General features: G+C 53.3%; 2 protein-coding genes and 2 pseudogenes across 2 annotated transcripts; all 4 read left to right on the forward strand.

Annotated features, from left to right (window-relative positions):
* Positions 1-2,978: 2,978 nt before the first annotated feature.
* Positions 2,979-24,200, forward strand: LOC144266100 (glycine-N-acyltransferase-like protein 3; annotated as a pseudogene).
* A 1,259-nt stretch (positions 24,201-25,459) lies between these two features.
* Positions 25,460-29,562, forward strand: LOC144266736 (glycine N-acyltransferase-like protein 3). The gene is made up of 6 exons (XM_077820231.1): positions 25,460-25,535; positions 25,707-25,837; positions 26,884-26,991; positions 27,168-27,288; positions 27,653-27,773; positions 29,106-29,562. The coding sequence occupies exons 1-6, from the start codon at positions 25,460-25,462 to the stop codon at positions 29,560-29,562; spliced, it is 1,014 nt and encodes a 337-aa protein (XP_077676357.1).
* Positions 29,563-53,763: 24,201 nt separating this feature from the next.
* Positions 53,764-59,336, forward strand: LOC144267147 (glycine N-acyltransferase-like protein 3). Its single transcript, XM_077820863.1, has 6 exons — positions 53,764-53,824; positions 53,941-54,074; positions 55,912-56,019; positions 56,957-57,077; positions 57,458-57,578; positions 58,880-59,336. Exons 2-6 carry the CDS (start codon positions 53,997-53,999, stop codon positions 59,334-59,336), a joined length of 885 nt encoding a protein of 294 aa, XP_077676989.1. The 5' UTR covers positions 53,764-53,824; positions 53,941-53,996.
* A 7,548-nt stretch (positions 59,337-66,884) lies between these two features.
* Positions 66,885-70,276, forward strand: part of LOC144266777 (glycine-N-acyltransferase-like protein 3) — a 26,863-nt pseudogene continuing 23,471 nt past the window's right edge.

Here is a 70,276-nt window from a genome sequence, read left to right on the forward strand (position 1 = left end):
GGGACCCTAACACTGGAGGTGTCATTTCAGAAAAACTCAGGGGGCTGGGGGTTGAACATTACAGGTGATAATATCCTGCAACGCAAGGTGGGGCAAAAAGTGGAGCAGATAGACCTATTAAAAGTTGGGGGGGGGGGTACCAAGGCCCGGGGGGGGGGGGCGGGGAGGAAATGTCTCCTTACGCCATAGCAAATGAGGCCTGACTTGCACATCTAGAGATCTGCACCCTGGCAAGCAGCCCAGGCAAAGCACAGACAGCCACCGACCACATTTCCTCCACTAGCCATCAGCCCCATGCCACAGCTCTGCCAGCCACAAGGGCCCAGCCTGGGCAGGGGCGTCCTCCCTCTCCAAAGCCCGTTCAGTCATTGGTGGCTCACTCAGGCCCCCAGCAAAGGGTCTGGCTCCCGAGGGCACTCTGGGAATAGAGAGAAGCAAGGGAGGCGACTGTGTTTGTGAGAACCCCAGAGACTCAGCATCCCAGGAAGTCACATGGGAATGCAGAGATAAGAGGAGGGAGAGCCAAGATGGATCCCTGAGAGCTGCAGGTATTGAGGCAGTTGTTGCTGCCAACACAACCTCTGCCTTCAGCTCGGCTTTGCCAAGACAACCTGAGGATTCTCTGATACAGGATTCCAGCTGAGTAATAAATGTGACGCTAAGTTGCTGCAGATACGGATTGCATTGTGCACTGCAGGTAACGAACCATGACAGCCCCTTGCCATCTTGTCATAGGTAGAAATCCACCCAGCCTTGACCTCTTGGCTGCTCCCCAATACTGATAGGGACCCATGCAAGATCCAAGCCAGAGCATGATGAGCAAATCAGGCACAGAGCCTCCTAGGGCACACATGCCTCAGGGGACAGGGCTGGGGGAGACACAGAGCAGAGGAAAGCACAAAGCCAAGGAGAGGGGCCCAGATTGGGGGCTCCCAGCACAACCCTCAAATCAAAGCAATAGACAGAAACTGAAAGCTAGGAAGGAGCTGCTCTGTGGGAGCCCAGGGCTGGGACAGCAAGGGCTGTCGGTCGGGACTGAGGGGCACCAGCAGAACTGGTTTGCCCATGCCCCACTCTTGGCTGTGCTTGTGTTTCCTCAGAACTCTACTCCACTGGCCCCAGGAAATCGTTTCACCCCTCACTGCCCATGGAAGGAGCCCGATGGTGCCTTGCAATTGCAGGGACGTGGCTGCCACAGCTCCGGGCCAGGCACAGACTCTGTTAATGGTTCATTTGCTCAGGGATAAGAGGCTGGAATAGCCCCAAGGGAGAGGAAGACGTGGCGGGGACAGGGCCACCAGCCACTGCCAGGCAGGGACCTCACTGCCCCCCAGGCACCCTGTCTGCCAAATTCTCCAAGGTTCCCCTTACCCCAGGTGAATGGGAGCTACTGGGACTCCCGAGTCCTGCACAGACCTGCCCTGGCATGGCTGGGGCCAGACACACAGACAGGGATTGCTACTGTAGGATCTTTGGTGAGTACAGAGACTGGCTTCTTATTGTAACCCTTCTGCCAGGCCAAGTTGATAGCAGCAAGGGCCGGGTTCAGTACACAGGGGTTCCCTCTCATCAAAGCAAATGCAAAACTGGCTCGAGCCCCCACCCAGTGACCTGGGAAAATCTTACACAGCCCCTGGGCGCCTCAAAGAGGCAATACTTCCCCTCTCGCAAGCACAGAGTCTCGGTGTAGTAGAGAATCTTTAATAACATGAGGTAAACAACATCAGCATTAAATTGGGGAAACACCACAACTAGTGTTCATTAACCAAACCATGAGCAAAGACCCACCCCAGAAAATTGGGCCACATCCTTTCCCTTGGGTTCTTGAGTCCCAGAACCCAAACGTCTCTTGAGTCCAGCAATTCACAAATCACCCAAAGTCCAAAAAGACCAGCCCCAGAGTTCAAAAGTTCATCTGCAGAATGTTACTCCCCAGTCTGGCTAAAATGTGCCTGTGTGTGGGGAAAACAGGTAAGGGGCACCTTACGTGCCCTGCAGCTGACTGCCCCACAGGGCTCTGCTCCACCACGACTGGCTCCGCTCTGCACAGCTCGCCTTCTCATGAACACACCGCTGTCTCACAAATGGCTCCACTCCACCACGACCAGCTCCACTCAGCTCGCCATCTCACAAACAGCTCCGCTCTGCACAGCTCTCCGTCTCACGAACACTCCACCAGCCTATCCACGAACAGCACCGCTGCACTCTAAATCTGCCGGCTCCCCGCTACTTGACACAGTGCTCAGTGATTTCAGCTCATAGTAGGGGGAGCCTTAGTGCTGGTGCACCATAAGGCCAAAGTGAATGCAGTACAGTACCTGTAACAAGACTCTGAATAGACCCAAAATTAGCTCTGACAGTCCACAGTGGAGAGAGACAGAGGTGCAATTGGTGCATCAGGCCCTCACAGAGGGGCCCACACCACCAGGTACTAATACCTATCTCAAATCTCTCTCAAGTCACAGATTTTTGGAACCCATGTCCCTTGCCTAGCGAGTGCTACTCCGTTGATGGTGAGTCCCTCCATCATAACAAAAGGCCAAGTACAGTTCCAAGCACAGTTCCCATAATCAGGGTAATAACAATTTATTCTTCCCGCCCCAATAACAGAGACACTGGGGATCCCACAGCAGCCAAAGTGACCATTTGGGCCAGGGTGGATGTGCCTATGCAAATGAGATCAGCCCCTGAAGTTCTTTTCCACAACTTGCCACACCTCACCACCAGATGTCAGGGTGGAGCCCATCCTGACTCTGCTTACATTATTGTAGGGTCTCTGGGGAGCACAGGGGCTGCACCCAGACTGCTTTATTGCAGGTTTGTTATTGCAGGGGTGGGAGGTTACACACACCCTGCCAGGTTCTGGGGTGACATGGGGGGATAGACACAGGTAACTGATGGGTTTCTCTCCTTCACCCACCCAGGTGCCCCCCACGCCACACCCGCTGGAATCTGCCAAGGGTCCGTCCCCATCAGAGATGCTGATCCTGAGCCGCTCCTCCAAGCTGAGGCTGCTGGAGGGGACACTGCGGAGGCACTTGCCTGAGACGCTGCCGGTGACATGGCTGTGCCTAACCCCACTGCCCGCGCCCCAGGGCCAGGACTCAACCCTCCTGCCCCTCCATGGGGCAGAGAGCAGGGGAAGGTCCCTCTGACTCCCCTGGGAGATGGGTTAGAGATCAGGCTGGAGAGGCAGGCCCCTCCCCCGCAGATGCTGGCTGCTCTCCCAGCCACCCGCTCCTCCCTCGTGCCTCCCAAAGTCCAAACCCAGCTCCAATTCCTGCTGCTCACCCAGTGTAGCCGGTGGGACCTCCCCAGCCAATCACAGGGCAAGTTGGCTCCATATCAGCCAATCACATCACAGGCAGGCCAGGCACCGTGTCAGCCAATCACTGCATGGGCGGCCTCCATGACAGCTAATCAGAGAGCTGGGTAGCTCTGCCTTCCTCCATGGCTCTATGCCCATCACATGACTCAAGTGTGTGGGGGGTCACCAGCCCCCTTGTCCTCCCCCACCCTCCCATGCCCAGGGTCTCCCCTGAGATACCAGCCCAGAGGCCACAAATCAGGGGTCAGACCCCAAAAGTGAGGATAGTAAACCTGGGGGGACAGGGGAAGAAGAGGCAGGCCCCCACAGCTTCCCCACTCATATGCCCTGCCCCACGTCTCCCCTCAACACTCACTCCCTCCACATACCTGCACCCTCCCTGACCCTCACACTGATCCCTAGTGTCACCCCACATGCCCCCACTCGTCCCCCAATCCCCTGTCCTTGCTGCTCCCCACATTCTCCTGCAACCCCCCACTCTGTGCTTCCCAGAGCCTGGAGGAAGCCATTTTCCCTGGCCTTTGCCCCCTGAAATCATTGTGAGGTGGCAGTCATCTTGACTAAGGGCAGCCTATGGAGTCAGCCCAATTGGCAAGGATGGCCATTTTTGAGAAGGGAAAAATACTCCCCAAAGGCACAGAATATCATGAGACTCTGAAACCCCCTGATAAATAATGGGAGGCTCCTGACAGAGTCACGAGAGCGGGAATTTCTGCCCCTCCACCAGCTCTGACCCCTGCCCCATGTCTTTGGCAGGTCCTCGGTGCCGTGATGACCATAAACCATGGGAACCCGGCTGGGTACGAGATGCTGGTGGATTCGTGGCCCGAGTTCAAAGCTGTCCTTACCCGGCCACACAGAGAGGTGCCTCCCCTAAGCCATTGCGCTGCACCTGGGGGCCTGTGGGAATTGGGGGGTGGGGAGTAGGACATGGAGCCTTTCTCCTCTAGGCAGGGGCCAGCCTTGCTCGGAGAGGGGGGATTGGGATCTGAGGCCTTTTCCTTCTAGGGGGCCCCAAGGTGGGGGCCAGGCTGGCTCGGGGCAGGAATGGGGGGTTGGTCGGCAGATCAGTCATTCCATTGGGAGTTCCCCACTCTGCTCCATGTCTCCACCAGCAAGTGGCATCGGACGTCTCCGATTTCTACACCAACATGTTGGGGACACTGAGGCATGGCCACTAGGTAACTCGAGGGGATGGAAGACCATGAGTGTCGACGAAGCCCCCTCGTATTAGGCCCAAGTGTCCCTCCCCCCCGCCCCGCCCCCTGCCTGGAGGCACTCGCAGCAGTTCTGCGTACTAGGCCCAAGTGTCCTTGGCTCCCCCGCCTGGAGGCACTCGCAGCAGTTATGCTGAGGATCTGCAACAATATGTTGCAGAGTCAGATTGCCTGAAACTAAGCAAGGCCAAACAGGGCAGATATGGAAGAACAATTCTGAATAAAGTAGCTTTATGTATGGTTTAACAAATGATACAGAGAACAAGGGAACTAGCTGGGAACTGGATTGACTGGCTATATGGATACTTAGGGCAGCTTGCTATTGGATAAGTATGCTGGAAAAAAGGATGTATAAAAGCCTGTGTAACTTCCTGCTCTGCGTGCAGGATTTGAGATTCTATTCTCCCTGTACCTTTTTGCAGCTGCAAATAAACTTTTCTGCTTCTCCACCCCGTTGTGATTATTGGGTGTAGCACACCGGGTAGCGAACCAACCCAAGCTGTTGTTTAGCCTCTTGGCACTGGGTGCCGGCAACAAACATGTATGCGGTGTTTTACCGGGACCTAGGCACCTACTGCTGGGCAACGCCGTCAACTGGAGCCAGGCCTTCTGGATCCACGGTAACATGGGCCCCACAGCACCAGGGAGAGCCCCATGGCGGCTAAGCATATATGTTCCTTTTCCTTCCCCGTGGAAGGAAAAGGCCTGGGTAGGGACCGTCGAATCGTGGAAGTCAATGAATGGCTACGCAGGTGGTGTCGGAGAGAAGGCTTTGGATTCTTTGACCATGGGATGGTGTTCCATGAAGGAGGAATGCTGGGCAGAGACGGGCTCCACCTTACGAAGAGAGGGAAGAGCATCTTTGCGAGCAGGCTGGCTAACCTAGTGAGGAGGGCTTTAAACTAGGTTCACCGGGGGAAGGAGACCAAAGCCCTGAGGTAAGTGGGAAAGCGGGATACCGGGAGGAAGCACAGGCAGGAATGTCTGTGAGGGGAGGGCTCCTGCCTCATACTGAGAATGAGGGGCGATCAGCAGGTTATCTCAAGTGCTTATATACGAATGCACAAAGCTTTGGAAACAAGCAGGGAGAACTGGAGGTCCTGGTGATGTCAAGGAATTATGACGTGATTGGAATAACAGAGACTTGGTGGGATAACTCACATGACTGGAGTACTGTCATGGATGGTTATAAACTGTTCAGGAAGGACAGGCAGGGCAGAAAAGGTGGGGGAGTAGCACTGTATGTAAGGGAGCAGTATGACTGCTCAGAGCTCCGGTACGAAACTGCAGAAAAACCTGAGTGTCTCTGGATTAAGTTTAGAAGTGTGAGCAACAGGAGTGATGTAGTGGTGGGAGTCTGTTATAGACCACCGGACCAGGGGGATGAGGTGGATGAGGCTTTCTTCCCGCAGCTCGCGGAAGCTACTAGATTGCATGCCCTGGTTCTCATGGGAGACTTTAATTTTCCTGATATCTGCTGGGAGAGCAGTACAGCGGTGCATAGACAATCCAGGAAGTTTTTGGAAAGTAGGGGACAATTTCCTGGTGCAAGTGCTAGAGGAGCCAACTAGGGGGGAGCTTTTCTTGACCTGCTGCTCACAAACCGGGAAGAATTAGTAGGGGAAGCAAAAGTGGATGGGAATCTGGGAGGCAGTGACCATGAGTTGGTTGAGTTCAGGATCCTGACACAGGGAAGAAAGGTAAGCAGCAGGATACGGACCCTGGACTTCAGAAAAGCAGACTTCGACTCCCTCAGGGAACGGATGGGTAGGATCCCCTGGGGGACTAACATGAAGGGGAAAGGAGTCCAGGAGAGCTGGCTGTATTTCAAGGAATCCCTGTTGAGGTTACGGGGACAAACCATCCCGATGTGTTGAAAGAATAGTAAATATGGCAGGAGACCAGCTTGGCTTAATGGTGAAATCCTACTGGATCTTAAGCATAAAAAAGAAGCTTACAAGAAGTGGAAGGTTGGACATATGACCAGGGAAGAGTATAAAAATGTTGCTCGGGCATGTAGGAATGAAATTAGGAGGGCCAAATCGCACCTGGAGCTGCAGCTAGCGAGAGATGTTAAGAGTAACAAGAAGGGTTTCTTCAGGTATGTTGGCAACAAGAAGAAAGCCAAGGAAAGTGTGGGCCCCTTAATGAATGAGGGAGGCAACCTAGTGACAGAGGATGTGGAAAAAGCTAATGTACTCAATGCTTTTTTTGCCTCTGTCTTCACGAACAAGGTCAGCTCCCAGACTGCTGTGCTGGGCATCACAACATGGGGAATAGATGGCCAGCCCTCTGTGGAGAAAGAGGTGGTTAGGGACTATTTAGAAAAGCTGGACGTGCACAAGTCCATGGGGCCGGACGAGTTGCATCCGAGAGTGCTAAAGGAACTGGCGGCTGTGATTGCAGAGCCATTGGCCATTATCTTTGAAAACTCGTGGCGAACGGGGGAAGTCCCGGATGACTGGAAAAAGGCTAATGTAGTGCCAATCTTTAAAAAAGGGAAGAAGGAGGATCCTGGGAACTACAGGCCAGTCAGCCTCACTTCAGTCCCCGGAAAAATCATGGAGCAGGTCCTCAAAGAATCAATCCTGAAGCACTTACATGAGAGGAAAGTGATCAGGAACAGTCAGCATGGATTCACCAAGGGAAGGTCATGCCTGACTAATCTAATCGCCTTCTATGATGAGATTACTGGTTCTGTGGATGAAGGGAAAGCAGTGGATGTATTATATCTTGACTTTAGCAAAGCTTTTGACACGGTCTCCCACAGTATTCTTGTCAGCAAGTTAAAGAAGTATGGGCTGGATGAATGCACTATAAGGTGGGTAGAAAGTTGGCTAGATTGTCGGGCTCAACGGGTAGTAATCAATGGCTCCATGTCTAGTTGGCAGCCAGTGTCAAGTGGAGTGCCCCAGGGGTCGGTCCTGGGGCCGGTTTTGTTCAATATCTTCATAAATGATCTGGAGGATGGTGTGGATTGCACTCTCAGCAAATTTGCGGATGATACTAAACTGGGAGGAGTGGTAGATACGCTGGAGGGCAGGGATAGGATACAGAGGGACCTAGAAAAATTGGAGGATTTGGCCAAAAGAAATCTGATAAGGTTCAATAAGGATAAGTGCAGGGTCCTGCACTTAGGACGGAAGAACCCAATGCACAGACTAGGGACCGAATGGCTAGGCAGCAGTTCTGCGGAAAAGGACCTAGGGGTGACAGTGGACGAGAAGCTGGATATGAGTCAGCAGTGTGCCCTTGTTGCCAAGAAGGCCAATGGCATTTTGGGATGTATAAGTAGGGGCATAGCGAGCAGATCGAGGGACGTGATCGTCCCCCTCTATTCGACATTGGTGAGGCTTCATCTGGAGTACTGTGTCCAGTTTTGGGCCCCACACTACAAGAAGGATGTGGATAAATTGGAGAGAGTCCAGCGAAGGGCAACAAAAATGATTAGGGGTCTGGAACACATGACTTATGAGGAGAGGCTGAGGGAACTGGGATTGTTTAGTCTGCGGAAGAGAAGAATGAGGGGGGATTTGATAGCTGCTTTCAACTACCTGAGAGGTAGTTCCAGAGAGGATGGTTCTAGACTATTCTCAGTGGTGGAAGAGGACAGGACAAGGAGTAATGGTCTCAAGTTGCAGTGGGGGAGGTTTAGGTTGGATATTAGGAAAAACTTTTTCACTAGGAGGGTGGTGAAAAACTGGAATGCGTTGCCTAGGGAGGTGGTGGAATCTCCTTCCTTAGAAGTTTTTAAGATCAGGCTTGACAAAGCCCTGGCTGGGATGATTTAATTGGGGATGGGTTCTGCTTTTGAGCAGGGAGTTGGACTAGATGACCTCCTGAGGTCCCTTCCAACCCTGATATTCTATGATTCTATGACTCTATGTTCTGTCTGGGCCAAACCCCTGGATCCCGCCCTACAGCGCCAGCCCCAAAGCCCTCAGATCCCTCCAGTCTGCCAGCTGTATGGGGGACAGGAACACATGGGGTTGCTCCTTCCAGGGCTGGGCTGGGGTCGGCTCAGCTGAGCACATCCTTTTCCCTAAGGGCTGGGGCCAGTAGGTTTGGAAACTCACACTCCTGCCCCTCCTGTCCCCTGTGCCAGGCTGGGCTCCCCACACATATGGGCACTTTTCTCACCACCATTCAGTCCCCATCCCCACTGCTCTCAGCTCGTCACTGCCCCCTGCAGGGCTCCAGGATGGGGTGTACAAAGCCTCCAGGGATATCTCCGAGGCTAAAGGGGTCCAGCTGGAAGCGTCCTGCTACTTCACTTACCTCCACTTGGATCCCAGGTCCATGCCTGAAATCCAGTCAGTGTCTGCTTGTGCCACAGGGCCCCTGGCCAGTGTGGCGCTGAGATGCCCAAGGTCTGGCTGGCTATTCCCCATGGAGGGCATGGGGCACTGGGGTCTTGTTGCCACCAGCAGAATCCCAGTGGGATTGGGTAGGGAACTCAACCTCACTCAGGGAACCTGCACGGACTGGGGAGCATAGCCATGGGCTGGATTCAGCCATGGGGAGGGAGATCCCTCTTCAGCTCCTGCACAGGGCCATCAGCTGTCAGCCTTGGCAGGGCTTGGGCACTGAGCAGCTGTGCTCCCCACATCCCTGCACCACATCTCTCCTGGCCCAGGAACCTTCCCTGCCCACAGTCTGTTCAGACCTCAGCTCCTCACATAGGCGCCGACTTCTGCTTCTGCCAGTGGGTGCTCGATCCCCCTCTGCTCCCGGCCTTGCCCCTACTCCACACCTTCCATGACTCCCCGTCCCTGCCCCACCCCCTTCCACCCCTGCCCCAAAGTCCCTGCCCTAACTCCACCCCCTCCCTGCCCCAATTCTGACTCCTTCCCCAAATCCCTGCCCTGGCCCCGCCTCTTCCCTGCCTCCTACCCTGAGTGCACCACGTTCCCGCTCCTCCCCCTCCCTCCTGGAGCTTGCTATGCTGCCAAACAGCTGTTTGGCGGTGGGCGGGGATGGAAGCGCTGGGAGGTAGGCAGAGGAGCGGGGAAGTGGCGCGCTCCGGGGGGAAGGCAGAGGTGGGGGGGGAGGGAAGCTTGGCTGCCGGTGGGTGCAGAGCACCCACTATTTTTTTCCTGTGGATGCTCCAGCCCTGGAGCACCCACGGAGTCAGCGTCTATGGCGCCTCACCCAGGAAGGGAAAGGCACCCCAGGGGCGTTTTGGGGGTGGGGGAATCTCTATCAGGAAGGGGAATGAGACACTCAGTTCAAACGAGACGGGACAATAGGCAGAGCTGCCCACTGTGTGGGTTAGTGGGGAAAGGCCCCATGTCCCATTTCTCCCCCACCCCCACCCAAACCAGACAGCTGCCCACTTCACTTGGCTCCAGCGTCCCCCTTTCCTGAATCCCATGAGTTTGGCTAGGTCTCACAGTGATCTTCATGGGAATCCCGCCCTGCCTGGGGGGAAAGCCCCTTCTGATTGGCTGCCTCTCAGAACTGCTGCAATAAGAGTTCCCTGTCCCTGCCCCTCCCCACAGTAATGTGACACCTTTCTCATGGAAGGGGAGAGAAGAGGGGGGAAGAGGCAGCAGGAATTTCTCAGCATCTCATGGTGACATCACTTCCACTCCCCATCCCTTCCTGGGAGCAATGGGACAAGATGGTACCTGGGCTCCCCCTGTCCCTGGGACACCCAACCTGGGAAGGGCAGAGGGGAGCCCGCTGCAGCTGCCATAGGGCTGGGAGGGGTGGAAGAACATCAGGAGGTACAGAGGGGAGGTTGGGAACAGAGCTGATGGTTCCCTGTACGGAGCAGGGTTACACGGGGGCGTGGCTACAATAGGGTGCTAACCAGCTTGATAGCCAAGCGGTTACACAAACTAGGCTATCCCAGCTACAGCCACGTGGCCCTAGACAACTACCCCACGCAGAGGCTGCAGGAGAGGTAGAGCTTCCAGTGCCAAACCAGCCTGTGCCACTTCGTCCTTCACAATGCAGCACTGAATAGAACCCCCATGTTAACCCCCAGCCCAGCACCAGACACAGCCCCTGCATAAGTCCCCAGCCCAGCCACCCAGGGGACCTGCCAGGCTGGGGCTAAGGGAAGCCAAGAGAGGAGGGTAGAGGAGTCTGGGGATCAGTGTTAGGCCCAATGGAACCAGTAACATCTTCCAGCTCCAGCCTTAAATGGGGTCTGCTACCCACAGCCTCACAGCACCATACGCAGCTTTACAGGGTCTGTCCTAGTCTCCCAAGCTCTATTACCTGCCCTCCTGGGTGGACCCCAGTCCCCCAACCCCATATCTGTAGCACCCCCAACCCAGTTCCACTTTCAGACACCGCAGCAAGAGCTCAGTGATATTCCAGCCAATCAAGTTACATGCTCACCCTCTTCCTGCTTCTGCTCTGCTCCTCCTCCCCCGCTTTCCCTGGAACAGCCTGCTCAACCTATTACCTCTCTAACTCCTCCACATTCAGTGTGTCACCATCCCCCCCACCCTGCCAGAGACATCTCCCCTGGATCTCCTTCTCTCCTGTTTCATAGATTCATAGATACTAAGGTCAGAAGGGACCATTATGATCATCTAGTCTGACCTCCTGCACAACGCAGGCCACAGAATCTCACCCACCCACTCCTGCGAAAAACCTCTCACCTATGGCTGAGCTATTGAAGGCCTCAAATCGTGGTTTAAAGACTTCAAGGAGCAGAGAATCCTCCAGCAAGTGACCCGTGCCCCATGCTACAGAGGAAGGCGAAAAACCTCCAGGGCCTCTTCCAAACTGCCCTGAAGGAAAATTCCTTCCCGACCCCAAATATGGCAATCAGCTAAACCCTGAGCATATGGGGCTTGTCACATCTCTCCCCATTGCAGTCTGCTCTCATCAGCTCTTTTCCCCGCTCCTGAACAATACAAGCCACAGCAGCTTTAAATGGGGCAGGAGAGGCTGGGCAATTGGTCCCCATTCAGCAACATCTCCTTGAGCCCAATGTGCTGGGCATGATGCTTCTAACCCATGATGTTCCACATGGATACTAACCAGTTCCTATGCCAAGGACTCCCTCAGTCTGTCTCAGTAACTCAAAGGTTAAATACCTCTCGGGGATGTTGATTATCTTCAAATCAAACTTCACTATCCCCAAGGACTCCTGGCCTGAGGTCACACTCAAAAGCAATCCAGACGTGTTAAATTCAGCACCACACAGCCAAGACACCCAAATCCCCTTAACTCCATCCACTGGCATTGACCAATAGCAGGAAGCGTTTCTGACTTTGTGATCCCAGCTGCGATTACACTGACTGTTGAAGACACCTTTGAGTATTTCCCCTTTGTGGCGGCACTCCCTGGTACAGCTGGGACCTTGTGGGCGAGGGGGACGGCAGAATTACAGCTAGGGCCATGCAACAGTTTCCCATTTTTCAACCCACTTTTCAAATGAAATTTTCCCAAAGGAGGTTCTGCTTGTTCCCAGAGTGTCGGCTTTGTGTCCAGACACTGAGGGCCTGAAAACCAAAGTGTTCTGGGTACGTAACCCGGTCTGCAGGGTGATGTCTGCAGCAACAAGGGTCCGGTCAAATATCTAGGGCTTCCTTTGGTAAACTAACCAATAGCACCAGTTGGAGCCATCCTACCAAATTTCTAGGATCACTGAATATTTTCCCTGGAGGGACTTTAAAAGGCAAACTGAGTGAGTATGAAACAAGAAGAGCTTTGTTCGAGGGGGCAGGGAAATCAGCACCCAACTGGGGAGAGCACAGCAATTACAACTCACCTATCTGTAGTTATGAATAATAAGTAAACACCCAGTCCTGCCCCTTAGTGTCCCCAGTTGTGTCCTCTGATTCAGTTCCCTGCCCACAACCACTGAACAGATGCCACTTCAGCAGTGGTTTCCTCCTCTGCTACGCTCCACTCACAGTTTGGTGTCAGCTGTTGGCCTCGTCGCAGAGCCTGGCATCAGACAGGCCTGTGTCCTACTATCCTTTGAGAAATGCCAGCTGGGCCAGTCCTCAGGCTCCACCACCCCACCCAGCTCTGGTGATTTCAGCCTCATTTGTGCGGGGTAAGAGAGGGCTGCCCGGGGCTCCCTCAGCCCTGCTGACACCCTCTGCCGCTTTGGCAAAGGGCCACCTCGGTGCTGCCTCCCAGTGAAGAGTTTTCTGACTTTGTAAAATCTGCCCCTCTGCTCCCCATGGCTCTTGCAGATCCACAGCGCAGTGATGGATAAACTGTGGGAACTTGGCCAAGAGTGAGCTGCTAGTGGATTAGTGGCTGGAGTTCTAAGCCATGCTGACCCAGCTGCACAGAGAGGTGCCACCCCTCAGCCACCACACTGCACCTGGGGGCTTAGCTGGCTCAGGGAGTGGGTAATGGGACACAAGGTTTTTTTCCCTCCAGGGGACCCCAGGGTGGGGGCCAGGCTGGCTTACGGGGGCAGGCAGATCAGTCATTCCAGTGGGAGTTCCCCCTTCTCGGTTCCGTATCTCCCCTGGCCGGCGGCATCAGCTGACTCTAATTTCTACACCAACATGTTCCTGGCATTCTACAGAGGACAGTGCTGGGCAGCATGGTCACTATCAACTGGGGCCAGGCCTTCTGTATCCACAGTAATGTTGGGGTGCCTCGTCTTGAGCCCCACAGCCACTGCATGTCCCCCCACCGTCTGGGGCCTAACCCCAGCAGCCCCAGACAGTCCCATCCCCTGAGTCTCCAGGCCTCCCCAGATGCTTCCGTATGCCCCATGGGGTCAGGCTGCTGGGCTGGGATTGGCTCACTTGATGCAGGCCCCCTTTCGTGAGACCTGCATGCTGGTGGATTGGCTTGGTCCCCTCTCCTCCCTACATGCCAGTCTGGGCCCCCCACAGCCACGTTCCCCATTCAGGGCTTCCACTGTTCAGGGTCTGTTGCCACCCCCTGAAGGGCCCCAGGACAGGGTGTCTGAGGGACATTGCTGGGGCCAATGCGGTGCAGCTGGAGGCATCCAACCACTTCAACTACCTCCACCTGATCCCAGCACCATGCCTGAGATCTGGTCAATGCCGGCCTGGGGGTGGGCACAGTGGTTGCACAGCTTCACTGGAAAGCAGCTGGCCCCGCTCCTCACCCTGCCTGCGCCCCAGGCCAATGGCAGCATCCCACTGGGATTGACACTGCCTACACAGCCTGCTCTCTGGCTGCTCAGGGACCCTGCAGGCACTAGAGAGCTCAGGCACGGGGTGTTTGGGGTGGGGGTGTGACATTACACTCCATATTCTTTATGAAAATATACTTATGATATGGATATGACATAACTGAGATGCTTTATGCAAGATGGTTCAGGTGAGATATTATTGGAAAGGTTATGATTTACTGAATGTGATTATCCAATTTGTAAGCCTGTATCATTTCTGTATCTGAACTTAGGAATATTGACTATGTATCTGTATTTCAAATGTGTTACTTCGGTTGTCACCCCCAACCAGCCCTTCAGGTACAACAATGGAAAAGCCAGACAGGGCTAATGTCCCATTAGCAAAGACAATGGACTGTGAAAGAGCTTAGTCTTCCTCTGGATGCTCCAAGCAGCCTACGAGTAATGGCTGCCACAGCCCTGCAGAGACATGGGTCTGAGTCATCTGGTACTGGACCCAGCCCTTGGAATGCCAGTGTTCTTCCACTGCGAGACAAAGGGTTCCCACCATACACAAGAGATATATAAGGCAGGGGAGTGATATGATCATGGTTCTCCTCTGCCTCCCCACCCAAAGAGACACTGAAAAACACCTGGAAACAAGAATTGAACTTAGGGGAGAAGGGTTGAACCCAGGTTGGGAGGGCGTCCAGTCTGTGAGTGGAAATACCTGAAGTCTCAAGCTGCAGGCCAGTGCAGCTGCCTTTCTAGACTTTCTATAATCTACCTGTGACAATAGTTAGGGTGAGAAATTAGATTTTATAGCCTGTTTCTTTAGTGAATCAAATTTAGTTTGTGTGTTTTGTTTTATTTGCTTAGTAATCTGCTTTGTTCTGTTTGCTACCCCTTTAACCACTTAAAATCTGCCTGTTATAGTTAATAAAATTTGCTTTGTTTATTATTAAACCCAGTTTCTGTAATTTCTAACTGGGGGCAGGGAGGGGAAGAAGTTGTGCATATGTTCTACCACATTGAGGGAGGGGGCAAATTTATGAGCTTGCATTGTATAGATTTCTCTACAGAGAAAAGACAATATACCTTTGGGTCTGCACTCCAAGGGAGGTGGATACCTGAGTGCTGGGACAAATCCCTTAAGCTGAGGCTTTCCAGAGCTGATCTCAGTGTCTGTCTTGTTCTGCAGTTGGGTATGGCCCTGCCTCTGGGTGTGCTGGAGGAGGCTTACTAGCCTGGCTCAGCAAGACAGGTAAAAAGGGGGCCCATGCTGGCAGAACAGGTGATCTCAGTGGTGTCCCCGCACATCAGGTGGCATCCCAAAGGGGGGCAACCCTTCTCAGGGGATCCTGATTCAGCCCCCACATAGGTTGTCATTTCAGAAAATCCTGAGAGGGACGGGGAGCAAAGCTGTGTTTGAACATTACAGGCAATCCTGTATCCTGAAAAGGTAGGTGAGGCAAAAAATGGAGCAGATAGACCCATGGAGGGAGGGCAAGACAAGGTCTAGGGGGGCAATGGCCCCTCTTGCTCCATAGCAAGTGATGCCCCTGCCCAACAGCTGCCCAACCCACAGCTCTGGAGATCTGCACCCTGGCAAGCAGCCCAGGCAGAGCACGGACAGCTACCGGCCATGCTTCCTCCACCGGCCATCTGTCCCGTGCCACGACTCCGCCAGCCACCTGGGCCCCAGGGGCAGGGGCATCTTCCCTCCCCAAAAGCCTGTTCAGTCATTGGCCACTCACTCAGGACCCCAGTGAAGGGTCTGGCTCCAGGGTCACTCTGGGAATGGGGAGAAGCTTCCCTGAGGAAAGAAATACCCCCTCTGAGAGCCACCGAGCAGGGACATGACACAGCGCTGCTCCCACCTGTGTTAGTGGGGAAAGGCCCCATGCTCCCCACTTCCCTGAGCCAGCTAGTCCCTCCCTCCCCTGGATTTAGCCTGTCCCCCTCTGCTTCCCCAGGCTGGACTCTGCCATGAGGTTCTCGTCCCTGGACGACTCTCACGCCGACCTGCTGAACATGAAGTGGCCCTATGCGGGGAATCATAGAATCATAGAGTATCAGGGTTGGAAGGGACCTCAGGAGGTCATCTAGTCCAACCCCCTGCTCAAAGCAGGACCAATCCACGACTAAATCATCCCAGCCAGGGCTTTGTCAAGCCTGACCTTAAAAACTTCTAGGGAAGAAGATTCCACCACCTCCCTAGGTAATGCATTCCAGTGTTTCACCACCCTCCGAGTGAAAAAGTTTTTCCTAATATCCAACCTAAATCTCCCCCACACAGCAACTTGAGACCATTACTCCTTGTTCTGTCATCTGCTACCACTGAGAACAGTCTAGCGCCATCCTCTTTGGAACCCCCTTTCAGGTAGTTGAAAGCAGCTATCAAATCCCCCCTCCAGCTCCATCTTGTTGACGTAATTTTCCACCCACAGTAAGAACAATGGGATGCCCTCCACATGGTAAAAGCTAAAAAAAGGCCATGGAAACACCTCCAATTTGTCTTGAATCCTGCTTCTTACCTCTGCAGGAACTTTGCTACAAACTGAAGCTCTGAACAAAGGACTGAATGACCCATCTAAGCTGTGGATGTACTCCAGAGACTTGACCTAAGCCAGCAGTTTATTCCATCACTACTACAAGCCTGAACTAAGAACTTTGCCATGACTGTATGTAATTGATTCCTTTAACCAATTTTAACTCTCACCTTTCTTTCTTTTTATGAATAAACCTTTAGATTTTAGATACTAGAGGATAGGCACCAGTGTGATTTTGGGGTAAGATCTAAATTATATATTGAACTGGGTGTGTGGTTGGTCCTGTGGGATCAGAAGAACCTATTATTTGATGAGACTGGCTCTAAAGAACCACTCATCTCTGAATCCAGTGTTATTGATGGTGATATAAAAATTGGAATGCCTGAGGAAACTGTCTTTATGTTTTTTTGTTAGCCAGTGTGGTGAAATCACAGGAGTTTACTTTTGTGGCCGGTTTGGTATTGTGATGGATTCGGTCACAGAGACCCTCTTGGGATTGTCTCCTGATGTGCTGGGATTACCTCTGAGCCCGTTTTCCCGGCCAGCTTGGGACTCCAGAACCCCACCTTGTTGAGCCAGTCATGCTAGCCTGCTGCAACACAGACCCAGGTCTGGTCCATGCCCCCAAAGCTGCACTTTAAGCAAAAACTGCTCAGCAGGTCACATCACCAACTCCCAGACACCCAGCTCCCAATGGGATCCAAACTCCAAATAAATCCGTTTTACTCTGTATAAAGCTTATACAGGGTAAACTCATAAATTGTCCACCCTCTATAACACTGATAGAGAGATATGCACAGCTGTTTGCTCCCCCAAGTATTAATCGTTTTGTCCGGGTTAATAAAATCACTTTTGTTTATTAATTAAGTATAAAAAGTAGGATTTAAGTGGTTTCAAGTAATAACAGACAGAATAAAGTAAGTCACCAAGCAAAATAAAGCAAAAACACACAAGTCTAAGCCTAATACATTAAGAAACTGATTACAGGTAAAACCTCACCCTCAGAGATGTTCCAATAAGCTTCTTTCACAGACTAGACTCCTTCCTAGTCTGGGCCCAAGCCTTTCCCCTGGTACAGTCCTTGTTCGTTTCAGCAGACATCTTAGGTGGAAACTAGGGGTTTTCTCATGACTGGAACCTCCTTTGTACTGTTCCACCCCCTTTTATAGTTTTGGCACAAGGCGGGAATCATTTGTCTCTCTGGGTCCCCACCCCTCCTAATAAATGAAAAAGCACCAGCTTTAAGATGGATTCCAGTATAAGGTGACAACAGTGTGCCCTTGTTGCCAAGAAGGCCAATGGCATTTTGGGATGTATATGTAGGGGCATTGCCAGCAGATCGAGGGACGTGATCGTTCCCCTCTATTCGACCGTGGTGAGGCCTCATCTGGAGTACTTTGTCCAGTTTTGGGCCCCACACGACAAGAAGGATGTGGAAAAATTGGAAAACGTCCAGCGGAGGACAAAAAAAATGATTAGGGGACTGGAACACATGACTTATGAGGAGAGGCTGAGGGAACTGGGATTGTTTAGTCTGCAGAAGAGAAGAATGAGGGGGGATTTGATAGCTGCTTTCAACTACCTGAAAGAGAGTTCCAAAGAGGATGGATCTAGACTGTTCTCAGTGGTAGCTAATGATAGAACGAGGAGTAATGGTCTCAAGTTGCAGTGGGGGAGGTTTAGGTTGGATATTAGGAAAAACTTTTTTCACTCGGAGGGTGGTGAAACACTGGAATGCGTTGCCTAGGGAGGTGGTGGAATCTCCTTCCTTAGATATTTTTAAGGTCAGGCTTGACAAAGCCCTGGCTGGGATGATTTAGTTGGGGATTGGTCCTGCTTTGAGCAGGGGGTTGGACTAGATGACCTCCTGAGGTCCCTTCCAACCCTGATAATCTATGATTCTATGATTCTATGACATGTTCACATCTCCAGTGAGACCCCAGCCTCCATTCTTCCAGGGGTAGCCTGCAGGTACCCAGGAAGGTCTGCAAGTAAACAGAGCCCTTTACAACCAATAGTCCTAGTCAATGGGAGCCTTCAAGATTCTAAACCACCATTAATGGCACACACTTGCATAATTACAATAGGACCTCAGAGTTATACTTCATATTTCTAAGTATCAGAGGGGTTGCCGTGTTAGTCCGTATCCACAAAAACAACAAGGAGTTCAGTGGCACCTTAAAGACTAACGGATTTATTTGGGCATAAGCAAGCCTTTGTGGGTAAAAAACATCTGAAGAAGTGGGGTTTTTACCCACAAAAGCTTATGCCCAAATAAACCTGTTGGTCTTTAAGGAGCCACCGGACTCCTTGTTCTTTTCATATTTCTAGCTTCAGATACAAGAATGATACATGCATACAAATAGGAGGAATATATTCAGTAGGTTATAACCTTTGTTATGATACCTTACAAGGGACCTTTTGCATCACGCATATTTCAGTTACATCATATTTACCCTCATAAGCATATTTCCATAAAACGTATGGAGTGCAAAGTCACACCCTGCTCCTGAACTTACTGCCAGAGACTTGTACACTGTCCATGGTGGAGGCAGTATACATAAAATTCGTCTTTTCTGGACAGGGCATCTGCTACCCAGTTGTCTCTTCCTGTAATGTACATAATTTCCACGTCAAATTCCTGCAGGACCAGGCTCGAGCGTAGCAGTTTGGAATTTGTGACCCCTCCCTTGAGGGCATCAGAAAGCGTGTCTTGGAGGGAACTCCAGGAAGGTGGGGAAGAAGTTTTTTGAAGAGGATGGGAAACTGTATAGGGAGTCCCCTATAGGGAAGAACCGAGGCCCCGGCCAACCCTATAAGCCAGGGATCTGAAACTCAAATCACCATGAGGGCCGCATGATGACTAGTACATTGGCCCGAGGGCCGCATCACTGAAACCTTTTCATACAACAATACAAAAGTATAGTCAAAAATGAAAAAAAATGAAGAGTAATACAGTATGCTATTAAAAGTCAACGTATTAACTTTTTAAAAACTGTAATGTGAAGAGGGGTTTTAACAAAATGTAAACACTCAGTAATGCACCTCACTCAAATGACAAAACATTTGTCCTAAGTTTGGCAGCGGGAAGCACTGGGAGGTAGGCGGAGGAGCTAGGACGTGGCGCGCTCGGGGTGGGGAGGGGAGGGCGGGGAGCTTGGCTGCTGGTGGAGTCGGCGCCTGTGGCGGGCCGCAGGAAATAACTCAACGGGCCGGCCGCGTGTTTGAGACCTCTGCTAGAGGCAGTTGGTTGTACCCAGTCAACCCGGGGAGGAATTAGTGCTGTAGCGCATGATAGTCCCTTTGCTGGTCACTTCGTGGTACAAAGGACTTATGACAGGCTGAGGAGGAATTGCTACTGGCCAGGGATACAGAATGATGTGAGGGATTATTGTAGGACTTGTGCTGTGTGTCAAGAGAGGAAGAAACCAGTGGGACCCCAGAAGGCTCTGCTGCATCCCTTTCCTGTCATACAGGAGGCATTCCAAAGGGTGGCAATGGACATAGTGGGTCCTATGCCGTGCCCCACTCAGAGGGGGAACAAATATATTTTAGTGGTGATGGATTTCGCCACTCGGTATCCCGAGGCAACTGTGCTGTCTAACATAGAGGCTGAAATGGCAGCAAGAGCCCTGCTCACCATATTCAGCAGAGTGGGCTTCCCTAAGGAGATTTTGTCTGATCAGGGGGCAAATTTTACGTCGCAGTTCTTCAATGAGTTATGGAAGGTGTGTGGGTGGAGTGAGACAGCTTAAGACGGCCCCTTACCACCCCCAGGCCAATGAGCTGGTGGAAAGGTTCAATGGGACCCTAAAATCCATGCTGGGGATGTCTGCCAAGAAAAGGGGCCAAAGTGGGCAGACTATTTATGAGTTTACCCTGTACAAGCTTTATACAGAGTAAAACAGATTTATTTAGGGTTTGGATCCCATTGGGAACTGGGTGTCTGGGTGCTGAAGAGGGGTGACCTGCTGAGCAGTTTTTGGTTAAAGTCTGCAGCTTTGGGGGTGTGGACCAGATCTGGGTCTGTGTTGCAGCAGGCTAGTGTGTCTGGCTCAACAAGGCAGGGTTCTGGAGTCCCAAGCTGGCCGGGAAAATGGGCTCAGAGGTAATTCCAGCACATCAGGTGACAGTCCCAAGGGGGTCTCTGTGACCAAACCTGTCACAGTTATATCTTATAAAAGAATAACAACCAGGTTTGGGTTGTGTTTGCCCTATTTCTCAGCAGTTCATCCTGAATTTGGCATCCTCAGTTGTGATCCACGAAGGCACGGTTACGGTGTGGGCTCCACATGCTGTTGTGCGGAGTGGTAACAGCACCTGCAGAGGTTTGCTGCTGGTCACTAAGATTACAAGGCATTATGAGAGACAGCCCAGGCTGGAGAGAGCTCAGGGGGGCACAGCGGTCCCACAGTCCCAGGCTACACTCCGGGGATCCTGTCACACCATGGCGCATGGCTGCAACCCTGCCCCAGCATCGTAGGCGCGGCTACATGCAGGTGCTCAGCACCATGAGAGCCAAGCAGATGCATGAGGCTGCCCCATCTTTGGCCCTGGACAACCTCCCCATACAGAGGCTACAGGAGAGCCAGGGCTTCCAGCGCCAGCCCAGCCTGTGCCATCATTATCCACACCCCAGAGCCAGTGATGGCTCTCGTCTGAGCCCCCTGACCCAGCACCAGCTACCACCTCTTACCTAAGTCCCCTTCCCCAGCAACCTCCATGGGGCAGGGCTGCGGGCCAACAGGGTGGCCAGGAAAATCCAGCGTTCCACATTGGGCCCAATGGAACTAGAAACATCTCCCGTCTCTCCAGCACCTCTCTGTAACAGAGCACATACCAGCCTCAGGGGTGGGGCCCTACCAAATTCATGCTCCATTTTGGTCAGTTTCACAGTTTTAGGATTTTTTAAATTGTAATTTTCACAGTTTCAGATGTTGTAAATCTGAAGTTTCATGGTGTCGACCCCGTGGGTGTCCTGACCCAAAAGGGGGTTAGGAGGGGTGCGGTATTGCCACCGGAGCTCTGAAGGCAGCACTGTCACCAGCAGCAGTGTAGGACTAAGGGTGGCAATCCTGGGACCCCCCTACAATAGCCAGATTTCATGGGGGAGACCAGATTTCATGGTTGTGAAGTTGGTAGGACTCTACCCATGGGGCCAACCGCTGCAGCCCCATAACCAGCCTCCTTGGATGGAACTTGCCCATAGCCCTATAGACATAGCACCCCGCATCCCAGATCCCCTTTGCTGTCCCCTTCTTTAGCTTTCAGACTTCCTAGCCACTGTAGCAATCTCCCATCCAATGAAGCTACATGCCAACCACAGCTCCCAGGCCCCATGTAGCTCAAAGCAGGGGCATTACAGTATCAAGGAGGTTGAAGGCTGAAAGTTCAAAGCCAACCCTTGGCAGAAATCAGAGAAGGAACCATGCCTACTGCTATAACCAGCCTCTGCCAAAGGGGTTCTTAATCTTATTATTTGGGGGCGTGGGGAAAATGTAATTGCAGGATACCAGAAGATTCAGAAGGTGCTTAAAATAGTTCATATAAATAAATGACCTCTGTGAATGCTTGCTGGGAGGGGAAATAGAGATAGAGGAGTTTGGGGCTTCAGCAAAGGGAGGAGGATTATGGGGAGGTCAGAGGGGTTGGGGGTTCAGGTGAGGGGGTGGGATATTGGGACAGGTGATCTGGTGGTGGGAGGGAGGGTGAGTGGGTGTCAGTCGGCCCATATTCTTCCCTCCCATATGTGCCCTGGGATTGGGAGGACCTTTCCCTCTGGGGGTGTCTGAGCCCTACCTCTCTGCCCCTCTCACATGAGCCAGAATCTGGGGGGCCCTCCCCCTTTAGGAGGCTCTGAGCCCCTTTCCCTGCCCCTGTGCATCCACTGTGATCTGTGGGGGCTGTCGCTCTCAGGGTCTCTGAGCCCTTTGTGTGTGCCAGGATCTGGGGTCCCTGCCCCTTTTTGGGGTGTCTGACCCCATTCCTTGCCTCCCCTCATGTGTGCTGGGATCTGGGGGGGCCCTGTGCCACTTCGATGGGCTGAGTCCTTCTCCTTGCCTCCCCTGCCCTTCTAGACAGTAGCTGAGCTCCTTCTCCTGCCCCCACACCACTAGATTGGGGCAAGGAACTAAGCATGGACAGGCTTGGTGTATAGCAAGGGCTCCCAAGCACTGACTGAGAGAGGAGGGCTGAGAACACCACCGAGATGAATGGAGCCATTGGCCCAGGCTGTATTATCTCAATGGGTGCTCTCCTTCAGCTGTTACCATCACACTGAGATCCATAGGCCCCATGATAGCAAAGCAGCTGCTGCTGGTTAATTTCATACAATTTTACAGCTGAGCACCAGGTTGGCTACGATTAAAATTAAGATTTTTGTTTCAAAGCAGATTATTCTAGGTGCTCTAAATTCCTCATGCTTACTTGGATTGTCTTGAAATTTGGGATGCCTCCTGGGGGTACGACGTAGGGTTAGTGACCCACATTTGAGATCATTTGATCAAGGGGTTCCTGAACTCCAAAAACAACTTTTCTTCAAGTTCACAGCTTCTACCAGTGGTTGTTTTGCACCACTGCCTTCAAAAATGCTGATGGCTTAATGCGATTGGAAGGTGAGGGTGAGCTGGAAATGCTGGTGGGGGGCAGGGAATACTAAATGTTGCAGGGTATGCTGGAGAGGGGGAAGGAGAGAGACACACCAGTCTTTTTACACATGTAACAAATAACCGCCACATTTTTGGGTCATAGACCAACTACACACTCCAAACGTTACAAAGCACAAGCATTATCACTAATTCACTGTTACGTAGCGTGTGTGGGGAGCGGGGAAGAAATGCCCCGATACACCCATAATACACTTACTCATGCTCTGTCATTGCACTGTACTGAACAGGGGCTTCAACTACGTGAAGAGGGTTCCAAAGAGGATGGATCTAGACTGTTCTCAGTGGCGGCAGATGACAGAACAAGGAGTAATGGTCTCAAGTTGCAGTGGAGGAGGTCTAGGTTTGATATTAGGAAAAACTGTTTCACTAGGAGGGTGGTGAAGCACTGGAATGGGTTCCCTAGGGTGGAATCTCCAGGTTCTGAAGGGCCAGCTTGACAAAGCCTTGGCTGGGATGATTTAGTTCGGGTTGGTCCAGCTTTGAGCAGGGGGTTGGACTAGATGACCTCCAAGGTCTCTTCCAAACCTAATCTTCTATGATTCTGTGATTCCCTACACTTGCCCAGCACACAAATGCTAAGGGCGAGTTTAGACTACAAAGGCAGATCAAGCCAGGGAAAAATCCTCACCCTGGAGCGAAGTTGTCACACCGACCCAACTCCCTGTGCAGACAGCGCTAGGACAGCAGAAGAACTGTTGCTACAGCGTTTTCAGTGTAGACACGGACTGAGCCTGCTCTACATCACATCTGTTCAATTTTACAACCCCTTCAACCTCGTCCCCTTCGGGTACATGATGCCGTCTAACACTACAATGTCTTTTACCTTTCATTCGTGCCCACCTCACTGATGACAGTCCCCCAGGCAGGAAGACCCTATGCCCCGTTAGTGACACAACGTGCACAACCCAGTGCTGTAATGAGGTGAAATGGATCTCTCGGGGTACCCGGGCACCTTTCCTTTGATCACAGACCTGGGGGAGGAAGAGGGGCTCACCTTCACCGAGGGGAACAGCCCTCAAAAGCACTTTGTCTCTGCCAAGCTGCTCCAGCTAACCCCTCTCCCATTCAGTACAGCGACACATAATGTGCGGAGGACAGCTGGAGCCCAGGGGCTCTTGGCAGCTCCAGGGGCAGAGATAAGAACCATGAGCAGGCACCTTAACTCCTCATTGCTTGGTTTTCAGATGTGAGAATTTTGCTTCGCTCGACATTCTGGAAGGGCGTGGTGAACCTCTGGGCAACATTAACTCCATGGACTTAGCACAGACCGCCTGGCACACAAGGGAGCAGGAGATGTGGACACAGCTCTGCTACAGCTTGGAACAAAGTCACAGGGTGCGAAGGAGGCGGCTGTCTTTGTGAGAACCCCAGAGACTCAGCATCCCAGGAAGTCACCCGGGAACGCAGAGACAAAAGGAGGGAGAGACAAGACAGATCCCAGAGAGCTGGGGGTATTGAGGCAGTTGTTGCTGCCAACATGACCTCTGTCTTCAGCTCAGCTTTGCCAAGCCAACCTGAGGATTCTCTGATGCCATATTCCAGTTAAATAACAAATGTGCTGCTGAGTTGCTACAGATATGGATTGCATTGTGCCCAGCAGGTAACGAACTGTGATAGCCACTTGCCAAGAAGATTCCATCATCAGTAGAAACCTCTGGACCTCTTGGCTACTCCCCAATGTCAATAGGGACCCATATGAGATCCCAGCCAGAGCATGGGGAAAAGAGGCACAGAGCCTCCCAGGGCACACATGCCTCGGGGGACAAGGCTGGGGGGAGACACAGAGCAGAGGCAAGCAGAAAGCCAAGGAGAGGGGCCCAGACTGGGAGCTCCCAGCACAACCCTGAGTCAAAGGAATAAACAGAAACTGAGTTAGGAAGGTTTCAGAGCAGCAGCCATGTTAGTCTGTATCCGCAAAAAGAAAACGTGGACTTGTGGCACCTTAGAGACTCACAAATTTATTTGAGCATAAGCTTTCGTGGGCTACAGCTCACTTCATCGGATGCATCGATGAAGTGAGCTGTAGCTCACAAAAGCTTATGCTCAAATAAATTTGTTAGTCTCTAAGGTGCCACAAGTCCTCCTTTTCTTTCTCAGTTAGGAAGGAGTTGCTGTGCGGGAGCCCACGGCTGGGACAGCAGATGGTGTAGTTTGGGATTGAGGGGCATCAGCAGAGCTGGGTGGGAGGCCAGAGCTGGGGCAGCAGGGACTGTGGGGCTGGATTGAGGGGCACCAGAACTGGTTTTCCCATGCCCCACTCCTGGCTGTGCTCGTGTTTCCTCAGAATTCTACTCCGCTGGCCCCAGGAAACCCTCTCGCCCCTCCCTTCCCAGGGAAGGACCCCAATGGTGCCTTGTGACTGCAGGGACGTGGCTGCCCCAGCTCCGGGCCAGCCACAGACTGTTAATGGTTCATTCGCTCAGGGATAAAACATTGGAGCAGCCTCCAAGGGAGAAACCCAGCAGGGACAGGACCAGCTGCTGCCAGGCAAGGACTTCACTGCCTCACGGACACCCTGTCCCCCTATCTTCCCTGAGGCTGCCCCTTACCCTGGCACAGAGACCGCCCAGGTGAGTGGGAGCTACTGAGAGCATCTGAATCCTGCACAGACCAGCCCTGGCATGGCAGGGGCCACACAGACAGACAGGGATTGCTACTGTAGGATCTTTCGTGAGCACAGAGGCTGCACACAGACTGGTTTGTTATTATAGGGTCTCTGGTGAGCACAGGGGCTGCACTCAGACTGCTTTGTTACTGCAGGTTTGTCATTGCAGGGGTGGGAGGTTACACACACCCTGCCAGCTTCTGGGGTGACATTGTGGTGACAGACACAGGAAACTGATACATTTCTCTCCTCCACCTGCGCAGGTGCCCCCAACGCCACAACCTCTGGAAGCTGCCAAGGGCCCATCTCAACAGAGATGCTGATCCTGAGCTGCTCCTCCAAGCTGCAGCAGCTGGAGGCGACACTACGGAGGCTCCTGCCTGAGACGTTGCAGGTGACATGGCTGTGTCTAGCCCCACTGCCCGCACCCCCGGGACGGGACTCAACCCCCCAACCCCCGCCCCAGTCATGGAGCAGAGAGCAGGGGAAGGTCGCTCTGACTCCCCTGGGAGATGGGTTAGAGATCAGGCTAGAGGGGCAGGCCCCTCCCCCGAAGATGCTGTCTACTCTCCCAGCCACCTGCTCCTGCACCTCTCGTGTCTCCCAAAGTCCAAACCCACCACCAATTCCTGCTGCTCACCCAGTGTAGCCAGTGGGACCTTCCTAGCCAATCACAGGGCAAGTTGGCTCTGTATCAGCCAATCACACCACAGGTGGGCACCGTGTCAGCCAATCACTGCATGGGCGGGCTCTGTGACAGCTAATCAGAGAGCTGGGTAGCTCTAGCTCCCTCCATGGCTCCATGCCCATCACATGGCTCCAGTGGGTGTGCGGGTCACCAGCCCCTTTGACCCGTCTCCCCCACGCTCAGGATCTCCCCTGCAATACCAGCCCAGGGGCCACAAAACAACTTAGGGATCAGACCCCAAAATCAGGACAGTAAATCGGGGTGGGGGGGAGGGGAGACAAGCCCCGCCCAGCCCTCACTCCCCATAGACCTTGCCCCATATTACCCCCAACACTCAACCCCCCCACATCACAATTCCCTCCCTGCCTCTCACGCCCAACCCTAGTGTCACCCCACATCCCCCCACTCAGCCCCCAATCTCTTCTCCTTGCTGCTCCCCACATTCCCCTGCAACTCCCCAGTCTCTGCTCCCCAAAGCCTGGGGCAGCCATTTTCCCTGGCCTTGCCCCCGTGAAATCATTCTGAGGAGGCAGCCATCTTGGCTAAGGGCAGCTTGTGGTGTCAGCCATACTGTCAGGGACAGGAGAGGGCGGCCATTTTGGGGAAGGGCAAAAAACACTCGGAGAAGGCGCAGAAGACCACGACGCTGAAACCGCACAATAAACATTTGGAGGCTCCTGGCACAGTCGTGAGAGTGGGAATTGCTGTCCCTCCTCCAGCTCTGATCCCCAACATCCTTGTATCTCTGGCAGGTTCACAGTGTCGTGATGAACATAAACCGCGGGAACCCGGCTGGACATGAAGTGCTGGTGGATACATGGCCCGAGTTCAAAGCCATCCTCACCCGGCCGCACAGAGAGGTGCCGCCCCTTAGCCACCGTGCTGCACCTGGGGGACTGGCTGGCTCAGGCGGGGTTGAGGGGCGGGGAGGAGGAGAATTGGGATTTGGGGCCTTTTTCAGGCTGGATCAGGGTGGGCAGGCAGATCAGTCATTCCTTTGGGAGTTCGCCACCCTGCTCCATGTCTCCCCTGGCAGGTGGCATCGGACAACGCTGATTTCTACACCAACACATACGCAGCGTTCTACCGGGACCTAGGCGCCAACCAGGCCCTGCTGGGCAGTGCCGTCAACTGGGGCCAGGCCTTCTGCATCCTCGGTAACATGCGCCCCACAGGACTGGGGAGAGCCACACAGCGATTGAGCAGATACATCATGTCTGGGCCCAACCCCTGGATCCCACCCTACAGTGCCAGCCCCGAAGCCCTCAGCTCCCCCGAGGCTGCACAGCTGCTCCCATGAGCTCTTTGGGGTCAGGTACCTATGGGGCAGCCCCTTGCGAGGGCTGGGCAGCGGTCAGCTTACCTGACCACATCCTCTTCCCTGAGGGCTGGGGCTAGGGGATTGGAAGCTCAGACTCCTGTCCCCTGTGCCAGGCTGAGCACCCCACACATATGGACCCTTTTCTCACCACCCTACAGTCCCCGTTCCCACTGCTCACGGTGCATTCCTGCCACCTGCAGGGCTCCAGAATGGGGTGTACGAGGCCTCCAGGGACATCGCCAAGGCTAAGGCAGTCCAGCTGGAAGCATCCCGCTACTTCACCTACCTCCACCCAGATCCCAGCACCATGCCTGAGATCCGGTCAGTGTCTGCCTGCATCACAGGACCCCACAGGGGGTGTGGTAGGGAAGGGGACAGCCTGAGAGGCTGGGGCATTGGCCAGCATGGCACTGGGATACCCACGCTCTGGCTGCCTATTCCCCATACAGGGCCTGGGGCTCTATTGCCGCCAGCAGAATCCCAGTGGGATTGGCGCTAAGCCCAGCCTCCCTCAGGGACCCCGCTGGGACTGGGGAGCATAGCCATTGGGTGGGGCCAGGTATGGGGAGGGCCCTGTTCAGCTGCTGCACAGGGCCCCAGCCTCTGCCAGAAAACCCTGATGCAAATGACCAATGGGACCCATCCACAGCCCCTGGGGAAGGGCACTCCTGCAAATAGCTATCAGCCCTGGCTGGGCTTGGGCAGTGAGCGACTCTGCTCACCTGTCCCTTCACCACATCTGTCCTGGACCAGGATGGAGAGGAACCTTCCCGGTCCACAGCCTGTTCAGACTTCGGCTCCTCACCCAGAACCCCAGGAGGGGCAGATACCCAGAGGGCGTCTCTACCAGGAAGGGAAATGAGACACTCAGTTCTAACTAGAAGGGACATTAGGCAGAGCTGCCACTGTGTGGGTTAGTGTCCCATTCCCCACCCCCTGAGCCAGCCAACTCCCCCCTCCACTTGGCTACAGCATCCCCCTTTGCTGAGTCCCATGAGTTTGGCGGGGTTTCATGATGACCTTCATGGGAATTCCCCTCTGCCGGGAGGGGGGGGGAAGCCCCCTCTGATTGGCTGCCTCTCACAGCTGCTGCAGTAAGAGTTCCCTGCCCCTCCCCATAGTAATGTGACACCCTTGTCATGGGTGGAGTGGGGAGGCGGGGAAGAGGCAGCAAGAATTGCTCAGCATCTCAGGGTGACATCGCTTCTGCTCCCCATCCCTTCCTGTGAGCAATGGGCACAAGATGGTGCCTGGGCTTCCCCCTTCCCTGGAACACCTGGCCTGGGAGAGGAGAGCTCGCTGCAGCCCCCACAGGGCTGGGAGGGGTGGAACAACATCACGAGGTGCAGAGGGGAGGCTGGGGACAGAGTTGATGGGTGACTGTGGGGGGCAGAACTGATGGGGCAGAATGAATTGCTGTATGGGAGATGGAGAGATGTGGGACTAGGAGCTTCTGCAGTGGGAAGAATAATAAATCTGGGAGTGTTGGCAACACGCGGAGGTGGAAGGAGTTCAACTATCAAGGGACACCAGCAATCACAACGTAATCTTTAAAAAAAGCCTCATGATCTTAGGGCCAACCTCATGATTCTGGGGTCTGACTCCCGATCACTGATCCTTGGAGCTTGGCCCTGCTGCTCTCTGCCCCCCTAGACTGGACCTGTCTGTGAGGCTGTCATCCCTGGATGTTTCCCATGCCGACCTGCTGAATGAGACGTGGGCCTTCGGGGGGAACGACAACAGAAGGAGGTACCTGGCCAACCTGATCCGCCACTTCCCCAGTGTCTGCCTCCTGGACGCTGCTGGACGCCCTGTCAGCTGGATCATTACAGACGCATTTGGCATCATGACTCACGGCTACACCCTGCCCCAGCACCGGGGACGCGGCTACATCCAGGTGCTGCTGAATGTCATGGCCAAGCAGATGCACACATGGGGCTATCCCAGCTACTGCCACGTGGCCGTGGACAACTACCCCATGCAGAGGCTGCAGGAGAGGCAGGGCTTCCAGTGCCAGCCCAACTGGTGCCACTTCATCCTCCAGAACATAGCACTGCATAGAACCCACACGTTAACCCCCAGCCCAGAGGCGGGCACAGCCCCCGCATGAGTCCCCAGCCTAGCCACCCAGGGGACCTGTCAGGCTGAGGCTAAGGGAAGCCAAGGGAGGGTGTGGGGGAGTCTGGGGATCAGTGTTATGCCCAGTGGAACCAGTAACATCTTCCAGCGCCAGCCTCACATGGGGCCTGCTACCCGCAGCCCCAAAGGCCTTGCCCTCCCCCACAGCCCAATACTCATCTTTAGAGGGTCTGTCCTACTCTCCTGAGCACCGTAACCTGCCCTCCTTGGTGGACCCTACCCCCAAGACCCGTACACACAGCACCCCCATCCCACTTCCACTACACTGCCCCATCCCAGTTCCTCTTCCAGACACGCCAGCAATGGCTCAATGATCTTCCACCTAATCAAGTTACATGCTCACCCTCCTCCTGCATCTGCTCTGCTCCCCTGCTTTCCCTGGGACATCCTGCTCAGCCTATTGCATCTCTAACTCCGCCAGTCAGTGTGTCACCCTTCCCACACCCTGATAGAGACATCTCCCGATCTCCCTCTCCCCCGCTTCTCTGGGGCTTGTCACATTTCTCGCCATTGCAGTCTGCTCTCATCAGCTCCTTTCGCCACTCCTGGACAATACAAACAGTAGCAGCTTTAAACGGGGCAGGAGGGGCTGTGCAATAGGTCCCCATTCAGCAACATCTCCTTGAGCACAACGTGCCGGGCATGATGTTTCTAACACACAATACCTGTTCCGTATTGATACTATCCAGCCCGAAAGTGTTCCCGTGCCAAGGACTCCCTCAAGGGCCAGTCTGTCTCAGTAACTCATGGGTTAAATACCTCCTGGGGATGTTGATTATCCTCAAAGCAAACTTCACTATCCCCAAAGATTTCCGGCCTGAAGTCACACTCAAACCCAATCCAGATGTGTTAAATTCAGCACCACACAGCCAAGACACCCAAATCCCCTTAACTCCACCCACCGGCATTGACTGATAGCAGGAAGCAATTGGGGCTTTGTGATCCCAGCTGCAATTAAATTGATTGTTGAGGACACCTTTGTGGCAGCACTCCCTGGCACGGCTGGGACCTCGTGGGTGACGGGGATGGCAGAATTACAGCTAGGGCCTCACAAGAGGGAGTTACTCACCTTGTGCAGTAACGATGGTTCTTGGAGATGTGTGTCCCTATGGGTGCAGTGTCCCTTTGGTAGCAGTGTCCCGTTGAGCCCGCGCATGTGCTCTCCCTCCCTTGTGGTCTGCCTCAAGGCTCTTTAGCACTGCACGGGCGAACCCCCCTCACTTCCTTCTCTACCACAGAGCCCCATAGAGAACTCCAAAGTAGAGGGGAGGAGGGCGGGTTGTGGAGCACCCATAGGGACACACATCTCCAAGAACCATCGTTACTGCACAAGGTGAGTAACTTCCTCTTCTTCTTCGAGTAGTGTCCCTATGGGTGCTCCACTTTAGGTGACTCCAGAGCAGTACCCACCACTGGAAGCTGGGACTTTGGAGCGGAGTCTTTTAAAACAGAGAGCACTGTGGAGTCGAAGGTGGTGCAAGTAGCCAAATCTTCAGTGATCGCATAATGTTCTGTGAAAGTATGGACAGAGGCCCCAATCATTGCTCTATAGATTGGGGAGATAGGGGTATCCCTATGGAATGTGATTGACGTAAGAACTGATCTCATGGAGTGCATATGGATGGAAGCAAGTTGCACCCTTGCTAAGTGATTAATGCAACTAGAGACCCATTTGGATAGTCTTTGAGGAGATATCACAGAGCTTTTGGATCTTTCTGTGGATGAAAGGAAGAGTTTAGGGGATTTCCTGAAGTCCTTAGTCCTGTCCAAGTAGAATGCTAATGTCCTTCTAATATCTAGCATATGCACAATTGTCTCCCAGTTCTCACAATGTAGTTTTGGAAAAAAAACAGGGAGATGGATCTGTTGAGTCATATGGAAAGTGCAGAAAAAGTAAGGCGAAACTTGGGATATGGCCTTAGAGTTACTTTTTTTTTTTTTAAAAGACAAAGGCCGTGAATGATGTGTGTGCCATCAGGGGCGCTATTTCTCCTATGTGCCTAGCTGAGGTGATGGCAATTAGAAATGCTGTCATCATGGACAGGTATAAGAGAGAACAAGTTGCCCTGGACTCGGAGGGTGGTCTAGTCCAAGCCCTGAGAACTAGATTAAAGTCCCAGGCTGGAGCAGGTGATGTCATATGGGGGAAGAGAGTCCCAATGCCCTTAAAGAATCTACGCATTAGTGGTTGAGCAAACTCCAAGTGGGAAGCCATTTTCACCATGAGATGTACCTTAAGGGAGCTGAGTGAGAGTTTAAAATGTAGTGCAAAATGAAAGGGAGGAAAGAAGAGGTTGGGTCTGTCCGTTTGGAATGGTGCAAACTTGGAGTCGTTTCCATTTTGTAGATAGGTATGTGGAGTGGTCAACTTGTGGTTGTGTTGCAACATGTGTTTCAGATTGACAGAGCATTCTGCTTCTAAGCCTTGGAACAAAGAAAGATCCAAGCCTGGAGGTGGAGGACCCATGGGTTGGGGTGAAGGGTCAGCCTATTGTTTTGAGAGAGAGGGTGAGAAATGGGCTGACGTCAGAGGAACAGGACGGCATATTGCCATCTGCATCAGGTAAGGGAGCCAGACTTCTCATAGTCAAGAGGGGCAATCACAATAACTCTCGCTTTGTTTTGTTGAATTTTCAACAGAATCTTGGATAGGGTAGGAAACTGGGAAAAAAGGCATACAAGTGGGCCCTGTCCCCTGGGAAGGTGAGGGCAACTGCCAGTGAATGTTTCCCGAAGCCGACCCTGGAGCAGTAACAAGGACCTTTCTTGTTCCGATAAGTAGCGAAGAGATCCATAGGCCGGGTTCCCCAAAGGGTGGCTATATCTTGATACATATCTCTGAATTCAGTATTCACTTATTGTCGTGAGAAAAAATGGGGTGCAGCCTGTTCTCAGTTTTGAGCCCTGGACCTCTTACACTGTGGCTCATAACAGCACAGAGATGGTGAGTATTGAGAAGATTGTGATCTGTGGTGTGGTTGAGAGGTATATCTTCTCTTCTGTTCCACAGTGTAGATTCCTAAGGAGTGTAGTGCGGTCTGAGAATCCTTCAGGATGTGGAGAGAAAATCTGTCTTCTCCGCAAAGAGTTTGGCCCTTCAAATTGGAAGTCTGTAGCTCTTTGGGCAATCTAGAGAGGTGTAACAAACAAAAAAACAACCCACAACCCACCTCAGTACCACTGTCATGGAGACTGGGCGAGCAGCTGTAACAGCTACATCCAGTGGTATCTCTAGGACCTGTCTGGCTATTAACTGACCTTCTCTAAGAATGGTCTGAATCTGTTCTTTTTGTGTTTCCAGTAATGTTTCAGAAACATCCTGGGTTTCCCAAGATTAACAAAATTGTTTTGGCCATGACAGTTTGGTAATTTATGACTCTAAACAGTAATGTTGTTGATGAATACGCCATCTTGCGAAGCCTGATCATATGGAGTTGACTTGGCATTATGTTGCTTGCTTCATGCATTAACCACATCCACTATGATGGAGCTGGGTTGCGGATGCTGAAAACAAAGTCTGCCTTTTTGGGTAGAGATGTAGGGTTGTTTTTGTTTACACTCTGTTGATGGTTGGTGCTATGGAGGCTGGCTCTGCCAGATGATTTTGGTAGGATCTAGAATCAGCTCATTAATTGGGAGGACAGTTCTAGATGAGACAGTAGTGTGCAGAACTTCCACCAACTTGTGATATGTATCTGCCACCTCCTGTAAGGGAATCTGCAGCTCGTCTGCCTCCCTCTTGGTAAGATCCAGAAAGTTCTGAAATCTTCACTAAGTGATGCGGGGTGGGCAGCACAGTCTCATCTGGGAGAGATGAGGAGAAGTGCACTGAAGAGGTAGCTTCCTCTTCAGGTGGGTTTTTTTTCTTCTTCTTCCCCTTCTTTTCTGTTCTGAAAAAGCTTTCTCCTGCCCTGGCTCAGGTGCCAGGATGTAGCAAATCATCTGGTGGACTCTCCCTGAGAGACACCAGAGACGGTCACGCCATGCGTGTGTATATACCCGAAGAGTTACAATATGGCCTTGGGAGGAGAGGCAGGAAGGCAGGCACAGGCGGTTGACGTGATGGAATTGGGGATGACCCTTGTAGTGTGGTGGTGGGCCACTTTGAAGGGCCAGGGAATGATCTCCTCCTGGCCAGTGTCAGATTTGTCAGTGGGTGAGGGTGCCGCTGACTGGGGTATTGGCAGTATACAGCCCAGTGCTAAAACGATTCTGGGTGCCGGGATGTGCTAGATACCGGGGTCCTGGTACCAAGTAATGGGGATTGTGGTTCTTCCCTAATCATCAGGTATCCAGGGTACCAGAGCTCATGCAGTACCATGGGTCCATTTGGTACCATAGAGGAGGGTCCATGGTACATTCTCAGTACCGATAGTTGGGCAGAGCATTCCTTAAATGAGAGTTTTGCCCAGTACAAAAAGTTTGTTGGTGCCACTTTTTTAGAGACGATATGGTAATTTTCTCTCCCTGGGTACTGAGGCCACAGGTCTCCAGAGCAGCAGAGCACCTGTGCTACCATGGGCTCCATCCAGAACCCCAGAGGAGTGTCTGTAGTCGGTATCAATGGTTGGGAAGGTGCAGAACACTTCCTAGATGGGAGGTTTGTTGCATCTGGTACCAAAGGGTTTCTCTATGCCGCTCTTTTAGAGATGCTACGGTAACTGTCCCCTCTCCTTAGGGGACCATATCCTTGCCTCAGAGCAGGAAGGAGGAAGCCTCTGGTGTCTCCGTGCTGAAGCAGAGCTGACAGCAGGGCTTCTCTGTGTCACTCTTTTAGAGCTCGTACAGTAACTGTCCCCTCTCCCTGCAGTAGTTGCCCAGAGTAGAGCTCAGAGCTCACAGAAGCCCCTTGTCCCTGCCGAGAGCAGAGCTCAGAGCAGGGCCAGCTCACAGCAGGAAGCCCCTTCACAGGTTTCAGCTTCCAGAGCTGCCCTGCCCAACCAGAGCAGCAGCAGAGGTTCCGCTGCAGGGATCGGCGCCGAGATGGCCGCGCTGGGGAGCGCCCCTCTGGCTGGCCAGTCCCTGGGGTCGGTGCCGAGATGGCCGCGCTGGGGAGCGCCCCTCTGGCTGGCCAGTCCCTGGGGTCGGCGCCGAGATGGCCGCGCTGGGGAACGCCCCTCTGGCTGGCCAGTCCCTGGGGTCGGTGCCGAGATGGCCGCGCTGGGGAACGCCCCTCTGGCTGGCCAGTCCCTGGGGTCGGTGCCGAGAGGGCCGCGCTGGGGAACGCCCCTCTGGCTGGCCAGTCGCTGGGGGTCGGTGCCGAGATGGCCGCGCTGGGGAACGCCCCTCTGGCTGGCCAGTCCCTGGGGTCGGTGCTGAGAGGGCCGCGCTGGGGAGCGCCCCTCTGGCTGGCCAGTCCCTGGGATCGGTGCCGAGATGCCCGCGCTGGGGAACGCCTCTCTGGCTGGCCAGTCGCTGGGGGTCGGTGCCGAGACGCCCGCGCTGGGGAACGCCCCTCTGGCTGGCCAGTCGCTGGGGGTCGGTGCCGAGATGGCCGCGCTGGGGAGCGCCCCTCTGGCTGGCCAGTCGCTGGGGGTCGGTGCCGAGATGGCCACGCTGGGGAACGCCCCTCTGGCTGGCCAGTCCCTGGGATCGGTGCCGAGACGGCCGTGCTGGGAAACACCCCTCTGGCTGGCCGGTCGCTGGGGGTCGGTGCCGAGATGGCCACGCTGGGGAGTGCCCCTCTGGCTGGCCAGTCGCTGGGGGTCGGTGCCGAGATGGGGAGCGCCCGTCTGGCTGGCCAGTCGCTGGGGGTCGGTGCCGAGATGGCCGCGCTGGGGAACGCCCCTCTGGCTGGCCAGTCGCTGGGGCTCGGCGCCGAGATGGCCGCGCTGGGGAATGCCCCTCTGGCTGGCTAGTTGCTCGGAGGAGCCTTTCCAGGGGGAGTCTCCTGGTGGCTTATTTTTCCCCGTTTCTCCCTCTCTCTTCTGTTCTTCACCACTTGACCCCTTTTGAAGTGTAAGCTCGGGGATGATCGGGGTCAACACCCACCGGAGGCCCCTGCAGACTGAAGTGTTTTCTCAATAGGGAGGAATTTTTACTTCAGCTCCCAGCTCCTGTGAGGCTGCAGTTTTAGGTGTGGCAGGTACAGCACTTTTGTGAGGATCTCCCAGGCACAGTGAGTGTCTGGCCATTACAGGAACTGACTCCTGGCAGGAGAGGCACCACCTGGAGCAGAGAGAGCCAGGCAAGCCCCTGGGCAGGGGGTGTCATCCTCAAGCAGGGAGGAATATGCAGAAGAACATTGTCTTTACTTTTTTTTTTTAAACTGAAAAAGAAAATAATTATGAGTTTATTAGATGCCTGCGGCAGGGGGATGCCCCCAGACAGGAAAGGAAAGTGAAGTTCTTTTCCTTTCTCTCTTCTCTTTTTAAACCAAAGGAATAAAATAAAACTAAACACTAGCCTGAGTACTTTTAGGGAGAAGAAAGGTAACAAAACAAACACTACTTATGCTAATGACACAGATAAGGACAACTGCTCCTTCCATCAGAGGCCAAAGGCAGTAGAGAAGGAAGTGAGGGGGGTTCCCTGTGCAGTGCTAAAGACCCTCCAGGCAGACCACAAGGGAGGGAGAGCACATGCCCGGGCTCAAGGAGACACTGCTACCAAAAATCTCCGATTAGAGGTGCAGGGGCACACAGACGCCTAAAGTGGAGCACCCATAGGGACACTACTCAAAGAAGAACAGTTTTTTAACCAGGTTTTCAAATGAAATTTTCCAAAAAAAGGTTCTGCTTGTTCCCAGTGTCGGCTTTGTGTCAAAATACTGAGGGCCTGAAAACCAAAGTGTCCTGGGTGCATAACCTAGTCTACAGGGTGGTGTCTGCAGCAAGTAAGGTCAGGGTCAAATATCTAGGGCTTCCTTTTGAAAAGTAACCAATAGCACCTGTCCTCTCTGCCTCCTCCCTCCCCCACCCGCAACTTTCTGGGATCACTAAATATCTTCCCTGGGGGGACTTTAAGAGCAAACACTTCCTCACTCACAAGCGCTGAGTGTGTATGAAACAAGAAGAGCTTTGTTGGAGGGGATGGGGAAACCAGCACCCAACTGGGGAGAGCACAGCAATTACAACTCACCTATCTGTAGTTATGAATCGTAAGTAAACACCCAGTCCTGTCCCTTTGTGTCTCCAGCTGTGTCCTCTGATTCAGTTCCCCACCCACAACCACTGAACAGATGCCCCTTCAGCAGTGGTTTCCTCCTCTGCTACGCTCCACTCACTGTTTGGTGTCAGCTGTTGGCCTCGTCCTAGAGCCTGGTATCAGGCAGGCCTGTGCCCTATCCTTTGAGAAATGCCAGCTGGGCCAGCCCCCAGGCTCCACCACTTCACTCAGCTCTGGTGATTTCAGCCTCGTTTGCTGAAGGGAGTAAGGGAGGGCTGCCCAGGGCTCCCTCAGCCCTGCTGCCACCCTCTGCCACTTTGGCAAAGGGCCACCTCGGTGCTGCCTTCCAATGAAGAGTTTTCTGACTTTACAAAGTCTTTAGCAGAGTCACTCCGCGCTGCGGCAAACAGGCCCAGACCCAGAGCACACCTCTGCTGAAAAAGACGAATTCCCCCTTCTATCTTCCATGCTCCACTACCCACTGGCTGCGGCTTTGCTTAGGGTGACCCCTCGTCCAGGGCACAATCAGTACAGTTCCCGTGCCTGCTGCCACACAATAAGCCTTGCAACCTTTCACTGCTCCAACAGCCAAAACGGACATGAGCTTTAACCACAACAACCCAACGTTGATGCTGAGATGGTGACGCGTCCCGCGGCTTCCCCTGCCCCCATCCAGAGCCCAGCATCATGCCAGAGATCAGGTCAGTGTCTGCCCACACTACGCAGCCCCTGTAGGGTGGGGGAAGGAGCCCCAGGGCAGCCTGAGGATCACTCAAGATATGGCCAGCTGTCTCTGTCCTTCACCCCATGCAAGGGCCCACGCACAGGGGTCTTTATGGCACCAGCAGAATCCCAGCGGGATTAGCACTTAGCCCTGCCTTCCTCAGGAAGAATAATCATGGGGTAGAGAGAATCATGGGGTGCAAGATCCCTGCTTCAGCACCTGCACAGAAGCCCCTCATCCTCAGCCAGGAAAAAGTGATTCAAATGGATTCAGTGCCACCAAAGGGGCACCACCCACAGCCCCTGGTGGACTGGGCACTCCTGCCGTCAGCCATGGGAGGCCTTGGGCAGGGAGTGGCCATATTCTCCCCATCCCTGCATCACGTCTCACCTGGCCCAGGATGGAGAGGAACCTTCCCTGTCTAGAGCCCATGCAGAATTAATGGGCACATGGAGACTGGGCAGATGTGGGGGTAGGAACTTTAGCAGTGGGAGCCCAAATCACCTTAATACATTTTGGAGTTTTGGGAACCCTAGAAGTCTCACCCACACTTGTGGGGGCTGAGCAGCAGGGGGCTGGACACTCCTCAGACAGACCAGAACACACAGTGTCATCTGCTTTGTAAAGAATCTCAAGATTTTGGGGCCTGACAGCCAACTGCTGACCACAGGGGCAGGGCCCTACTGCCTGAGGCTGGACCCAGCCAGGAGGCTCTTGTCCCTGGACATGCTGAACGAGATGTGGGCCGAGAGGCATAACAAGCAGAGTTAGTGGTTCCTCTCCGGCCTGATCCACCACTTTCTCTACTCCTTCCTCCTGGATGGCGCCGGCCCATCAGCTAGAACCATCAGCTAGACCTATTCCTGTCCCAGGACAGGGGCCGAGGGAGAGGGTTCGGATAGTCCTGGGGTCAGCATTGGGCCCAGTGGGATGCATAATATTTTCCAGCTCAATCCCCATGGGGCCCACCCTGCCCCTAGCCCCATAACCGGCCTTATAGGGTCTGTCCTACTCTCCCAATGAGTTCTTGGTGTGTAATCCCTTCTGCCAGGTGTTGTCTGCAGCAATGAGGGCAGGTTCAAATATCTAGCCCTTCCTTTAGAAAACTAGTGAATACCACAGGCTTGAGCCCCAATCCAGAATTTCTGGGGTTGCTAATTATCTTCCCTGGGAGCCCTTAAGAGGCAAATATTTGCCCACTCCCAAGCCCTGAATCTGTGTATGAAACAAGGAGGGCTTCCATGGTGGGAAAGGGAACCCAGCATCATCTTGGGAAAGCACTGCAACAATACGTATCCATAGGGTTACCATATTTGAACATTCAAAAAAGAGGACACTCCATGGGGGGCGGGGGATATTTGCTCGCACCCCCCCACCCCTGTCCCCGCCCCAACTCCACTCCTTCCCCAAATTCCCCACCCCAACTCTGCCCCCTCCCTGCCCCATTGGACCCCTTCCCCAAATCCCCGCCCCAGCCCCGTCTCCTCCCCTGAGTGCACCGCATTCCCCCTCCTCCCTCCTCCCTCCCAGCTGCATGAAACAGCTGTTTCACGGCGCAAGTGCTGGGAGCTAGGGAGAAAAAGCAGCCACTCTCTCGAGGGATCCACATTCACTCTCTTTCTTGAATGATCAACTCTTCTTTGGGGAAAAATAATAATGGCAAAATCCCGGACATTTTTAAATATTTAAAAATTCCTCCTGGATGGTGATTTAAGAACCAAAAAGCCGGACATGTCCAGGAAGATATGGACGTATGGTAACCCTTGTATCCAAGTTGTGAATAATAAGTAAATACCCGCTCCTACCCCATGGTATCTTCATCCGTGTCCTCCAACTCATTCCTCCCCCACTGGTGTGAATGACCAAATACAAGTGTCCTTTCAAAAGTTCCTTCCTCCCTCCCTCCTCTGCTATGCCCCACTCATATTTGGGGCAGCTGGTAGTGTTATCCCAGAGTCTTTGAGCGCACTCCATAGCTTTCACCTCCAAACCCATCTACGGTGATGCTAGCTGTTAGCACTGGTATTAGGGCATCATTAGACTTCACTCCACCCTGGTTTTACTTCCCACAGCTCCAGCAGATGATCACCACCTTCTCACGGCTTCACAGCAAGAAACTACCCCACTTCTTTGCAAAATCTTCCCGGAAAAAAGATCCACAGTACTTCACACCCTTGAGCGAAGTCCTTACCACCAAGCATATGGCCATAACAAAAAAAAGCACCTTTCTCTCTCTCTTTAGATCAGGGGTCTCAAACTCAAACACAGGAGGACTAGTACATTGGCGCGAGGGCCGCACCACGGACCACCCCCTGACCTGCTGCCCCGGCCCCGCCCCTACTCCACCCCTTCCATGAGGCCCCGCCCCTGCCCCACCTCTTCCCACCCCTTCCCTGCCCCCATTCCAACCCCGTCCCCGAAATCCCAACCCCAACTCCACGGAGTGCATCAGGGAGCTCAGGGCAGGGGGTTGGGGTGCAGGAGGGGTGCGGGGTGCTGCAGGGGGTTTAGGGCACAGGGTTGGGGTGCGGCAGGGGGCTTAGGGCAGGGGGTTGGGGTGCAGGATGCAGCAGGGAAGCGGCCGGGACGTGGGGGAGGGAGGAGGGGTCCACAGGGGTCTGTGTGTTGCCCTGGCCGTGCCTCCAGGTACCTCCCCCGAAGCTCCCATCGGCCGGGAATGGGGAACCGCGGCCAATGGGAGCTTTGGGGGAGGTACCTAGAGGATCAGCCAGGGCAACACACACCCCTGTGCCCCCACCCCAGGTCCCGGCCGCTTCCTGGAGTGGCGCAGGTAAACGCTCTCTAGGTAAACGCTGGGAGGGCCGCAGGGGGAGCCGCGGGGAGCTGGCGGGCCGCAGAAAATAACCCCGTGGGCCGCGTGTTTGAGACCCCTGCCTTTGTCTCTCCTGCTGTTTCCTCTGAATCAGTTCCCCGCCCACAACCACTGAACAGATGCCACTTCAGCAGCAGTTTCCTCCTCCGCTATGCTCCACTCATGGTTTGGTGTCAGCTGTTGGCCTCGTCCCAGAGCCTGGTGTCAGGCAGGCCTGCGCCCTATCCTTTGAGAAACGCCAGCTGGGCCAGCCCTCAGGCTCCACCACTTCATCCAGCTCTGGTGATTTCAGCCTCGTTTGCACGGGGTAAGGGAGGGCTGCCCAGAGCTGCCTCAGCCCTGCTGCCTCCTTCTGCTGCTTTGGCAAAGGGCCACCTCGGTGTTGCCTCCCAGTGAAGAGTTTTCTGACTGCAAATCTGACCCCCCAACCCCTATGTCTCCAGCAGACCCACAACGCCACAGTGAACATTAACCGCGGGAACCCGGCTGGGCACAAAGTGCTGGTGGATTCACAACCCTCGTTCAAAGTTGTTCTTACCCAGCCACAGACAGAAGTGTCACCCCTCAGCCACCACTCTGCACCCAGGTGGCCAGGCTGCTTCAGGGAATGGGGAATGGGACACGGGGCCTTTTTTCCCCCTAGGGGGCCTCCAGACACAGGCCCGGCTGACTTGGAAGGGGTGGGGTGGAGGAGCAGGCAAATCAATCATTCCATTGGGCTCTATGTCTCTCCTGGCAGGTGGCATCAGACAGGTCTGATTTCTACCAACATGTACGCAGAGTTCTACTGGGCCGTGCTGGGCAGCGCGGGCGTGATCAAGTGAGGTTAGGTCTTCTGCATCCACGGCAATGTCTGGGGCTGCCTCCTTCTGAGCCCCACAGCCACTGCATGTCCCCCCTACCATCTGGGGCCAAACTCCAGCAGACTCCGACACTGCCAGACCCTGAGTCTCCAGGTCCCCACAGTTCCCACCAGGCTGCTCCCTGGACGTGATCGTTCCCCTCTATTCGACATTGGTGAGGCCTCATCTGGAGTACTGTGTCCAGTTTTGGGCCCCACACTACAAGAAGGATGTGGATAAATTGGAGAGAGTCCAGCGAAGGGCAACAAAAATGATTAGGGGTCTAGAACCCATGACTTATGAGGAGAGGCTGAGGGAGCTGGGGTTGTTTAGCCTGCAGAAGAGAAGAATGAGGGGGGATTTGATAGCTGCTTTCAACTACCTGAAAGGGGGTTCCAAAGAGGATGGCTCTAGACTGTTCTCAATGGTAGCAGATGACAGAACAAGAAGTAATGGTCTCAAGTTGCAGTGGGGGAGGTTTAGATTGGATATTAGGAAAAACTTTTTCACTAAGAGGGTGGTGAAACACTGGAATGCGTTACCTAGGGAGGTGGTAGAATCTCCTTCCTTAGAGGTTTTTAAGGTCAGGCTTGACAAAGCCCTGGCTGGGATGATTTAACTGGGAATAGGTCCTGCTTCGAGCAGGGGGTTGGACTAGATGACCTTCAGGGGTCCCTTCCAACCCTGATATTCTATGATTCTATGTGCCCCATGGGCTCAGGACAGGATTGGCTCACTTGATGCAGGCTCCCTTTTGTGAGACCTGCATACCAGTGGGTCAGCTTGGTACCCTCTCCTGCCCATATTCCAAGCTGGGCCCCCCACAGCCACGTTCCCCATTCAGGGCTGCCACTGCTCAGGGCCTGTTGCCACCTCCTGTAGGGCTCCAGGATGGGGTGTATGAGGCCTTGAGGGACATCACTGGGGCCAAGGGGGTGCAGCTGGAGGCATCCAACTACTCCACCTACCTCCACCCGGATCCCAGCACCATGCCTGAGATCTGGTCCGTGTCTGCCTGGGGGTGGGCACAGTGGGGTGGACCAAGTAACTGGAAGGTCCACAGACTGGCCAGCTGGCCCCATTCCTCACCCCACCAGCAGCTGCGGAGGACTATGGGTAACAATCCTGCAACCCCCCTACAATAGCCAGATTTCCTGGGGTAGACCAGATTTCATGATCGGTAATGCATTTTTCACAGCCGTGAATTTGGTAGGGCCCTACTCATGGGGCCAGCCACCGCAGCTCCATAACCAGCCTCCTTGGGTGGAACTTACCCTCAGTCCTGTCAACGTAGCACCCTGCAGTCCAGCTCCCCTTTGCTGCCCCATTCCTTAACTTGTAGACATCCTAGCAACTGTAACAATCTCCCATCCAATAAAGCTGTATGTCAGCCACAGCTCACAGGCCAGTATCAATGTGGCTGAATGGCTGTAAGTTCATATCCAACCCTTGAGAGAAGTCTGAGAACAAACCATTCTTGCTGCTACAACCTGACTCTGCCAAAGGGGTTTTTATCTTATTATTTGGGGCTGTGGGGGAAATGTAATTGCAGGATAGCAGAAGGTTCAGAAGGCGCTTAAACTAGTAACAAATAAATAAATGCCATATGTAAATGTTTGCTGGGAGGGGGAATTAGGAGGCAGGGAGAAATAGGGGTAGAGGGGATTGGGGCTGCAGGAAAGGGAGGGGGACTATGGGGAGATCTGAGTCGTTAGGAGATTTCAGGTGAGGGAGTGGGATATTGGGACAGGATATAAGGTGGTAGGAGGGAGGCTGAGCGGGTGTCAGTCACACTCATATTCTCCCCTCCCATATGTGCCCTGAGATCTGGAGGGGGTCTGTTGCTCTGGGGGTGTCTGAGCCCATCTCCTTGCCCCTGTGTCTGCCAGGATCGGGAGTCCCTGCTCTTTTACAGGGGTGTCTAACCGCTCTACTTGCCTCCCCTCAGGTATGCTGGGATCTAGGGGACCCTTCCTCTCTAGGTGTTATCTGACCTCCTTTTCTTGCCCCACATGTGAGCTGGCATCCAGGGAAGCCCTATCCCTCTGGCAGGGAGCAGAGTGCAGCCCTCCCATGAGCATGCACCAAAACCACACCACTAGATCGGGATGAGGAACTAAGAACAAGAAGGCCTGGTGCAAAACACAAGCTCCCGAGCCCTGACCAGGGGAGAGGGGCTGAGAATACCCACTGAGATGAATGGAGCTATTGTCCCAGGCTGTATCGTCTCAATGAGTGCTCTCCTTCAGCGGATACCATCACACCGAGATCTATGGGCCCCGTCACACAGCTCAGAGCCACCTGTACTTTCAAGATTGTCCCATGCTGGGGATCTGGAGATAGCAAAGCAGCTGCTGATGATTAATTTCATACAATTTTACAACTGAGTGCCAGATCGGCTACAGTTAAAATTGAGTAGGCTTCTATTTAAAACCAATTCTTCTAAGTGCTCTGAAATCCCCATGCTTACTTGGGCTGCCTCCTGGGGGTATGGAGTAGGGGGAGTGATAGGGTGACCACACGTAACATTTTGGCCAGGATAGTCCCTTTTTTAAGCCAAAAGAAAAGGAGGACTTGTGGCACCTTAGAGACTAACAAATTTATTTGAGCATAAGCTTTCGTGAGCTACAGCTCACTTCATTGGATGCATTCAGTGGAAAATACAGTGGGGAGATTTATATACACAGAGAACATGAAACAATGGGTGTTACCATACACGCTGTAAGGAGGGTGATCAGGTAAGGTGAGCTATTACCAGCAGGAGAGCGGGGGGGTGGGGTGGGGGGGGCATTTTGTAGTGATAATCAAGGTGGGCCATTTCCAGCAGTTGACAAGAACATCTGAGAAACATTGGGGGGTGGAGTGGGGGTGGGGAATAAATATGGGGAAATAGTTTTATTTGTGTAATGACCCATCCACTCCCAGTCTTTATTCAAGCCTAACATTCAAAAACCAATCGGAGAACACTTCAATCTCTTTGGTCACTCGATTACAGACCTAAAAGTTGCAATTCTTCAACAACAAAAACTTCAAAAACAGACTCTAACGAGAGACTGCTGAATTGGAATTAATTTGCAAAGTGGATACAATTAACTTAGGCTTGAATAAAGACTGGGAGTGGATGGGTCATTACACAAAGTAAAACTATTTCCCCATGTTTATTTCACCCCACCACCACCACCACTGTTTTTCATATGTTCTTGTCAACTGCTGGAAATGGCCCACCTTGATTATCACTACAAAAGGTTCTCCCCTCCCCCTGCTCTCCTGCTGTTAATAGCTCACCTTACCTGATCACTCTCGTTACAGTGTGTATGGTAACATCCATTGTTTCATGTTCTATGAGTATATAAATCTCCCCACTGTCTTTTCCACTGAATGAATCTGATGAAGTGAGCTGTAGCTCACGAAAGCTTATGCTCAAATGAATTTGTTAGTCTCTAAGGTGCCACAAGTCCTCCTGTTCTTTTTGTGGATACAGACTAACACGGCTGCTACTTTGAAACCTTTTTTAAGCCATGTCCCTGCCATCCCAACTCTTTTTTTTTTTTTTTTTGGCAAAAATGGGCGTTTGTCCCATTTGCTCTTGTCGACTTGATCAGTTGGCAAGAGCAAACAGGACACATGCTCACTTTTGTCAAAAAGTGGGGTGTGGAAGAATGTGAGGGAGGGGGGCGAGCTGTGATGCCAGCCCCACACAGGGAGGGTGTCAGGGCTTGGGTGGGGGGGCAGGCAGGGCTCGAGCAAGCAATGATGCCAGTCCCAGCCTCACATTGGGAGGGGTTCGGTCTAGTCCCATGTGGTGTCCCATTTTCCTTTTGGAAAATATGGTCACCCCATTGAGTGACCCATATCTGAGGCAATTTGAATAAGATGTTCCTGAATAAGAGGTCATTTATGATCTGGAGGATGGCGTGGATTGCACCCTGTGACGTTATTGACATAATCTGGGACCATATAGATCATTGTTGCAATCAAGGTCCTGTAGTGGCACCAAATCTTATATAAAGGGGGTCAAATGAGGTGTCTAAGACAAGGTTATGGTTTGCTGGTTATGATTATGCTATCTGTATATGTGTATCATTTTTATAGTTGAAGTTATGAATATTGGCTCTATACTGTCTGTATTTCAAACTTATGCTATGCTTCTGGGGGACACCCCAGACAAGTTGGTGTCAGCTCTGCCTAGCCTGCTTGATGGCCCATTAAGGACCATCAGCTATACAAGTGACCCATTGAGAGAAGGCAGACACGCCTTGCGACTCAGCAAGGTATGCAGGGACCTGCCTACGGAGTGAACTCTGAGGTTTTTCCAGGCCATGTGATGGACAGCTCGTCTTTGGGACAAAGAAAGAGAGACCACATGGCAAGAGACTATAGAAAGCTGCTGCAGCTCCTCCATCTGGTCTTCAATCCTCCTTCTTACCTCTGGAGGAGCTTTGCTACGTTGAAGCTTTTAACGAAGGACGGAAAGACCCATCCCAGCTGTGGATGTTCTCCAGAGACTTGATTTGAACCTGCAGTTTATTCTATCACTGCTACAAGCCTGAACCAAGAACTTTGCCATTACTGTATGTAATTGATTCCATTTAACCAATTCTAGCTCTCATCTATTTCTTTTTCTCTTTATCAATAAACCTTTAGATTTTAGATTCTAAAGGATTGGCAACAGCGTGATTTGTGGGTAAGATCTGATTTGTATATTGACCTGGGTCTGGGGCTTGGTCCTTTGGGATCGGGAGAACCCTTTTTCTTTTACGGGGGTATTGGTTTTCATAACCATTTGTCCCCATAACAAGTGACACTGATGGTGATACTGGGAAACTGGAGCGTCTAAGGGAATTGCTTGTGTGACTTGTGGTTAGCCAGTGGGGTAAAACCAAAGTCCTCTCTGTCTGTCTGGTTTGGATTGCCTTAGACGTGGAAAAACCCCAGCCTTGCTTTAAGCAATTTGTCCTGAATTGGCACTTTCAGTTGGGTCCCACCAGAACCAGCATCGTTACACACCCTCAGCAAGTTTGCAGATGATACTAAACTGGGAGGAGAGGTAGATACGCTGGAGGGTAGGGATAGGATACAGAGGGCCCTAGACAAATTAGAGGATTGGGCCAAAAGAAATCTGATGAGGTTCAACAAGGACAAGTGCAGAGTCCTGCACTTAGGACGGAAGAATCCCATGCACCGCTACAGACTAGGGACCGAATGGCTCGGCAGCAGTTCTGCAGAAAAGGACCTAGGGGTTACACTAGATGAGAAGCTGCATATGAGTCAACAGTGTGCCCTTGTTGCCAAGAAAGCCAATGGCATTTTGGGATATATATGTAGGGGCATTGCCAGCAGATCGAAGGATGTGATCGTTCCCCTCTATTCGACACTGGTGAGGCCTCATCTGGAGTACTATGTCCAGTTTTGGGTCCCACACTACAAGAAGGATGTGGAAAAATTGGAAAGAGTCCAGCGGAGGGCAACAAAAATGATTAGTGGACTGGAACACATGACTTATGAGGAGAGGCTGAGGGAACTGGGATTGTTTAGTCTGCAGAAGAGTGGAATGAGGGGGGATTTGATAGCTGCTTTCAACTACCTGAGAGGTGGTTCCAGAGAGAATGGTTCTAGACTATTCTCAGTGGTAGAAGAGGACAGGAAAAGGAGTAATGGTCTCAAGTTGCAGTGGGGGAGGTTTAGGTTGGATATTAGGAAAAACTTTCTCACTAGGAGGGTGGTGAAACACTGGAATGGGTTCCCTAGGGCGGTGGTGGAATCTCCTTCCTTAGAGGTTTTAAGGTCAGGCTTGACAAAGCCTTGCTGGGATGATTTAGGGTGTGGCTACACTTGCAGATGTAGAGTGCTGTGAGTTAAACCCGCCTTTGTTCAGTGCAGTAGGGAAAGCGCTGCAGTCTGTCCACACTGACAGCTGCAAGCGCACTGGTGTGGCTACATTTGTGGCACTTGCAGTGGCATTTGGAGGGATGCATTGTGGGCAGCTATCCCACAGAGCACCTCTTCCCATTCTGGCGCTGTGGCTTGTGGGAAGGGGGTGGGGAGTGCGGGGCATTCTGGGTCCTGTCCCAATGCTCCGTGATGCATCGCTTCACATCCCAGCAATCCCTGTGCTTCTGTCCACATTTGGCGCCATCTTTCAATGGTTTTTGTACTGCGCGCTCTGTCTTATCTTTCGGTCTGCGGGAATGGAGCTCAAACTGCTGAGGAATATGCTGATGAGTCTCACCAGCACATCACATTTGGCAGTTGAATTATTCCTTAAGATCCAAAGTGACAGTGAGGACTCCGACGATGATATCGACTCGAATGACGCAAACGACACGAGTTTGCTTGTGGCATTCCCGGACATGCTCACCACCGTGGAACGCTGCTTTTGGGCTCGGGAAACAAGCACTGAGTGGTAGGATCACATTGTCATGCAAGTCTGGGATGACAACCAGTGGCTGCAGAACTTTCAGATGAGAAAAGCCACTTTCATGGGACTATGGGAGAAGCTCGCCCTCACCCTGCGGCGCAAGGACACGAGATTGAGAGCTACACTGATGGTGGAGAAGTGGGTGGCTATTGCAATCGGGAAGCTGGCAACTCCAGACAGCTACTGATTGGTCGCTAACCAATTTGGAGTGGGGAAGTTGACCGTTGGAATCGTGTTGATGCAAGTTTGCGGGGCCGTTAATCACATCCTGCTCAGAAGAACTGTGATTCCGGGTAACGTGCATGACATTGTGGCTGGCTTTGCACAAATGGGTTTCCCTAACTGTGGAGGGGTGATAGATTGGGACGCATATTCCAATTCTGGCACCAGCCCACCTAGCCTCCGAGTATGTTAATTGGACGGGCTATTTCTCTATGGTTCTCCAGGCGCTTGTGGATCACCGTGGGCATTTCATTGACATTAATGCAGACTGGCCTGGAAAGGTGCATGACACACGCATCTTTATTAACACTGGCCTGTTCAGGAAGCTGCAAGTTGGGACTTTTTTCCCAGACCAGAAGATCACCATAGGGGAAGTCGAAATGCCCATTGTGATCCTGGAGACCCCGCTTACCCATTGATGCCGTGCCTCATGAAATCCTACACAGGGAGCCTTGACAGCAGCAAGGAGTGGTTCAACAACAGGCTGAGCCAGTGCAGAATGACTCTGGAGTGTGCTTTTGGCCATTTAAAGGGTCGCTGGCGCTCTCTGTATGGGAAGCTGGATCTGGCCGAAAACAACATCCCCGCAGTTATAGCCACGTGTGGTACCCTCCATAATATTTGTGAAGGGAAGGGTGAAAGATTCACTCAGGCATGGAACTCATAATTTCAACACCTGGAGGCTGAATCTGAACAGCCAGAGAGCAGGGCTATTAGAGGGGCCCAGGGCGGAGCTGCAAGGATTAGGGATGCCTTGAGGGAGCAATTTGAGGTTGAAAGCAAACAGTAATGTCTGGTGTGGTGCCCTGCACAGGAGTGAAGTGCAGTGGGAATCTGTGTTTGCTACGTATGATACATTGACTTGCAGTGCCTGTTGTTTTCCTGAGCTAAGGTTTCTTTTATGATATGCAATAATAAAGAATGTTTTCAAAGCCAAAAAATAAATTTATTGAAAAGAAACACAGCACAACTGCTTGGGAAACACAAAGGGCAAGGGGATGGGGTGGGGAATGTTACAATCACAGATTTGTGTATGTCCTGTCTGGAGTGCTGTGCAATGCGTGCTGTACTTCAGGATGGCTATACTGCATGGTGATGGGGGTTGAGTCCGATGAAGTGAGCTGTAGCTCACGAAAGCTCATGCTCAAATAAATTGGTTAGTCTCTAAGGTGCCACAAGTACTCCTTTTCTTTTTGGGTAAGGGTTGTAATTTTCAGGGCTGGGTGGTGAAGCTACAGGTGTTGGAGGCAGTGGGTGGCGGTAAGAACCCAGATGTTGGGGAAAGTGGTTTGGAGTGACATGGTGGCATGAGGGAAAGAGTTTTGGGACAAGAACTGCGGGGGGCAGTGGGCATGGTAGCGCTCCGCCTGCATGGCTACGAGCACCTGGATTGAATCCGCTTGGCTCTCCATGATGCTTATCAGCCACTCTGTGCTTTGGTGCCGGCGAGCCGCATTCTGCTGGTGGACCCTCCTTTCACTTTCCCGCCACTTCTGCACTTTTTTATTTACATTTGCCTTTTTCCAGTCATCCGGGACTTCCCCCGTTCGCCACGAGTTCTCAAAGGTAATGGCCAATGGCTCTGCAATCACAGCCGCCAATTCCTTCAGCACTCTCGGATGCAACTCGTCCGGCCCCATGGACTTGTGCACGTCCAGCTTTTCTAAATAGTCCCTAACCACCTCTATCTCCACAGAGGGCTGGCCATCTCTTCCCCATTTTGTGATGCCCAGCGTAGCAGTCTGGGAGCTGACCTTGTTAGTGAAAACAGAGGCAAAAAAAGCATTGAGTACATTAGCTTTTTCCACATCCTCTGTCACTAGGTTGCCTCCCTCATTCAGTAAGGGGCCCACACTTTCCTTGGCTTTCTTCTTGTTGCCAACATACCTGAAGAAACCCTTCTTGTTACTCTTGACATCTCTCGCTAGCTGCAGCTCCAGGTGCGATTTGGCCCTCCTGATTTCATTCCTACATGCCCGAGCAATATTTTTATACTTTTCCCTGGTCATATGTCCAACCTTCCACTTCTTGTAAGCTTCTTTTTTATGTTTAAGATCCGCTAGGATTTCACCGTTAAGCCAAGCTGGTCGCCTACCATATTTACTATTCTTTCGACTCATTGGGATGGTTTGTCCCTGTAACCTCAACAGGGATTCCTTGAAATACAGCCAGCTCTCCTGGACTCCTTTCCCCTTCAAGTTAGTCCCCCAGGGGATCCTGGCCATCCGTTCCCTGAGGGAGTCGAAGTCTGCTTTCCTGAAGTCCAGGGTCCGTATCCTGCTGCTTACCTTTCTTCCCTGTGTCAGGATCCTGAACTCAACCAACTCATGGTCACTGCCTCCCAGATTCCCATCCACTTTTGCTTCCCCCACTAATTCTACCCGGTTTGTGAGCAGCAGGTCAAGAAAAGCACCCCCCCTAGTTGGCTCCTCTAGCACTTGCACCAGGAAATTGTCCCCTACGCTTTCCAAAAACTTCCTGGATTGTCTATGCACCGCAGTATTGCTTTCCCAGCAGATATCAGGAAAATTAAAGTCACCCATGAGAATCAGGGCATGCGATCTAGTAGCTTCCGTGAGCTGCGGGAAGAAAGCCTCATCTACCTCATCCCCCTGGTCCGGTGGTCTATAGCAGACTCCCACCACTACATCACTCTTGTTGCACACACTTCTAAACTTAATCCAGAGACACTCAGGTTTTTCTGCAGTTTCGTACCGGAGCTCTGAGCAGTCATACTGCTCCCTTACATACAGTGCTACTCCCCCACCTTTTCTGCCCTGCCTGTCCTTCCTGAACAGTTTATAACCATCCATGACAGTACTCCAGTCATGTGAGTTATCCCACCAAGTCTCTGTGATTCCAATCACGTCATAATTCCTTGACATCACCAGGACCTCCAGTTCTCCCTGCTTGTTTCCAAAGCTTTGTGCATTCGTATATAAGCACTTGAGATAACCTGTTGATCGCCCCTCATTCCCAGTATGAGGCAGGAGCCCTCCCCTCACAGACATTTCTGCCTGTGCTTCCTCCCGGTATCCCTCTTTCCCACTTACCTCAGGGCTTTGGTCTCCTTCCCCCGGTGAACCTAGTTTAAAGCCCTCCTCACTAGGTTAGCCAGCCTGCTCGCAAAGATGCTCTTCCCTCTCTTCGTAAGATGGAGCCCGTCTCTGCCCAGCACTCCTCCTTCATGGAACACCATCCCATGGTCAAAGAATCCAAAGCCTTCTCTCCGACACCACCTGCGTAGCCATTCGTTGACTTCCACGATTCGACGGTCCCTACCCAGGCCTTTTCCTTCCACGGGGAGGATGGACGAGAACACCACTTGCAAGGGAGGATCTTCTACTACAATGCAGATTCCGCCCTGGCCCATATGCAGCTTGCCTATGTGCAGCAATGGTCCCCCCGCCCCCCACAGCACAGTGGCGCAGACATGTTAGCGTTACTGGGACAAGGAACACAGTAGCTCTTCCAAAAAACCTGCACAAGCGTATTGCCCAAGTTCTGGCTGAGACCTTTGAAGAGATCACTGAGGCCCATTACCATGATGTGAGAGAGCACATCAATCCCCTATTCTGCATCTAGGCATGCATGCAGCCCTAACCCTCCTCACCCCAAGAGCCTGCACCGAATAACTTCCTTCCCAAAATAAAAGCCGGTTACCGAAAACCTCCTCTGGTGTTTACCCTTCCCCAAGCACCGGCCGCCGCAACTGGCTACCTTTCTCCTGGCTTGAGAACAGCTCCTGGCTGCATGCATCTAGGGATGCCGGGGTGTCTTCCTGTGCCGGAGCACCCTTGCTCCCGCTTTGCTGCTCCTCCTCCTCCTCCCACCTTGTTGCACTGGGCTCTGAAGTATCCATGGTGGTGCTTGGAGTAGAGGTGGGGTCGCCCCCCAAGTATCGCATCCAGCTCTTTGTAGAAATGGCAGGTCGCGGGACCAGCACCGGAGTGGCTGTTTGCCTCGCGGGCTTTGCGGTAGGCATTCCGCAGCTCCTTCACTTTAACCCTGCACTGCAGGGCATCCCGGTCATGGCCCCTTTCCATCATATCCCTTGATATCTGCCCGAAGCGATCGTAATTCCTGCAGCTGCAGCTCAGCTGGGACTGGACAGCTTCCGCCCCCCGAACACTGATGAGTTGCAGCACCTCGCCATTGCTCTATATTGGGGATCGCCTGGCGCATGGAGGCATGGTCACCTGGAAAGATTCGCTGATGAGAGCACTCCATGCCTGGCTGAGCAAACAGGAAGGGGATTTTCAAAATTCTCAGAGAATTTAAAGGGAGGGTCTGATGGTTGGTCACCTGAGGGCAGGGCAGTAGAGGTCAAAGTGATGACCAGAGTGGCTAGAACAGGCATTGTGGGATACTTCTGGAGGCTGATCACAGCGCCATAACAGACCAGGGCGTCCACACTGGCGCCGTGGTGCTCCAGCGGTGGCACAGAAAACGTTATTCTACTCGCCGAGGTGGAGTACCAGCAGCGCTGTAGCCAAGGAGTCAGAGCGCTCTACGTGCCTTGCCAGTGTGAACGTGTAGTGAACTAGTGTGCCCGAGGCTCCTTTATTGCGCTGTAACTCACAAGTGTAGCCAAGCCCTAAGTTGGGGATCGGTCCTGCTTTGAGCAGGGGGTTGGACTAGATGACCTCCTGAGGTCCCTTCCAACCTTGATATTCTGTGATTCTATGAACTACAGCTACCCACCCAAAAACTGCTTTTCTTCAAGTTCACAGCTTCTACCAATGGTTTTTGTGCACCCCGCCTTCGAAAATGCTGACGGCTTAAGGGGATCGGCAGGAGATGGTGAGCTGGAAATGCTGGCAGGGTACCAGGGGAAGGCTACATGTAGTACGGGATGGTAGAGGTTGGGGAGGAGCAAGACACCAGACTTTTTACACATGTAATAAAATAACCATCAAGTTTTTGGTTCATAGACCAACTACACACTGCAAATGTTACAAAGCACAACCGTTATCTCCATTCCACTGAGGACAGCTGGAGCAGAATTAAGGACCATAGGCAGGCACCTTAACTCCTCATTGCTTGGTTTTCAGATATGTGAGTTTTGCTGGGCTTGACATTCTGGAAGGGTGTGTGGAACCTCTGGGCAACATTAACTCCACCGTTTGCCAGTGACTTAGCACACAAGGGAGCAGAGACATGGACACAGCTCTGCTGCAGCTTGGAACAAAGACACGGGGTGCGAGGGAGGTGACTGTGTTTGTGAGAACCCCAGAGACTCAGCATCCCAGGAACTCACATAGGGATGCAGAGACAAAAGGAGGGCGAATCAAGATGGATCCCACAGAGTTGCTGGGCCACCATGGCCTCTGCCTTCAGCTCGGATTCTCTGATGCTGGATTCCAGCTAATTAATAAATATGACGCTAGGTCGTGACAGATACTGATTGCATTGCTCCCGGCGGGTAATGAACCATGACAGCCACCTCCCAGAGGGCTTCCATCTTTTGGTAGGTGAAACCTGCCCAGCCTGGACCCCATGACCCCTCCCCAAACCTGAGAGGGACCCATGTGAAATCCCAGCCCCTGCATAGGCAAAACAAGCACAGAGTGTAGGGCACACATGCCTCGGGGGACAGGGCTGGGAGAGACACAGGCCAGAGGGAAGGATGCAGCCAAGGAGAGGTGCCCAGACTGGAGGCTCCCATCCCAGCAGAACCCTCTATCAAAGCCCATGGCCCACTTCTGGCTGTGCTCATGTTTCCTCAGAATTCTACTACACTGGCCCCAGGAAATCATTTCACCCCTCACTGCCCATGGAAGGAGCCTGATCGTGCCTTGTGACTTCAGGGAGGTGCCCCCGGCTCAGGGCCAGCCACAGGCTCTGTTAATGGTTCATTCACTCAGGGTTAAGAGGCTGGAGCAGTCCTCAAGGGAGAGATCCAGTGGAGACGGGACCGCACTGCCTTCTCCAGGACTGCTCCTTACCCTAGCACAGAGACTGCCCAGGTGAGTGGAAGCTAGTTGGGTGACCCTAGCCCTGCACAGACCAGCCCTGGCATTGCTGGGGCCACAGACAGGGATTGTTATTGTAGGGTCTCTGGTGAACACAGTGGCTGCACCCTATTGTAGGTTTGTTATTGTAGAGATTGGAGGTTGCAGACACCCTGCCTGCTTCTGGGGTCACTTGGGGGTGTGGGGATAGACACACATAACTGAAGGGTTTCTCTTCTCCCCTCCTCCCAGGTGTCCCCTACATCACATTCCCGGGAAGCTGCCAAGGGCCCATCCTGACAGAGATGCTGATCCTGAGCTGCTCCTCCAAGCTGCAGCAGCTGGAGGCGACACTACGGAGGCTCCTGCCTGAGACGTTGCAGGTGACATGGCTGTGTCTAGCCCCACTGCCCGCACCCCCGGGACGGGACTCAACCCCCCAACCCCCGCCCCAGCCATGGAGCAGAGAGCAGGGGAAGGTCCCTCTGACTCCCCTGGGAGATGGGTTAGAGAGCAAGTTGGAGGGGCAGACTCCCCGCAGGCACTGGCTGCTCAGCTCTCCTGGCCACCCACTCCTACCTCGCTCCTTGTGTCTCCCACAGTCCAAACCCAGCACCAATTCCTGCGACTCATCCAGCGTAGCTGGCGGGACTTCCCCAGCCAATCACAGGGCAGGTTGGCCCCGTGCCAGCCAATCAGAGAGTTGGGTAGCTGTGGCTCCCTCCATGACTGTATGCCCATCACATGGCTCTAGTGTCTGTGGCGGGTCACCAGCCCCTTCAATCCCCCTCCCCCGACACACCTGACCTAAGGCTGCCAACTTTCTGACTGCAGAAACCTAACACCCTTGCCCCACTGCTGCCCCAAGGCCCCGCCCCTTCCCCAAGGCCCCATCTCCTCTCACTCCATCCCCCTTCCCTCCATTGCTCGCTCTCCCCCACCCTCGCTCATTTGCTTATTTTCATTGGGCTGGGACAGGGGGTTGGAAGTGGGGGGTGACAGCTCCAGCTGGGGGTGAGGGCTGGGGATGAGGGGTTTGGGGTGCAGAAGGGAGCTACAGGCTGGGGCTGAGGAGCTTGTAGTGTGGGAGGGGGCTCCAGACTGGGGGTTAGGGTACAGGAGGGGGTGAGGGCTCTGGCAGGGGGTGTGGGCTCCGGGGTGGGGCCAGAAATGAGGGGCTCAGAGTGGGCTCCAGGCTGGGGCAGGGGGTTGGGGTGCAGAACGGGGTGAGAGCTCTGGCTGGGGGTGCAGGCTCTGGTGTGGGGCTGAGGATGAGGGTTCTGGGGTGCAGGAGGGGGCTCTGGGATGGGGCTGAGGGGTTTGGAGTGCGGGAGGGGGCTCAGGGTTGGGGCAGGGGGTTGGGAAGCGGGACAGGGCACAGAGTACAGTTTCCGGGAGGGGTTTGTGTGCAGGACGGGGTTACGAGCTGGAGCAGGGGGTTGAGGCGCAGGAGGGAGTTCGGGGTGTGGGCTCCGGGTGGAGCTAACCTCAGGTGGCTCCCAGAAGCGATTGGCATGTCCAGCTCCTAGACAGAGGGGCCAGGGGGCTCTGCACGTTGCCCGCGTCTGTAGGCTCCGCCCCTGCAGCTCCCATTGGCCACAATTCCCAGCCAACAGGAGCTGCAGAGCCGGTGCTCAGGGGTGCGGTAGCGTGCAGAGCTCCCTGGCTATCCCTGAGCCTAGGAGCCGGAGGGGGAAAATGCTGCAGCTTCCAGGAGTCGCACAGAGCCAGAGCAGGCAGGGAGCCTGCTTTAGTCCCACTGTGCCACCGACTGGACTTTTACCAACCTGGCCAGCGGTGCTGACTGGAGCTGCCAAGGTCCATGAAAACCAGATGCCTGACAACCCTAACCCAGCCACGGTCAGGGTCTCCCCTATGATACCAGCCCAGGGCCACAAATCAGGGGTCAGACACCAAAAATCAGGAGAGTAACCCCAGCGGGAGGGGGCAGGAGACCACCATCTTCCCTGGCCTCGGCCAACTGAAATCGTTGTGAAGTGGTAGTCATCTTGACAAAGGGAAGCCTGTGGTGTCAGCCCCATTGGCAGGGATGGGAGAGGGTGGCCATTTTGAAGAAGGGCAAAAAACTGCCATGGTGCAGAAGATCACGAGATGCTGAAACGCCCGGTAAACATTGGGAGGCTCCTGACAGAGTCGTGAGAGCTGGAATTGCTGCCCTGCCCCCAGCTCTAACTCCCACCACATCCATGTCACTGGCAGGTCCATGGCGCCGTGATGACCATAAATTGTGGGAACCCGGCAGCACAGGAGGTGCTGGTGGATTCGTGGCCTGAGTTCAAAGCCGTCCTCACACGGCCACGCAAAGAGGTGCTGCCCCTCAGCCACTGCGCTGCACCTGGGTGATCTGGCTCTCTCGGGTGTTGGGGAGTGGGACCTCGGGCCTTTCCCCTCTAGGTGGGCCATGGTGTGGGGGCCAGGCTAGGTCGGGGGCAGGAATTGGGATTCAGGTCCTTTCCCCTCTAGGTGGCCCCAGGGCGCGGACCAAACTGGTTTGGGGGGGCAGGGATTGGGATTAGGGACCTTTCCATTTTACAGCAGTAGTTCTCAACCTTTTGGGGCTTAGGACCCATTCGTAACTGTTTATGTCCTATTGTGATGCAGTAAATAGTCTGGGCGTGGAGGTCCCAGGGTGGTTTCTGTTGGATTCTGCCCCCTGTGGGGGGTTGGGTCCTGCCCAGCACTCACCCCACAATAGCAGCTCCCGTGGTGTGGGGCTGGCTGGGCTAGGCTCATTGCTCTGGCCATTGCAACCGCTGGGGTTTCAGTGCCGCTCAGGTTTGATCCCGCCCCCCCTAACTGGACCAAATTTGTGAGAGTGGAGTTGTGCCCTGGCTCATGGGGCTGCAGTACCACTCACTCAAATTTGGCCTACCCAGACTCCCATTGTCATGGTGGCTGGGCCAAACCTGAATGCCACCAGGACCCCAGATGTTGCAGTGCCTGGAGCAGGGAGCCGAGTCCAGCCAGCGCCATGGGACAGTAGCCACAGGAGCTGCCATGGGACCCTTTGAAATATTCTGGCAACCCATTTTTGGGTCCCAACCCACAGTTTTGAGAAACTCTGCACTGGGGAACCGCAGGTTGGGAGCCAAACTGTCTCAGGGAGGGCTGGGATTGGGATTTGGGGCCTTTCCCTTCTAGGGGGCCCCCAAGCAGGGGACTGGCTGGCTCGGGAGCGGGGGGCAGGCAGATCAGTCATTCCATTAGGAGTTTCCACTTCTTGGCTCCATGTCTCCCCTGGCAGGTGGCATTGGATGACTCTGATTTCTACACCAACATGTACGCGGCATACTACCGGGACCTGGGTGCCTACAGGGCCCTGCTGGGCAGCGCCGTCAACTGGAACCAGGCCTTCTGTATCCACGGTAATGTGGGCCTCACAGCACCAGGGAGAGCACCACAAAGACTGAGCATATAAATCCTGCGTGGGCCCAACCCCAGGATCCTGCCCTACCGTGCCAGCCCCAAAGCCCTCCACTGCCCCTCCCCCAGGCTGCAAGGCTGCTGCCATGAGCCCTGTGCAGGGCAGGTACTTATGGGGTAGCCCCTTGCCAGTGCTGGGCTGAGATCAGATCACCTGACCACATCCTTCTCCCTGAGGCCTGGGGCTGGTAGGTTTGGAAGCTCAGACTCCTGCCCCTCCTGCCCCCTGTCCCAGGCTGGGCTCCCCACACATATGGGCCCTTTTGTCACCACCATTCAGTCCCTGTCCCCACTGCTCATGGCCCGTTGCTGCCCCCTGCAGGGCTCCGGGACGGGCTCTACGAGGCCTCGAGGGACATCGCCAACACTAAAGGGGTCAAGCTGGAGGTGTTCCGCTACTTCACTTATTTTCACCCAGATCCCAACACCTTGCCTGAAATCCAGTCAGTGTCTGCTTGCGCCAGAGGGCCCCATGGGAGGGGTGGGGTTGGTAGAGAAGGGGACAGTCTGCACGGTGAGGGAATTGGCCAGTATGGTGCTGGGATGCCTAAGATGTGGTTGGCTATTACCCGTGCAGGACCTGGGGCACTGGGGTCCTATTGCCAGCAGTATAAACCCTGTAGGTTGGCACTGAGCCTAACCTCCTTCAGGGACCTTGCAGGGACTGGGGAGCGTAGCCATGGGGTGGGGACAACCATGGGGAGGGAGATCCCTGTTCAGCTCCTGCACAGGGCCCCAGCCTCTGCCAGAAAACCCTGATGCAAATGGCTTCTGTGCCACCATGGGACCCCATCCGTGGCCCCTGGGGACCAGGCACTTCTGCAATCAGCCAGCCCTGGCAGGGTTTAGGCAGCGAGAGGCTGTGCTCCCCCCATCCCTACACCATGTCTCACCTGGCCAAAGGGACATTAGGCAGTGTGGGTTAGTGGGGAAAGGCCCCGTGTCCCACTCCCCACCCTCTGAGCCAGCCATTTCCCTCCTCCACTTGGCTTTAGCAATCCCCTCTCCTGAGTCCCAGGAGTTTCACTGGGCAGCCCATCTTACAATCACCTACATGGGAATTCCCCCCTGCCTGTGTGTCTCGGAGACCTCCTGGGGAAGAGCAGCCAATCAGAGCTCCTGCAGTAAGATCTCCTTCCCCCCACTCCCTGCAGTAATGTGACACCTTTCTCACAGAAGGGAAGGAGGGAGCAGGAATTGCTCAGCATCTCAGGATGGCTCCACTCCCTCTCCCCACCCCCTCCCACACCCAAATTCCCTCCCGGAAGCTGTACCCTGCACCTGGTCCCACTCCCCAACTCCCTGCCCCAGCCCTGAGCCTGTGAGAAATGGGGACAGGATGGCGCACATGTTGCCCCCATCCCAGGAACACCTGGCCTGGGAGGGGAAGAGGGGAGCCCGCTGCAGCCCCCACTGGATTGGGAGGGGGCAGAACAACACCAGGAGGAGCAGAAGGGAGGCTGGGGGGGCTAGGAAGAGTTGATGGGCACCTGGCTGGGAACAGAACTGATGGGGCAGAATTAATTGCTGGGCAGAAGATCCCAAATCACCATAATAAATCTGGGACTGTTGATAACACTGTCACAACCAGGTGTCGAGGGAGTTCAGCTATCAAGGGAGACCAGCAATCACAGTCATCTTTTTAAAAAAACCTCACGATATTAGGGCCAATCTCATGATGTTGGGGTCTAATTCGCGATCGCTAACCCTTGGGGCTTGGCCCTGCTGCTCTCTGCCTCCCCAGACTAGACCCGGCTGTGAGGTTGTCGACCCTGGATGTCTCCCACCTCGACCTGATGAATGAGATGTGGCCCTATGGGGGAAACAAGTACAGCAAGAGGTTCCTGGAAAGACTGATCCGCCACTTCCCCAGTTTCTGCCTCCTAGACTCTGCTGGCCACCTTCTCAGCTGGACTGTTTCAGACCCATATGGTGCCATGGGGCGTAGCGTCACTATGCCCGAGCACCGGGGACGCGGTTACAATGGGGTGCTTAACAACTTGATAGCCAAGCGGTTGCACGCACTAGGCTATCCCAGCTACGGCCACGTGGCCGTGGACAACTACCCCATGCAGAGGCTGCAGGAGAGGCAGAGCTTCCAGCGCCAGCCCAACTTGTGCCACTTCATCCTCCACAACGCAGCACTGCACAGAACCCCCACGTTAACCCCCAGCCCAGCCCCGGGCACAGCCCCCGCATGAGTCCCCAGCCCAGCCACCCAGAGGACCTGCCAGGCTGGGACTAACGGAAGCCAAGGGAGGGGGGTGTGGGAGTCTGGAGATCAGTTACTCGTGGAACCAATAACATCTCCCAGCTCCAGCCTCACAAGGAATCTGCTACTCTCATCCCCAAAGGCCTTGCCCTCCCTCACAGCCCTGTACCCAGCTTTACAGGGTCTGTCCTACTCTCCCGAGCCCCATAACCTGCCCTTCTTGGTGGAGCCTATCCCCCCAGACCCATACACACAGCACCCCCATCCAGTGGTTTCCCCAGGAATTGAAATTGGGGGGGTGTTTGAATTTACGGGGGGGGGTGTCAGGGCCGATGAGGGGTGAGACTATGAGGGTGAAGGTGGGCTGTATGGCACCATAGTAAAAACTGAAAAATGTTTCATGACCATTTTATTAGATTTAACTCATGTTTTAAAATCATCACACAAATTAAAGTTGGCTACTCAAGCCTTCTATGAAGCACTACATCTACATCCTTCTTGGTTTCTTGTTATAATTTTCCACAACTCTGTTAATGAATTTCTTGAATGCAATGCGTTCATCTTTGGCGGCTTCTCATGTGTCCGGTACTTCCATTCCTTCAATTGATATGCTCAGCAGTTCATTCACATGATCAGGCAGAAGGCGACTTCTTTCAGAACACAAAATGCTATTCAATGATGAAAAAGAACTGTAGCTGTTGTGACTGGGAGTAGCAAAAGATGAATTCCTACTTCTTTCAGCCCAGGAAACAGATCACAAAGATCGGGTTGAGCCACTAGTGATGATAAAAAAGAAGTTGAAGCCAAATCTTCATTTATTCGTCGTATGATATTCCACTCTGTGTTCAAATTCTCTATTCTGTCCTGAGCACATGGCAGGCCCATTGCTGGTAGCATCTCACTCCACTCAACTGTCGGTGTTTTATAAGACAGGGATCTGTAAAAGCTACGCAGAAGTTGAGTAGAATCTAGAAGTCTCTGTTGTAGATTTTTAAGAATCAAGTTTGTGTACTTTTTCAGTTGTCTTAACAAACACTTCTTGTCTTCTTCACTTAAGGATTCAGTATAAATGCCTTCATCAGTCAACTTCTGGACTGAAGTCTTGGCTTCTTCCAGTATTTTTTCAATGGATAGCTCTCTGATTGATCCAAATGTAGTTTCTATTGATGGACAAAGATCTACTACTATTGTAGCAGATGCCCAGATGGCATTGTTTAATGACCCAGGTGGTTTCAACAGTAGACTACAAGAGAGAGAATGGCAATAGTCTTCTCTGAACGTAGTAGCAAAAGTAATCCACCAGCCTCACTTCTTAGATCCATCCCATCTTGGTAGATACTTTCCAAAGCCAGTAATAACGGCTTGAGTAATTTTAAGACAACAGCCAAGGCTCGCTCATGAGAAAGCCAGCAGGTTTTCCCAGGTTGGACTAATTTGAACTTCAGTCCCAGTCTATCTTCTATATTTTCCAAGATATTCAGTCTTTTTGGACTCTTGCTGAAAAAAGAATATAATGAAGATATTAAATTTATAGCTTTTTTAATGTCTTTTGAAGATTCTGCAGCTTGTACTAGTGCTAGTTGGAGAAGATGGCCTCCGCAGTGTGCATAGGAGAGACTAGGGTTACACTTTTCTCTGAGCAAAGCTTGTGCTCCACCATGTCTTCTAGAGAAGTGTGCAGCTCCATCAAATGCACAAGCAGCCATCTGTTTGGGGTCCAATTGACAAGCATTTAACTCTTCTAAGATGTGGGTTGTCACAGATGCAGCCGATGTGTTTTCTATAACTTGAACATCTAGAAATGCATCTACGGGCCTACCCCTGACATCAAGATAACGCACACAATGACTTAAAACTTGATGCCCATTTGCATTGGCACATTCATCACCTCCGTCGCTGGAAAAATCATGGAGCAGGTCTTCAAGGAATCAATTCTGAAGCACTTAGAGGAACAGTCAGCATGGATTCACCAAGGGTAAGTCATGCCTGACTAATCTAATTGCCTTCTATGACGAGATAACTGGCTCTGTGGATGAGGGGAAAGCGGTGGACATGCTGTTCCTTGACTTTAGCAAAGCTTTTGATAGGTCTCCCACAGTATTCTTGCCAGCAAGTTAAAGAAGTATGGACTGGATGAATGGGCTATAAGGTGGATAGAAAGTTGGCTAGATTGTCGGGCTCAACGGGTAGTGATCAATGGCTCCATGTCTAGTTGGCAGCCGGTGTCAAGTGGAGTGCCCCAGGGGTCGGTCCTGGGGCCGGTTTTGTTCAATATCTTCATAAATGATCTGGAGGATGGTGTGGATTGCACCCTCAGCAAGTTTGCAGATGACACTAAACTGGGAGGAGAGGTAGATACGCTGGAGGGTAGGGATAGGCTACGGAGGGCCCTAGACAAATTAGAGGATTGGGCCAAAAGAAATCTGATGAGGTTCAACAAGGACAAGTGCAGAGTCCTGCACTTAGGACGGAAGAATCCAATGCACCGCTACAGACTCTGGGCCGAATGGCTCGGCAGCAGTTCTGCAGAAAAGGACCAAGGGGTTATAGTAAACGAGAAGCTGGATATGAGTCAACAGTGTGCCCTTGATGCCAAGAAAGCCAATGGCATTTTGGGATGTATAAGTAGGGGCATTGCCAGCAGATCGAGGGACGTGATCGTTCCCCTCTATTCGACATTGGTGAGGCCTCATCTGGAGTACTGTGTCCAGTTTTGGGCCCCACACGACAAGAAGGATGTGGAAAAATTGGAAAGAGTCCAGCGGAGGGCATCAAAAATGATTAGGGGACTGGAACACATGATTCATGAGGAGAGGCTGAGGGAACTGGGATTGTTTAGTCTGCAGAAGAGAAGAATGAGGGGGGATTTGATAGCTGCTTTCAACTACCCGAAAGGGGGTTCCAAACAGGATGGATCTAGACTGTTCTCAGTGATAGCTGATGACAGAACAAGCAATAAAGGTCTCAAGTTGCAGTGGGGGAGGTTTAGGTTGGATATTAGGAAAAACTTTTTCACTCGGAGGGTGGTGAAACACTGGAATGCGTTACCTAGGGAGGTGGTGGAATCTCCTTCCTTAGATATTTTTAAGGTCAGGCTTGACAAAGCCCTGGCTGGGATGGTTTAGTTGGGGATTGGTCCTGCTTTGAGCAGGACCTCCTGAGGTCCCTTCCAGCCCTGATATTCTCTGATTCTATGATTGTATCAAAAGCTTTGCTAAAGACAAGGAATAACATGTCCACTGCTTTCCCCTTATCCACAGAGCCAGTTATCTCATCATAGAAGGCAATTCGGTGAGTCAGGCATGACTTTTCCTTGGTGAATCCATGCTGACTGTTCCTGATCACTTTCCTCTCCTCTAAGTGCTTCAAAATGGATTCCTTGAGCACCTGCTCCATGATTTTTCCAGGGACTGAGGTGAGGCTGGCCGGCCTGTAGTTCCCCGGATCCTCCTCCTTCCCTTTTTAAAGATGGGCACTACATTAGCCTTTTTCCAATCATCTGGGATCTCCCCCGATCGCCATGAGTTTTCAAAGATAATGGCCAATGGCTCTGCAATCACATCTGCCAGCTCCTTTAGCACTCTCAGATACAGCGCATCCGGCCCCTTGGACTTGTGCTCATCCAGCTTTTCTAAATAGTCCCGAACCACTTCTTTCTCCACAGAGGGCTGGTCACCTCCTCCCCATACTATGCTGCCCAGTGCAGTACTCTGGGAGCTGACCTTGTATGTGAAGACAGAGGCAAAAAAAGCATTGAGTACATTAGCTTTTTCCACATCCTCTGTCACTAGGTTGTCTCCCCCATTCAGTATGGGGCCCACTCTTTCCCTGACCTTCTTCTTGTTGCTAACATACCTGTAGAAACCCTTCTTGTTACTCTTAACATCCCTTGCTAGCTGCTACTCCAGGTGTGATTTGGCCTTCCTGATTTCACTCCTGCATGCCTGAGCAATATTTTTATGCTCCTCCCTGGTCATTTGTCCAAGCTTCCACTTCTTGTAAGCTTCTGTTTTATGTTTAAGATCAGCAAGGATTTCACTGTTAAGCCAAGCTGGTTGCCTGCCAAATTTACTGTTCTTTCTACACATCGGGATGGTTTGTTCCTGCAACTTCAATAACTATTCTTTAAAATACATAAAATTTATTTGGGCATAAGCTTTCGTGGGCTATAACCCACTTCATCAGATGCATGGAGTGAAAAATACAATAAGCAGAATATATATTTGAGCACGTGAAAGGATGGGAGTTGCCTTACCAAGTGGGGGGTCAGTGCTAATGAGGCCAATTCAGTTAGGGTGGATGTGGCCATTGCCAACAGTTGACAAGAAGCGGTGAATATCAACAGAGGGGAAATTACTTTTTGTAGTGACCCAGCTGGGTGTGTCCCTGCCTGTGGATGGCTGTGTAAGTGCAGTGTGTATCAGAGGTTTGTAGCTTGACATCAGCATCACAGTGTGAGAGTCAGACCAAGCCAGTGGCTTTGGAGGACTCAGCGGTCCCATAGTCCAGATTGCACACTGGGGACCCTGTCAAAAGGGACTCCCTGCTTCAGCCCCCACATAGGGACCCTAACACTGGAGGTGTCATTTCAGAAAAACTCAGGGGGCTGGGGGTTGAACATTACAGGTGATAATATCCTGCAACGCAAGGTGGGGCAAAAAGTGGAGCAGATAGACCTATTAAAAGTTGGGGGGGGGTACCAAGGCCCGGGGGGGGGGGCGGGGAGGAAATGTCTCCTTACGCCATAGCAAATGAGGCCTGACTCGCACATCTAGAGATCTGCACTCTGGCAAGCAGCCCAGGCAAAGCACAGACAGCCACCAACCACATTTCCTCCACTAGCCATCAGCCCCATGCCACAGCTCTGCCAGCCACAAGGGCCCAGCCTGGGCAGGGGCGTCCTCCCTCTCCAAAGCCCGTTCAGTCATTGGTGGCTCACTCAGGCCCCCAGCAAAGGGTCTGGCTCCCGAGGGCACTCTGGGAATAGAGAGAAGCAAGGGAGGCGACTGTGTTTGTGAGAACCCCAGAGACTCAGCATCCCAGGAAGTCACATGGGAATGCAGAGATAAGAGGAGGGAGAGCCAAGATGGATCCCTGAGAGCTGCAGGTATTGAGGCAGTTGTTGCTGCCAACACAACCTCTGCCTTCAGCTCGGCTTTGCCAAGACAACCTGAGGATTCTCTGATACAGGATTCCAGCTGAGTAATAAATGTGACGCTAAGTTGCTGCAGATACGGATTGCATTGTGCACTGCAGGTAACGAACCATGACAGCCCCTTGCCATCTTGTCATAGGTAGAAATCCACCCAGCCTGGACCTCTTGGCTGCTCCCCAATACTGATAGGGACCCATGCAAGATCCAAGCCAGAGCATGATGAGCAAATCAGGCACAGAGCCTCCTAGGGCACACATGCCTCAGGGGACAGGGCTGGGGGAGACACAGAGCAGAGGAAAGCACAAAGCCAAGGAGAGGGGCCCAGATTGGGGGCTCCCAGCACAACCCTCAAATCAAAGCAATAGACAGAAACTGAAAGCTAGGAAGGAGCTGCTCTGTGGGAGCCCAGGGCTGGGACAGCAAGGGCTGTCGGTCGGGACTGAGGGGCACCAGCAGAACTGGTTTGCCCATGCCCCACTCTTGGCTGTGCTTGTGTTTCCTCAGAACTCTACTCCACTGGCCCCAGGAAATCGTTTCACCCCTCACTGCCCATGGAAGGAGCCCGATGGTGCCTTGCAATTGCAGGGACGTGGCTGCCACAGCTCCGGGCCAGGCACAGACTCTGTTAATGGTTCATTTGCTCAGGGATAAGAGGCTGGAATAGCCCCAAGGGAGAGGAAGACGTGGCGGGGACAGGGCCACCAGCCACTGCCAGGCAGGGACCTCACTGCCCCCCAGGCACCCTGTCTGCCAAATTCTCCAAGGTTCCCCTTACCCCAGGTGAATGGGAGCTACTGGGACTCCCGAGTCCTGCACAGACCTGCCCTGGCATGGCTGGGGCCAGACACACAGACAGGGATTGCTACTGTAGGATCTTTGGTGAGTACAGAGACTGGCTTCTTATTGTAACCCTTCTGCCAGGCCAAGTTGATAGCAGCAAGGGCCGGGTTCAGTACACAGGGGTTCCCTCTCATCAAAGCAAATGCAAAACTGGCTCGAGCCCCCACCCAGTGACCTGGGAAAATCTTACACAGCCCCTGGGCGCCTCAAAGAGGCAATACTTCCCCTCTCGCAAGCACAGAGTCTCGGTGTAGTAGAGAACCTTTAATAACATGAGGTAAACAACATCAGCATTAAATTGGGGAAACACCACAACTAGTGTTCATTAACCAAACCATGAGCAAAGACCCACCCCAGAAAATTGGGCCACATCCTTTCCCTCGGGTTCTTGAGTCCCAGAACCCAAACGTCTCTTGAGTCCAGCAATTCACAAATCACCCAAAGTCCAAAAAGACCAGCCCCAGAGTTCAAAATTTCATCTGCAGAATGTTACTCCCCAGTCTGGCTAAAATGTGCCTGTGTGTGGGGAAAACAGGTAAGGGGCACCTTACGTGTCCTGAAGCTGACTGACCCACAGGGCTCTGCTCCACCACGACTGGCTCCGCTCTGCACAGCTCGCCGTCTCATGAACACACCGCTGTCTCACAAATGGCTCCACTCCACCACGACCAGCTCCACTCAGCTGGCCATCTCACAAACAGCTCCGCTCTGCACAGCTCTCCGTCTCATGAACACTCCACCAGCCTATCCACAAACAGCACCGCTGCACTCTAAATCTGCCGGCTCCCCCCTATTTGACACAGTGCTCAGTGATTTCAGCTCATAGTAGGGGGAGCCTTAGTGCTGGTGCACCATAAGACCAAAGTGAATGCAGTACAGTACCTGTAACAAGACTCTGAATAGACCCAAAATTAGCTCTGACAGTCCACAGTGGAGAAAGACAGAGGTGCAATTGGTGCATCAGGCCCTCACAGAGGGGCCCACACCACCAGGTACTAATACCTATCTCAAATCTCTCTCAAGTCACAGACTTTTGGAACCCATGTCCCTTGCCTAGCGAGTGCTACTCAGTTGATGGTGAGTCCCTCCATCATAACAAAAGGCCAAGTACAGTTCCAAGCACAGTTCCCATAATCAGGGTAATAACAATTTATTCTTCCCGCCCCAATAACAGAGACACTGGGGATCCCACAACAGCCAAAGTGACCATTTGGGCCAGGGTGGGTGTGCCTATGCAAATGAGATCAGCCCCTGAAGTTCTTTTCCACAACTTGCCACACCTCACCACCAGATGTCAGGGTGGAGCCCATCCTGACTCTGCTTACATTATTGTAGGGTCTCTGGGGAGCACAGGGGCTGCACCCAGACTGCTTTATTGCAGGTTTGTTATTGCAGGGGTGGGAGGTTACACACACCCTGCCAGGTTCTGGGGTGACATGGGGGGATAGACACAGGTAACTGATGGGTTTCTCTCCTTCACCCACCCAGGTGCCCCCCACGCCACACCCGCTGGAATCTGCCAAGGGTCCGTCCCCATCAGAGATGCTGATCCTGAGCCGCTCCTCCAAGCTGAGGCTGCTGGAGGGGACACTGCGGAGGCACTTGCCTGAGACGCTGCCGGTGACATGGCTGTGCCTAACCCCACTGCCCGCGCCCCAGGGCCAGGACTCAACCCTCCTGCCCCTCCATGGGGCAGAGAGCAGGGGAAGGTCCCTCTGACTCCCCTGGGAGATGGGTTAGAGATCAGGCTGGAGAGGCAGGCCCCTCCCCTGCAGATGCTGGCTGCTCTCCCAGCCACCCGCTCCTCCCTCGTGCCTCCCAAAGTCCAAACCCAGCTCCAATTCCTGCTGCTCACCCAGTGTAGCCGGTGGGACCTCCCCAGCCAATCACAGGGCAAGTTGGCTCCATATCAGCCAATCACATCACAGGCAGGCCAGGCACCGTGTCAGCCAATCACTGCATGGGCGGCCTCCATGACAGCTAATCAGAGAGCTGGGTAGCTCTGCCTTCCTCCATGGCTCTATGCCCATCACATGACTCAAGTGTGTGGGGGGTCACCAGCCCCCTTGTCCTCCCCCACCCTCCCATGCCCAGGGTCTCCCCTGAGATACCAGCCCAGAGGCCACAAATCAGGGGTCAGACCCCAAAAGTGAGGATAGTAAACCTGGGGGGACAGGGGAAGAAGAGGCAGGCCCCCACAGCTTCCCCACTCATATGCCCTGCCCCACGTCTCCCCTCAACACTCACTCCCTCCACATACCTGCACCCTCCCTGACCCTCACACTGATCCCTAGTGTCACCCCACATGCCCCCACTCGTCCCCCAATCCCCTGTCCTTGCTGCTCCCCACATTCTCCTGCAACCCCCCACTCTGTGCTTCCCAGAGCCTGGAGGAAGCCATTTTCCCTGGCCTTTGCCCCCTGAAATCATTGTGAGGTGGCAGTCATCTTGACTAAGGGCAGCCTATGGAGTCAGCCCAATTGGCAAGGATGGCCATTTTTGAGAAGGGAAAAATACTCCCCAAAGGCACAGAATATCATGAGACTCTGAAACCCCCTGATAAATAATGGGAGGCTCCTGACAGAGTCACGAGAGCGGGAATTTCTGCCCCTCCACCAGCTCTGACCCCTGCCCCATGTCTTTGGCAGGTCCTCGGTGCCGTGATGACCATAAACCATGGGAACCCGGCTGGGTACGAGATGCTGGTGGATTCGTGGCCCGAGTTCAAAGCTGTCCTTACCCGGCCACACAGAGAGGTGCCTCCCCTAAGCCATTGCACTGCACCTGGGGGCCTGTGGGAATTGGGGGGTGGGGAGTAGGACATGGAGCCTTTCTCCTCTAGGCAGGGGCCAGCCTTGCTCGGAGAGGGGGGATTGGGATTTGAGGCCTTTTCCTTCTAGGGGGCCCCAAGGTGGGGGCCAGGCTGGCTCGGGGCAGGAAGGGGGGGTTGGTCGGCAGATCAGTCATTCCATTGGGAGTTCCCCACTTTCCTCCATGTCTCTCCCAGCAGGTGGCATTGGACGTCTCCGATTTCTACACCAACATGTTGGGGATACTGAGGCATGGCCACTAGGTAACTCGAGGGGATGGAAGACCATGAGTGTCGATGAAGCCCCCTCGCATTAGGCCCAAGTGTCCCTCCCCCCCGCCCCGCCCCCTGCCTGGAGGCACTCGCAGCAGTTCTGCGTACTAGGCCCAAGTGTCCTTGGCTCCCCCGCCTGGAGGCACTCGCAGCAGTTATGCTGAGGCTCTGCAACAATATGTTGCAGAGTCAGATTGCCTGAAACTAAGCAAGGCCAAACAGGGCAGATATGGAAGAACAATTCTGAATAAAGTAGCTTTATGTATGGTTTAACAAATGATACAGAGAACAAGGGAACTAGCTGGGAACTGGATTGACTGGCTATATGGATACTTAGGGCAGCTTGCTATTGGATAAGTATGCTGGAAAAAAGGATGTATAAAAGCCTGTGTAACTTCCTGCTCTGCGTGCAGGATTTGAGATTCTATTCTCCCTGTACCTTTTTGCAGCTGCAAATAAACTTTTCTGCTTCTCCACCCCGTTGTGATTATTGGGTGTAGCACACCGGGTAGCGAACCAACCCAAGCTGTTGTTTAGCCTCTTGGCACTGGGTGCCGGCAACAAACATGTATGCGGTGTTTTACCGGGACCTGGGCACCTACTGCTGGGCAACTCCGTCAACTGGAGCCAGGCCTTCTGGATCCACGGTAACATGGGCCCCACAGCACCAGGGAGAGCCCCACGGCGACTAAGCATATATGTTCCTTTTCCTTCCCCGTGGAAGGAAAAGACCTGGGTAGGGACCGTCGAATCGTGGAAGTCAATGAATGGCTACGCAGGTGGTGTCGGAGAGAAGGCTTTGGATTCTTTGACCATGGGATGGTGTTCCATGAAGGAGGAGTGCTGGGCAGAGACGGGCTCCACCTTACGAAGAGAGGGAAGAGCATCTTTGCGAGCAGGCTGGCTAACCTAGTGAGGAGGGCTTTAAACTAGGTTCACCGGGGGAAGGAGACCAAAGCCCTGAGGTAAGTGGGAAAGAGGGATACCGGGAGGAAGCACAGGCAGGAATGTCTGTGAGGGGAGGGCTCCTGCCTCATACTGAGAATGAGGGGCGATCAGCAGGTTATCTCAAGTGCTTATATACGAATGCACAAAGCTTTGGAAACAAGCAGGGAGAACTGGAGGTCCTGGTGATGTCAAGGAATTATGACGTGATTGGAATAACAGAGACTTGGTGGGATAACTCACATGACTGGAGTACTGTCATGGATGGTTATAAACTGTTCAGGAAGGACAGGCAGGGCAGAAAAGGTGGGGGAGTAGCACTGTATGTAAGGGAGCAGTATGACTGCTCAGAGCTCCGGTACGAAACTGCAGAAAAACCTGAGTGTCTCTGGATTAAGTTTAGAAGTGTGAGCAACAGGAGTGATGTAGTGGTGGGAGTCTGTTATAGACCACCGGACCAGGGGGATGAGGTGAATGAGGCTTTCTTCCCGCAGCTCGCGGAAGCTACTAGATTGCATGCCCTGGTTCTCATGGGAGACTTTAATTTTCCTGATATCTGCTGGGAGAGCAGTACAGCGGTGCATAGACAATCCAGGAAGTTTTTGGAAAGCGTAGGGGACAATTTCCTGGTGCAAGTGCTAGAGGAGCCAACTAGGGGGGAGCTTTTCTTGACCTGCTGCTCACAAACCGGGAAGAATTAGTAGGGGAAGCAAAAGTGGATGGGAATCTGGGAGGCAGTGACCATGAGTTGGTTGAGTTCAGGATCCTGACACAGGGAAGAAAGGTAAGCAGCAGGATACGGACCCTGGACTTCAGGAAAGCAGACTTCGACTCCCTCAGGAAACGGATGGGTAGGATCCCCTGGGGGACTAACATGAAGGGGAAAGGAGTCCAGGAGAGCTGGCTG

This window comes from Eretmochelys imbricata, chromosome 6 (genome assembly GCF_965152235.1).
Source record: "Eretmochelys imbricata isolate rEreImb1 chromosome 6, rEreImb1.hap1, whole genome shotgun sequence".
NCBI classification, from domain to species: Eukaryota; Metazoa; Chordata; order Testudines; family Cheloniidae; genus Eretmochelys; species Eretmochelys imbricata.

Excerpts from the sequence above, each read along its gene's own strand:
- LOC144266736 (XM_077820231.1), top strand. The coding sequence starts at position 25,460 with ATGGCAGGGGCCACACAGACAGACAGGGATTGCTACTGTAGGATCTTT. Across the intron at positions 27,289-27,652 it reads CCAGGCCTTCTGCATCCTCG|GGCTCCAGAATGGGGTGTAC; the intron begins GTAACATGCGCC and ends TGCCACCTGCAG. Across the intron at positions 27,774-29,105 it reads AGCACCATGCCTGAGATCCG|ACTGGACCTGTCTGTGAGGC; the intron begins GTCAGTGTCTGC and ends CTGCCCCCCTAG.
- LOC144267147 (XM_077820863.1), top strand. The coding sequence starts at position 53,997 with ATGCTGATCCTGAGCTGCTCCTCCAAGCTGCAGCAGCTGGAGGCGACA. Across the intron at positions 54,075-55,911 it reads TCCTGCCTGAGACGTTGCAG|GTCCATGGCGCCGTGATGAC; the intron begins GTGACATGGCTG and ends TGTCACTGGCAG. Across the intron at positions 57,579-58,879 it reads AACACCTTGCCTGAAATCCA|ACTAGACCCGGCTGTGAGGT; the intron begins GTCAGTGTCTGC and ends CTGCCTCCCCAG.